This window comes from Rhinolophus sinicus, linkage group LG06, assembly GCF_036562045.2.
Source record: "Rhinolophus sinicus isolate RSC01 linkage group LG06, ASM3656204v1, whole genome shotgun sequence".
Lineage (NCBI taxonomy): Eukaryota > Metazoa > Chordata > Mammalia > Chiroptera > Rhinolophidae > Rhinolophus > Rhinolophus sinicus.
The window spans coordinates 89,252,997-89,325,085 of record NC_133756.1 but is presented as its reverse complement, the minus strand read 5'-3'; the positions used below and the strand labels follow the sequence as shown (position 1 = coordinate 89,325,085).

Genomic DNA, 72,089 nt, shown 5'->3' with positions numbered 1-72,089 from the left:
TTTGGGGATTTAGCGTGATTACAATGGAATGGGGATGGGTAATTAATAAAGTCATAAAAGGACTACTCTTTTATTTTGATAAATATTAACTTTCTAAGTTTAAAATGTGATGTGTTTCAAGACTGCAGTGTAAACATATACATGATATGCCTAATATTAGGTAACCTGGGATTTAAAAATGCATGTATGTTTTAACTATTACTTGGTGTATAAAGTAAAGAATTAACTTTAAGGTAGAAAGAAAGGGAGGGAGAAACAGAATTTCTCCTACGGTTATTTTTCTGAGAGGAAAATAAAGCATTTCGGTGTTCAGAGAGCCAGGCCTGTATCTTTAAGCACCTTTCCTGTATATGCTCACTCAATTAGGCCATAGTATTGATTTTAGGATAGGTAAGATCTAAGATTAGTCATTTATTCATATTAGCTCAGATCCTCCCTTTGCTTAACTTCCTAGAACCAAATTAAATACATGAAAAATTCAGCAATTTTTTTTCCAGATCACTAAGGAACATTTGGTAAATTACTGCTTTAGTACATAAAATAGCCTCTACTATCCCAAAAGCTTTAATGTAGCTTTGCTCTGAGTGTGTGGATTTGGTTCAATGAGTAACTACACAGAGCAGAAAGCTGGGTGTGAGTAGCCTCATGCCCAGTGAAATCATAATTAAAATTAGACAGGCCAACCAGATGCAAAGATGACTGAAATATCCTCAGGAGGAAACAGGGACCATTTGGAAAGGTGATAAGACTCCTGTCATATTAAATATACTTCTGACAATGACGGTGGATAAAAATGGGTCTTTTGGAACAAGTGTCTTTGAGAAAAAAAGAAGGGAAATAGAAATTTTCCAGAATTTCACATGCTATTAATATAGTGTATTTACCAAAAAAAATTATCATACCGAGGGAAAATGTTATGGAAGGGAAGAACTCAGCCAGTGAGTGACTGGTCTGTAACAAAAATGCAAATTGCAACATGCAGCAATGGTACTAAACTCCTCCAAACTTTAACACTGGAGTTGCCGAACCTGAAAAATGCACTAAAGACTACTGTGGTATGCTTAGGCAACTTCCTCTTGCCTTTTGAATGGAAAACGGAGAGAAGAGTCATAGCACCAGGGCCAAAGCTGATTAGCTGTTATGATTTTTTGGGATCTTCCTGTCTGGAAGCTTATCTAACCTTTCCCCCTTAAACACTGGGTCTGAAAAATAGTTTTATTTTATATGTTCTACAGGACAAAATTAATTCTGCCTCTTGCTAAGTACTTGTGGATATACGCTTTAGTTATTTAGGTGGAGTAAACCTAGAGGAATATTTGTTTCATTTCAAGTCTATGGCTGAAAGTCTGTTCATTCTCAACCTTCTTCTAACACTAGTGATTCATCAGTTTAGTCCACATGCATTACTGTGCACCTTCTATGTGCTGTTCTTGGTGCAAAGCCCTGGGGTTTTAAAAGTAAATCTGGTAAACAGAGACAGACATGTAAACCTATAACACCAATAAAATATTATAGATACTCCTACAGAAGTAAGGGGGAAGTGGTCAGTTCTGTTGGGTATATACTCATTAGGCGTCAGAGCGGACTTTTAGGCTGGATAATTAAATGGCAGTAGGTGAGCAGCCGTGGAAGGAGGGAGAGAAAGAGCATAAGGTGCAAGTAATGGCAGTGGGAAATAGCCTGGTGAATTGAGGGCCTATGGATAGCAAAGTATCATAGCGCAGAAAGAGAGAGAGAGTTGGAGAGAGTTCCAAGGGCCAGGAGGTAGAAGAGAGAGCACGACAAAAAATGGTAGATGATATAAACTTCCTCTGCACAACTATTGGTAAGCAGGAAGATGTATCTTCCTCTTTGAACCTTGAACAGACTTTGTGCTTCAAATGGGGATATACTGACATGTTAAAGTTAGTCAGTCTGCTTCCTGGATTCATAAGCTAAAATATGTTGGTAGTATCTTGAAACAACAAAACTGATGCGTGGCCCTCCACTTGATCTTTAGCTACTTGGAGTTCTTTGCTTGTTGTGATGACCTAAGCTTTTATTTCCAAGGGATCTGAGCCCTTAGTGGCCCTGCTGTTGTGGTGTTACTAGCATCCCCTGCAGATCTTTAACATTGGCCATGGAGTGTGAGGATATGTATCTGGAGGGTCACCTCTCTGCCCCTATTACACTACAATAACTCTATTTCCTTTTATAGTCAGAATTAATCTCCCAGGCTACACTTGAACTTTCTTTCCTGTTTGCCGAGACATGGCAAGGTAGGAGTTTCCTTTCCAATTCAGTGGAATCTTTAATGTGGCCTTTGACTGAAACCTTTTTTCCTTGGATTGCAAACCCTATGACCATTGTACCTTCCAGAAAGGTGGGCAATGAGATGTACTACTTAGAGTTACAACCCTAGGAAGATGTTCCTTCCCAGTAATCCTTCAGGGCCACCCCGAAGTGGGCAGAACTTGCAACAGTAGTCCTAATATATATATATATATATGGAAGAGCCATTTGAAAACCAGTCTTGAACACTTTCTTCTTTAGTCAGCAAACCATAGGGTGTTTCCCACAGGCCATATGTGTGGGCAGGAGGAAGATTGATCTCCTCTACCTCCCAAAGTCAGAGGCAGCGTTCTCTGTCACACCAAGACCACTCACAGACTCACAGTGGAAAATTTCTCGCTTGGCAGGATTCAAGCCATCACTTATAGTCATCTAAAAGTTTTTAGTATTTTATTATTTTTTAAAAATTTAAATCTTTATTCCATCTGGAAGTTCAAGGTAGGAATTCAACTTTCTCTTTTTTCCAAAGGACAAGCCAGTTGTTTGAATAACTCATTTCTTTTCACCACTTTATTATATAATCAAGTCCCATTCATATTAGGATCGATGTTTTGTTTTATTCATCATCTGTGTATTCCTGCAATAGTGGTCAGCAGTAAATATTGCAGTTTAAGCAACAGGCCAAGTCCTCTCTAAGATTCTTCTGTATTAGGATCTTCCTGGCTATTCTTGCATATATTTATTCTTCCAAATTTTAAAATTATTTTTCCAAATCCCCAAAGAAATGCCATTAGAATTTAATTGAACTGTAATAAATTTATAGGTTGGTTTTAGGAGAGACTGACATCTTTATAATGTGTGCCTTCCAAGCCAAAAATATGACTTATTTCTTTATTTATGTCAGTGTTCTTTCTCACTGGAAACTGATTTTCAGTGACATGAACAAGTGTCTTCTCGAGAGACTTTTTTTTTTTTTTTTTTTTTGCGGGGTGGGGGGTTGCCAATTCTGCTGTGAAAACCAAGATCAACAAAACATAATAATTTCATGTTGGATCACCACTTACTCTTGACAGTTAGCCTAAATACATGGATATATTGTTGAAAACTGTGTTGTGATGATTAACTATTCAAGATTACAGGTTTGGATGTTTTTGAACTGAATATATAGAGGAATGGCCAGTTGAAAAAAAAAAAAAGCTTCGAAAATGCAAAACATCCAGAGACCACCAGTGTATATTTTTGTTATTTGTCTGAAGGATGTCTTCTATTGAAAAATTGTGTCATTATTCCAGAGCAGGAATGGAGGCTGTAATGTTATCTTGGCCACATATTTGTGGCACATCTGAGAATTGTTTGCTTAAATGCACTGGCTAGAAGCCACATCTACTGGTCCAAAAGCTATCCTAATATTGACAAGACAATAAAGAAGCATGGTTCATGCCAAGTTATTTAACAAAGCTTGCCAAGAAAGTCGCCATGCCTGCTTTCTTTTTTCATTGTGTACCTAGGAGCGCCCAGCACAATGCCTGGTATATAGTTGGTGCCTAACTACTATTTAAAGGAATGAATGGCGTCTTCAATAAGGATTTATATGTATGCTTTTTAAGGTAAAAACGTGAAAAGTGTAACTTGCTGCCAGCCTGGCTGACCCCTCTTCCCCCACCACCATGGCAAAACCAACAACTTCTGAATTGGTAGCTAAGACTGTTAAGACCTCATGTGTTTGCCTCACCTAATAACCTTCTCCAGGGCATGCCTTTGAAGTTTGGTCAGTCTACTATCATTCCAGTGATGGGTGTGCCCAAAAAGTTGGCTTTTCTGTTTTCCTCCCCACCAGGCTTCTGTTGCCAAAGATCCTTCGTGCCTCATACTCAGCCAAGTCATAAAACCTTGAACAACTACATTGACATTTTGTTGTTGGCACTGGAATCAGAGAATCGTATCATGTTACAATCTGAGTTTTGGAACGACACTTTAACGGCAGACTTTTCCTGGTCTCCTTTGCATGATGACTAGCCTGGTGGGCTAGAATTAGTCAATCATAGTCAGGATGGGGCAATGAAATACTTTTTACCAACAGTTGCAAATATGAGGGGCTTATATATAAGCATAATGTTAGGTCAAAGGAAATGGAGAGTGAAAGAGAAGTATTAATATGTCCACCTAGGTAATCAAAGCCGGGAGACTCTGCAACTGGTGTTAGGAGCTAGAATAGAGAACCAAGGGACTGGGCCAGAGAATATGGAAGGATATACCCAAGATTGCAGCAGCCAAAAGCTGAGCTTTTATGTACTCTCAGAGATTCATAGAATGGGCAGTCTGAATTTATTTAAATGTCCTAGAATGGAACAGACATAATGGAGAATGATTGTTAAAGAGGTAGGCATAAGTGTTAGGAGGCTATTGCATCTAAGCAAGAATTATTAAAAGACCAGGAGAGTCACAGTGGGAACTCTAGAGAGGCCAGAAACAGATTCTAAAGCCATTTCAGAAAGAGAATTATTTCTGTGGGAACGAATGGCTGTCTAGCCAAAAGTTATGAATTCTAGCAGTATTAATCGAGGCAGGGAAGAAAGTACAAATAGAAAAACTCAAATGATCAATACGCATTATGAAAATTCAGACAGTGCAATAATCACTTTCATGGATCCTTTCAAAATTGACTATTTAAAATGCATTGTCACTGTCGTCTATGACAGTTCAGTAAGAGTGACACCCTTAAAAATTACTTCCATTTTAATAGTTCTGAGAGTGTAACTTACCCTAGGTTACATAGCAGCTTGGAGGCACGTCTGTAAAAATAATTTAGGGCTTTTAATCTCCATGACCTGCTATTGGACTCCATTCCTATTTGCAGTTCAACTTTCACAGTCCCAGTCCAACAGAAACATACACACACACACACACACACACACACACACACACACACACACAAAATCTCCTAAATTTTAAATGTGCTTTCTGAGGCTAAAATTAAAGTGATTTCTTTATTATCAATATTTTCAGATATAGATAGGTAGGTAAATAGATAAATAAATGTATAAATATTGTTAAACGACTTGGGAGCTAAGGAGGTGATCTCATTGTTACACGTTTCGGGCACTCTAGAATGACAAGTACGACCATTGGTTCCTCCCTCTCTCCCTTTTTCTCCCTCTCATCACTCTTTTCTTCTTTCTTCCTTCCAGAAAACATTTATGGAGTGTTAATAATGTGTCAGCTCATACTGGGCCCTGAGAGGTGCAAAAATAGGCTAGGGGAAGCCAAATACGCATGAGGTTGCTTAGAGAAAAATCAAGAGGACTTGAGGGGAATTTGAATGCTGAAGGGCCAGCACTCAGATACCAGGATGAAATAAGGATAAAGTCCTTCCTAATCCCCTGGCAGGAGAAGCCTGAGATGTGGGAAGGGAGTGAAGAGCATGTGCCTTCCTCATGGGACACAAGATCAGGGCCAGTGAAAAGGGATAAGAGTACAATAGAGTGTAGTGTGACACAGATAGGTGGCCTTCCCCCATACCCCTCCCCAGCACATGGGGGCTCTGAATTTGAAAGACTCAAGTGACTCCCTTTGGCAGGCCAAAAGAGATGCAACCTCTTAGAGGCCAGATCATTTGAAATTGGCTGAAAGAGCTGTCCTACTTAGGAAGAAAATCTCTATTTTGGTCATGGAAAAAGCTGGAGCTTTTAGCAAAGCTGGGCAATGGGGAGAGGTAGGGGAAGGATTTTTCACATGAAGATGAATTAATGAAGTTCTGGGTAGGGAGGTTGTGCAGAGAGGTGGAAAGAACAGAGTCGGGAGACAAATAGGTTTCAATTTTGTCTCTACCATTTGCAAGCTGAGAAATCTTGAGCAAATAATTGCTATGAGCTCTAGTTTTCTCCGTAAAAATCCCAAGTGATAATGAGTAGTCCTGTTTATTGGGTATTCTAAATTACTTTTTAATCCTTACAGCAACCCTATGAAATAATTGTTATTACTACTCCCATAATACAGATGAGGAAACTGAGGCTTAGAGAGGTTGAGCACATTTTCAAAATTTACACATCTAGTAAATGGCAGAGCTGGATTTTGAACTCATGTCTTTATTTAAAACCCTGTGTTCCTAACCGTTTACACTCTTCCACCTCTCTTGGAATCACAGGGACTGACTTGGGTCTTGGGTTTTAAGTGAATACGTTTTATGTGTTTATGTAGCTTTCCAGTCCCTTTGCCTTCTTATCTCAAGGAAATCTGGTCTATCAGGTTTTCTACATATTTCTAACACTTGGAATCGCATTTTTGGCTGTTTCATTTACTTCAACTCTCAAGTCTAGGGGTGAGTTTCTTTAGCTTATTGACTCTTTCAATTAATATTTATTAAGTGCCTCCTATGGGCAAAACATTGATTTATTTAAATAAGAGTATCTAATATACTTTTATTGGGAGTATATTAAAGTTGCTACCTTCCTGAAGAGTATATTCTAGGAGGTAGGTAAAGATGGATGTGGAGGCAATAAATAAGTAAATATAAAGTATGTAAGATGGAGATATGTGCTATAGAGAACAATAAAGCAAGGAAAGAAGATAGGGAACAGGGGTTGGGCACTCACTATTTTATGATCTGCAAAGGCCTCACTAAAAAAGTGACATTTGAAAAGACACCTAAAGAAAGTGAGGTAGTGAGGCATGTGGTTATCTGGGGGGAAAGCATGTAAAAAAATAATATAAAGGGAGCCACTTTAAAAATAGAGTTGCAGCTGCCATCCCAGAGGATATCTTATGCCTCAAACCTTGGAATGTTAAACAGTACAATTAACCTTTGGACTGGGCCTAAAGCAATAGTGCATCTCAAAGACATGTTTGCAAGAATAACAGGCAGCAAATATGACTATCAGACTGATGAGTACCAGACTGAAAATTAAAAACATTGTTTAGAATTAGTATCACTATGTTAGTTTATCTGGACTTATAGAAATTTTTTCCTTCTATATTACTTATATCTTTCATATGTCTGTTTTGAGGGAGATTATTCAAATTGGGAGGTCCTGATAATGTTAATATAAATCTGTATTTATTCCTCTCATGTTTATTGGTTCCATATTGGTATAATGTATTTATTTCTGGCTATGCTAGATAAAATGTTATTTTAGAAAATTAGATTTTGTATTTATATGTAGTTTCACATTTTAATTTACATATAATATTCCCACATAGCTATCCAATGGATTTTTGTTTGGGAAAGGTGTTGGGGGCGGGGGGGGGGGCATCTGTCTTGTCAGCATCAGAGTAGAGCCAGAAAATCATCTTAATACTATATGTGTGCACGTACACAAAACAGTCTTTTCCTGTTGGCAAACACTCAAATTACGTGAAAGGAAAGAAGCAATCGTCTGCAAAAATCTAAATTTCTCTGGGAATTAGTTTATGGCAAGAATTTCTGAGTATTTGAGCAAAAGCTTAATATCACTAGTCTTGGTTTTTTAAAAAAAATTCAGTCTGGAGAAGTTTTATTCATTACCTACCTTGAAGTTAACCAGTAACCATACCTTATTTATTCTTAATGTAATTTTTAAATTTTACAAACTTGAAATTGTGTACATTAACATTATTAAAGTTCTTACTCTAGCAAAATCAGAACTCCTATGAAAACCCAAATCTTTTGTCAAGCATCTGATAATTTCAAGTTGGCTGTGTGAATTGTAAATTTTACATTTGTAACTGCAGCTAAAGTGGTACCACTTTAGTTGGTAAACAAATACCTGCCATCCTTTGTTAGTATATGAATTGCTACTACACACACTGCACAGCCCACACACTACAGGGACTCCTTTCTCCACTTTGCACCCCATTCTGGTAGTGGGATTATATGCACAACTAGTTTCATATCACTGTTGTTGGAAAATATACTTGGTATGATTTCAGTCTTAAAATTTTAAGACTTGTTAATGTAACCTAGCAGATGATCTATCCTGGACAGTGTTCAGTGTGTACTTGAGAAGAGTATGTATTTTGCTGCCGTTGGGTGAATATTCTGTATATGTCCATTAAGTCCACTTAGCTTAAAGCATAAAGTTCAACATTTTCCAGTTGATTTTCTGCCTGGATGATCTACCCGTTGTTGAAATTGGGATATTGAAGTCCTCTAATATTATTGTGTTGTTGTCTGTTTTTTCCTTCATGCCATTTTCTCCAAGAAGCATCTTTCCTGTATGAACTGTTGTAGGAATTAGGTGATGAAATAGTACTATATCAATATAGTACTAATTTTAAGGAGTTTTTAGTCTAATGAAGTGGTTCTTGTCTGGGATTGAGTTAGAATCTGCAGAACTGTTATAAGTGCAGACATCATCTGTGTTCCACCCTAGATAGTACAGGAAGAGAGGGGAGTTTTGCAGGTTTCTTTTTGAAATGTTCCACATGATTCAGATATATACCATGGTTTAGGTGACTTATTTAGTGAAGGAACTCACTGATAATTTATATACAATACATATTCTATAAAATTTATATATGAGTTCATATTTAGGTACATGTTTAACTAAACTTAGTTTCTCTGAATTATTCCTCCACAAATGAAAAGTAGTACATAGCACAGTAATGGAAAATAGAGTGAAATCAGACAGCTTATGGTTCATAAACCAACATTGTCACCAGCCGTGAGACCTGGAGCAAGCTGTTTTAACATCTTTATGCCTGTTTCCTCTTCTGTAAAATAGGATTATAATAGTTCTAACCTCATGGGTCTTTAAAGATTAAATGGGATATTGGAAGTAAAGTACTTAGCACAGTGCCTACCTTGCTGAGACTAGTAGGATTTGTGGCATTTTAACTTGGCCTGCTCTAATTATTTTCCCCCAGTTCCAAAAGCCTTAAAAAACCTGAAGCCTCAGAACTATAGTAGCTGTGAAAGACAAGTACTTAAAATAAACGTTAGCTATTATTGTTAACATAGTTATTAATACAGGTTCACTGTTCATTATAACAAATTTAAAAAATACATTAAAAAAGATTTCCCGTAATTTCATCATACAGAGATAATCACTAAAAGAATCTTTTCCCTCTAGTATACCAGAAATAGAGAAAATTTAATGCCAACACAGTCTAGTAGTTTGATAAGAATTCTGCATGCACTTATGTAGACTTAGATGAGAAGCTTTAAAGATCAAGGATTCTAACATGTCCAGAATTTTGACATGTAGATATAAACTTGAGATAAGCTAAACTAGGTTCACAAAAGATAGAGCTAAGTCTAAGCCACTTTCTAGAAAAAAGATGAAAAGAGATCAAGAAGTATGAAATGCTCTCTTTATAAAGAACAGGTTATTGTAACAACATTTTGGGCAGCTATTTCATTAATTCCTAAAGTCAAATACAGGAGACCCTTTAAATACTGCTCTTGTCACATACTCACAGATGAACACCATATTTGAACAAGGCTGACCAAGTAAAGAGTCTCTACATTTTCTCCCTGGGTGATCTCACCCTTCTGTGACCTTAAACCCCATCTTAGGTGCCCATAAACTCTAAAATGTACACTTTTAGCTGAGACCTCTCTTCTGAGCCTTGGACTTAGAGATCCAACTTCCTCCTTTCCATCTCTTCTTTGAAAGTGCACAGGCATTTTAAAGTCAACATGTTCAAACAGCTTTTGATGCCCCTGCACCCCTCTCCCCACTGAAACCTGTCCTTCCCTGAGTCCTTTCTGTCAGTAATGAACATTACTCAGCTGTTGAAGCTTGCAACTGGAGAGCGGCTATATTCTTCCTTCTCCTTCATCCCCTACCTCCAGTGTATCAGCAGCTCCTGTCACTTGTGCCTCCAAAATATGCCTCTGGTATATTCTATTCTCTCAATCTCTGTGGTCACTACTTGGGGCTGGCACACCTGGGACTGTGCTGATCTGCTTCTGCTCTTGAGCCCCAGCAGTTGGAACGATATGTCGTATTAGGATGATATGTCGTAATGCACATTAGACATATCTCCTGATTAAAAACCATGAATAACTTTCCATTCCATTTATGATAAAATCCACATTCTTTGCCGTAGCCTAAAGGCTCTGCATTGTCTGGTCCCATCGCCCTGCCCCCCCCCCCCCCCTTCCATTCTTTTTCTCACTTTGGCCCCACAGGACTTTTCTCGAGAGCTGAACTCACCCAGAATTTTCACCTTGGAGACTTTGCACACACTTTACATTTTTTTCTACCTGGGACACTTCCCCCCATCCCACATCCTGAAAATCCTGTGTACAAGTGTCATATGTCTAATCTCAGTTTATGTGGTACTTCCTTAGCGAGGCTTTGCCCAACCATCCAATCCAAAGTAGGATTTCTCTTATTACACTGTACCCGTTATTCTCCATCACAGCATCCTGTTCATTTCTATCATGGTATCATGGTATCACAATCTATTAATTATATGTTTCTTTGTTTACTGTGCATCTTTCTCCCAAGAGACTGCAGTGAAGGATAAATCATTCCTGTTTTATTCCTTATTGTATATGAAGTGAAGTAATGAATGAATAAATGAGTAAAAAGAAACAACTGTAAATTTTGGAAACAACACAAATTTATAAGTATTTTTATTTCCAACTTTTATATTAATATAGATCTTTTGGATCTGTAAGTTTTCAGAGTGTATTGTAATATTCTGTCACTAGGGGGCAGTTATAACTGATCAAATTTACCTAGTTTATTATCTCAGGCTTCATTTTTTTCCTTCTATATTACTTATATCTTTCATATGTCTGTTTTGAGGGAGATTATTCAAATTGGGAGGTCCTGATAATGTTAATATAAATCTGTATTTATTCCTCTCATGTTTATTGGTTCCATATTGGTATAATGTATTTATTTCTGGCTATGCTAGATAAAATGTTATTTTAGAAAATTAGATTTTGTATTTATATGTAGTTTCACATTTTAATTTACATATAATATTCCCACATAGCTATCCAATGGATTTTTGTTTGGGAAAGGTGTTGGGGGCGGGGGGGGGGGCATCTGTCTTGTCAGCATCAGAGTAGAGCCAGAAAATCATCTTAATACTATATGTGTGCACGTACACAAAACAGTCTTTTCCTGTTGGCAAACACTCAAATTACGTGAAAGGAAAGAAGCAATCGTCTGCAAAAATCTAAATTTCTCTGGGAATTAGTTTATGGCAAGAATTTCTGAGTATTTGAGCAAAAGCTTAATATCACTAGTCTTGGTTTTTTAAAAAAAATTCAGTCTGGAGAAGTTTTATTCATTACCTACCTTGAAGTTAACCAGTAACCATACCTTATTTATTCTTAATGTAATTTTTAAATTTTACAAACTTGAAATTGTGTACATTAACATTATTAAAGTTCTTACTCTAGCAAAATCAGAACTCCTATGAAAACCCAAATCTTTTGTCAAGCATCTGATAATTTCAAGTTGGCTGTGTGAATTGTAAATTTTACATTTGTAACTGCAGCTAAAGTGGTACCACTTTAGTTGGTAAACAAATACCTGCCATCCTTTGTTAGTATATGAATTGTGCTGTTACAGACATCTGAATGTCTGTAATTTTGTTGACTCTAGTGCTGATATTTTAAACTGTGATTATAATTTAATAATATTTTTAAAGCCTATAACAGTTTCAGCCAAGCATTGATTAAATCCTAATGCTGAAAAATGCATCTGAAAATGAATTATTTTGGAAGTTAGCAGTTAGATGCTATGAAGGAAGCCAAAAACCTGTCTGATATATATTATTGTTAATGTAGGAGAAAGAACTCTGAATCGTTAGCCACAATGCCAACAAAATAAAAGCAGAATTAAAGCATATGTACCTCTAAGTTCATGAAAATTGTTGTATAACCAAGTAAGGATGATTCATAAAATGCAGGCACCAGGGGCTAAATCAGTATGGCTGTAATGTGTCCCTAAGTCCAATTATTATCTGTGCTAAGGCATGTGGCATTTTTAATTATTTGAAAGGTGGATATTATAATGTAAAAGTTTTACTTCAAATGTTTGTTCTACTCAAGTATATTTTAAAACAAAAGTATGATATGAGGATTATAGATGTATGAACTGTAAGAACCCATCTTCCTACTTCATATTTTGTCATTGAGAAAATAACTTAAATTATGAGACAAACAATTTTGAAAACCTTTGAGAATATATTCCTCATAAAATGCAATCACTTAAACTTACATATATTTGTGTGTGTATCTGTATATATAAATACATAAATATCTATACATACATATGTATATACACACATATACATATTTCCCCATTAATTTACTGTTACATAACCAGCCACTTACAAAGACACTAAAAGCTGACCAATAGTGATTGCTCTGGAGCTGTATATAAGCATAAGTTACATAACTTCAGTCTCTCCACAGGTGTTATTAGTTAGTATACTCATATTCTGATCAACTGTCAGTTTTAGATTGAAGGCTCTGCAGTGGTTGTTACTTTTGTATCCTTTTCCCTTTAATAGATTGCCTCCCAATGTGTACAACTACCTGACATTTGGAATTTGTTTTCCCATGAAAATAGTGTTATATATGGTGGCAAAATTTTCAGGCCAACCCACAGTACCTATTTCTTCATAATTAACTTAATTACCACTTGCAGCCTGGTTTGTAAGAGGAAATGTATTGCAACTTCTAACTTCCAATGCCACATCAAGGACACGTTAACTCCCTGGACCACCTACCTACTACACACACACACACACCATACCAGCAGAATCTTTCAGATTCAAAGAAATGGAAACCTGTAGATTCCATTTTAGTTTTCCTCTCAACTCTAAAGGTGAATACATCCATTTTTTTGGTAGACTGTAATATAAAATATATAGTGTATCTGCTGTGTTTGTGTGTTATAAAAACTTCTATACTGAAAGCTATCTAGTATAATTTCTTTCCCCAAATTTTGATGTGATGTTTATGAGAAGGGAAAAAATTTAAGTCAGCTAGCTGTTAGATAATATAATATCCTATAGTAAAACATATAAGGAGGTATTACATTTATCTTCCCACAGGTCAAACAAACAACCTTTTTAGTCCCTTTAATTTTTTAAAAATGTATTGGGGAATACTGGGGAACTGTGTGTTTTTCCAGGACCCATCAGCTCCATGCAAGTCGTTGTTTTCAATCTAGCGGAGAGCGCGGCTCACTGGCCCATGTTGGAATCGAACCAGCAGCCCCGTTGCCCAGAGCTTGCGCTCCAACCAACTGAGCTACCCATCCGCCCCACACTGTGCTTTTTGATTGGATAGTTTAATACATTTACATTTAGTGTATTTATGATAGACAAGGACTTATTAATGTTACCCTGGTCATTGTTTTCTATTTTGTAGTTCCCATTTTCCTTTATTACTCTCCTGCTGTCTTCTTTTGTGAACTGCTGATTTTACGTAATGGTATGCTTTGATTCCCTTTGTCTTTTGTGTGTCTACTGAAGGTTTTTGCTTTGTGGTTACCATGAGGCTTACATCAAACATGTTATTACTGTTTATTTTATGTTGATAACTTAACTTTGACCGTATGCCAAAAAGCTATTACTCCCCCCTTTTTTTTTTTTTTTTTTCCCAGTTCTCTTCCTACAATTGATCTGATTTTGGAGATTTGATTCTATATATAAAAGAAAAATTAACTGTTCTTTTACAACCTCCTCTTATGGATTACCTGCCAGGGTTTGTTTTGTCCTTTCCAACTTCAACGTCTTTTTATCCTCAAATGAGGCAATTTAGGAACCGAATGACTGACGTCTCTCTGCCATCAGGTTGGGCGTCCACCACATATTGTCTGGAGAGACTTGACTCAGGTCTGTACTTTCCTGTTCTAAATATTTTTTTAAAGTATCTTTTCTTGTGTTTAGCATATGTGCAGTATCTACTACTTGCCTTTGGCCTTTAGCCGCCTTAAGAGTAACCTTAGGGAGGAAGGCCCAGGAAGTTATCGATCACTGTTTGTGACGCACTATGCCTGTTGTGCGTTATGCGTGTTAGTTTGTCTAACCCTCAGAATGGCCCTGAGAGATAGAACATCTTATCCATGAAAGTGTTACGGAAACTCTGATCCTCTAAGAGAATAATTTAACCAAGGTCTCAGAGCTCGAAAGTTGCAGACCTTGGATTCGAGGATTGCCAATTTCTGACCTCAAAGCCCACACTCTTTCCACCACAACATATTAACCATGATAAAGTGTATTTTTAAATTCATCTTTCTGGTTTTTGTAAAAGTCTTTTAAAAATATCACTACCCAAGAAGCATTTATTTGCCTTTTTTTTTTTTTTTTTTTCCCAGTTCTCTTCCTACAATTGATCTGATTTTGGAGATTTGATTCTATATATAAAAGAAAAATTAACTGTTCTTTTACAACCTCCTCTTATGGATTACCTGCCAGGGTTTGTTTTGTCCTTTCCAACTTCAACGTCTTTTTATCCTCAAATGAGGCAATTTAGGAACCGAATGACTGACGTCTCTCTGCCATCAGGTTGGGCGTCCACCACATATTGTCTGGAGAGACTTGACTCAGGTCTGTACTATCCTGTTCTAAATATTTTTTAAAGTATCTTTTCTTGTGTTTAGCATATGTGCAATATCTACTACTTGCCTTTGGCCTTTAGCCGCCTTAAGAGTAACCTTAGGGAGGAAGGCCCAGGAAGTTATCGATCACTGTTTGTGACGCACTATGCCTGTTGTGCGTTATGCGTGTTAGTTTGTCTAACCCTCAGAATGGCCCTGAGAGATAGAACATCTTATCCATGAAAGTGTTACGGAAACTCTGATCCTCTAAGAGAATAATTTAACCAAGGTCTCAGAGCTCGAAAGTTGCAGACCTTGGATTCGAGGATTGCCAATTTCTGACCTCAAAGCCCACACTCTTTCCACCACAACATATTAACCATGATAAAGTGTATTTTTAAATTCATCTTTCTGTTTTTTGTAAAAGTCTTTTAAAAATATCACTACCCAAGAAGCATTTGCCTGTTTTTTTTTTTTTTAAATTTATGAATTATATCAGTTTCTGTCCCTTAACATTTATATTGGTGGAGTTTGGGTGGATTTGGGAGTGTATTGGTTTTCTAGGGATGCTATGACAAATTACCACAAAAATTGGTGGCTTAAGACAACAGAAATTTATTTTATCACATTCCTGGAGGCCAGAAGTCTGAAATCAGCTTCGCTGGACTGAAACCAAGGTGTTGGCAGGGCCACATTTGCCGCGTAGGCTTCCCTTTCTTCTTTCAGCTTCTCATGGCTGCCAGCATTCATTGGCTTCTCTGTGACACATGGCCTTCCTGTCTGTCTGTGTCACATTTCTCTCTGTCCCTCTCTCCTATAAAATGTTTTTTGTTGCATTTGGGGCTGACTCAGGGAATCCAGAATAATCTCTCTATTTCAAGGGCCTTAAACCTAATCACATCTGCAAAGTCTTTGTTACATAAGATAACATTCATAGGTTCTGGGGATTAGGACGTGGACATATCTTAGGGAGTCATTATTTAGCCTCCCACAGAGAGAGAAGATAAACAGACAGTTGCCAATCCACTATATTTAATGGGGTTCCTTTCTATGTTTTCTTCTAGTACCTTTAGATTTCCTTTTATACATTTCAATCTTTAATCCAGTTGGAATTTGTTTTGGAATAAAGCTTCCCTATTATCCTAAACACTAATTAAGAAATATTTTATCTTTCCCCCGTAGAGACAAAACAAAGGTGATGAACTCTCAAGAGAAAAAAATTAAAACACTCATTTTCCTATAATAAGTACAAAAATATTTTTTTTAAAAAGAAAGTTTAAAAAAATAGATATAATTTTGGGGAAATTTCCTTTGCTCGCTTTGGATTCTGGAGAGTGTGAGTGACATGCCCACTTGCACATGGAGAACAGAAGGCCCCTTTTCCAGTATCATGCCTCATCTGATGAGACCACCCCAGCTTCAGGCAGCAGGATACAATATTACTGGAGTGAGCATTACTCCTACAGACAACAATGGGAGAAGGTGTGGAATAGGGGATGATACCCTTACATTTCTCTGGCCTCCGAGGCTTCTAAGGAATGACAAACTTTGAGGCCTGCAAGCCTGTCACTGCAATGTATGTAGCGGGTAGTAAGAAGACAAAGAAAGCTGGGTCCCTAGTCAGACCTCCCAGGGACCGCAGGCCTGGCTGTTCCTCAACCAAACCTGAAAAAGTACAAAACGTTCAAGTTTTCACCCCATTTCTGGCACACACTGAGGTAAATAGCCAATTGCCTCCATGGGGGTTGCTGTGCAGGCTGTGAATAAGAATTTTTATCTCAGCTTTCTTTTCATTAATTTAAGGAAAGTTTAGAGTATGCTAGGGTAATTGTTTTGCTTTAAAGCACTGTAATTCAGTTCCTTTTTGGACTTTGTATGTATAAGCCACATTTTGCAGTGGTGCTAGGAGATGTATAGAAGAATATTATTTCTAAGCATTTGAGATTTCAAGCTGGGTCTTTTATTTCTATTTGCTTGTTAGCTTTAGTCTTAATTGTGACATTCATATTATTAAAAGAATGTCAGAATTTGAATTACATTTTTGTCCCAAGTGCAAATGTAACAAGCTGCTTCTCAATTTTACAATACTATTTCTTTTATATGTGGGTCATTATCACATAGTTTTGTTCCCTTCTGCTCCCAAATGCCCTATCTCCCACTCACATATACATATGTATCTCTGGGATTCTACATCTTTCTTAATGGGTGATTTAGATTTTTGTGTATGCTCTTTTGTAACTTTCCATACCCTCCAAGTATCCCTCTTTGTTTAAGTTTGACTATCTTATACATGTCCAACACCAGATCTTCCTTCTTTTAATAGCACAATAACTCAGTTATTATACTACATTGGTGCAAAAGTTATTGTGATTTTTGCCATTATTTTTAACCTTTTAAACCGCAATTACTTTTGCACCAAACTAATGTTTTGCCCAAAGAGCAAAGAAAGGAGATGGTAAGTTTAAAAGAAACATGAGCTGTGAAGAAAGAAAGAAGAAGAGCAGAGGGGGGTATGAAGAGAAGAGGTAGTGGCTCTTGAAAGATACATATCTTGTGTCTTCTCCTTCTTTGAAGGTGGACACAACATCAGAAATGTGTTTAATTTGGAACTATATTGAACACCTGGCACATGAGCAACTGCATGAGCAGTAACAAAAGTTAGGGTCACACATAATTTTCATGGATTTCCTACTTTTTACCTTGGCTTTCTTGTGAAAACCTTAGCATAATGCACTATTGCTTGGTTTCACAAAATGTTTATTTATTTATGGAAGTTGCTAAGGTGAGAGCAGAGATTTTAGAATTGAAAAGATTTGGTTTTAATTCTCAGCTTTGCTATGTGACTGTGGACAAATTATATAACCTCCTTAAGCTTTATCTTCTCCATAATAAATGTTTATCTCATAAGAGATACGGGAGAAAATATATGTAAAAACCTTGGCATAATGCCCGGCACTTCAAATAGCCCAGAATATCAGTTAATTTATTCAATGACTATTTATTGAATGTTTGCTATGTGCTAGACTGTCTTCTGGGTACTGAGGATACTGTGGTCAATGTGACAGATAAGATCCCTGCCCTTATGGAGCTTACATTTTAGTGGAAGAAGTAGATAATAAACATGTAAACAAGTCAATTAAATAATACAGGTGCTGATTAGCCCATGAGTGAAATACACATGTATGTTACCAGGCACAGCAGGGAAGACCTATGTTAGCTGGGGAAATCACAAAAGGCTTCATTGCAGCCTGAAGGATGAGAATAAGACAGCAGTGCTAAGAGCCATTTGAGGCAGAGGAAACTGGGTCATTGCTTAGAAAGAGATTGGATGCTACTCACTGTCAGAGGCCAGCAGTGCAAGGTTCATCTTTGTCTTCTTATGGCACGTATTCTTCTATGGACCTGGCCCCTGAGAATAGGCTCAGACTGTGCCTGTGACTTTCTATCCTCTTCAACCTTCTTATCCAACTTAAATTCAATGGTAACCATTATAATCACTTCCTTGAAAATACCCTAAACTCCTTTGTTCATCTTATGGTACTTTATATTTGCTTAGCCCTCCTCTGACCTTGTGAAATCCAGCTGTCATCTTCCTCCATGCCTGCACCTGTGCAGTATAGTGGGAGAATAGCAGGCAACCTCATTGATTGATCTCAGTTTAAATTCATGGAAGTCCTTATGTCGTCCAACAACCTTATGAGATGTCCCTGGTCCTTCTCTCTTCCACTCCTCACTTCAGATTGAAGAGAGGGGATGCAGAATCACCATCCCTGCCCTCCCCCACCAGGTGGAGAAGAGAGGGGCAACCCTGTGAGTCCCCGCTTACTGCACCCTAGCTCCCCTTCCTGCCATTCTCTCTTTACCCATATCATGTCATTTTACTCTTCAAAGCACAGCCCTTCTCTCAAACCCACAAAACCTGTTCAAAAACCCAAGCGGGCAGGTGACTTTGGTAGCCAATAGGGACTTATAACTTATGAGGAGTTGCCCCATTCATCTTGGGCTAATAATCATCAATTTCTGTCTCTGAGGTTTGCTCTGATGATGATGTATGGGAGAACATTTTAAAAGTCGTAGAACACTAAGCACATCCACCGACTACAATCCAACATATGTAATTCAATAAATTTCATTGGCATCGCCATGATTAAACTTTTCAGAAACTTTATGTGTCTGATTATTAATCAGTCACAGTATTTGGAGAACTACAAGCTTTCTTTTTTATATTTTTTTACTTTTATAGTTATATACTTTTTTCTTCTCTCCCTCTAGTATACATGTGTTCACCATGAAACCACACCTTCGTGGATTTAATGTTAATATAATGATTAGCCTTATAATTTTAATATAATTATTCATCTTTTATGTCTAATCCAAAGAGTGTCACAAATCCACCTCTATTCCACCTAGATTCCAAAAGTTCAAAGTCTTGCATATTTGCAAAAACAAACCCGTGGCATTCAGATTCAAATCAGATTTGTTTTCTTTCCATTACACATTGTTTTGCCCTAATATATACTTTATGAGTTCATTTCAGCCTCCTTTCCTTTCCTCCACCCCAACCTACTGGAGAAAGCCCTGGCTGGACGCCTGATGGACTCTTGACGGTTGAAATCCGCAGCGGATTCTTAGTTGAATTATTTTGAGTGATTTCACCATCTGCCAAAGAATGTTTCCTTTCTACTCTGTCTCCACCTATTGGATGAAAATGACCAATGCTGCCTAAATTTCTCCATTATGGCTTTGTTTGCAATCTTCAAATTAAGTGGAAATCTAATATATCTTCCCCTAATATTACACTTAATTTTGACTCTGTCAAGCTCTCTTCCTGGACACAAAGAGTTTAAATGGTTTTTGATCATACCTCCTGGACACATTTTCTTTCTTGAAGGAAAGTCCTGGTGTCCCTTAGTAATGAATTACCTTGGCTAGTGAAGGCTATGGGAGCTGTAACCTCCCATTCATTTTCACTGATCCTCAGTTACTGTTCTCAACATGCAAAAGTTGCCTTTCTAGAAGACCTTTCATTGATCATTGTTACCTCTATTGGAATCACAGGGACTGACTTGGGTCTTGGGTTTTAAGTGAACACGTTTTATGTGTTTATGTAGCTTTCAAGTCCCTTTGCCTTCTTATCTCAAGGAAATCTGGTCTATCAGGTTTTCTACATATTTCTAACACTTGGAATCGCATTTTTGGCTGTTTCATTTACTTCAACTCTCAAGTCTAGGGGTGAGTTTCTTTAGCTTATTGACTCTTTCAATTAATATTTATTAAGTGCCTCCTATGGGCAAAACATTGATTTATTTAAATAAGAGTATCTAATATACTTTTATTGGGAGTATATTAAAGTTGCTACCTTCCTGAAGAGTATATTCTAGGAGGTAGGTAAAGATGGATGTGGAGGCAATAAATAAGTAAATATAAAGTATGTAAGATGGAGATATGTGCTATAGAGAACAATAAAGCAAGGAAAGAAGATAGGGAACAGGGGTTGGGCACTCACTATTTTATGATCTGCAAAGGCCTCACTAAAAAAGTGACATTTGAAAAGACACCTAAAGAAAGTGAGGTAGTGAGGCATGTGGTTATCTGGGGGGAAAGCATGTAAAAAAATAATATAAAGGGAGCCACTTTAAAAATAGAGTTGCAGCTGCCATCCCAGAGGATATCTTATGCCTCAAACCTTGGAATGTTAAACAGTACAATTAACCTTTGGACTGGGCCTAAAGCAATAGTGCATCTCAAAGACATGTTTGCAAGAATAACAGGCAGCAAATATGACTATCAGACTGATGAGTACCAGACTGAAAATTAAAAACATTGTTTAGAATTAGTATCATTATGTTAGTTTATCTGGACTTATAGAAATTTTTTCCTTCTATTGGTGTAATTGTTTCCCTTCCCTTTCTCATAAATACCTCTTGCCTTTGACTCTTAATTAAAATACTAGTTGGGTTTCTTCCTGAATTGGTGATTCCTGAATAGCTATTCTTTTGGATCTCAAATACATGCTTGCTGGCTTTCACTCTGGCCTTTTATTTTAGGTGAACAAACACTTTAGGCAAATCAAAAGCAAATGAAACAGCAAAATGAACAGCAAATGAAAAGGCCCTGAGGTAGAGGGTCAATGTGTCTGGAAAGGGACAGGTGAGAGGTAAGAAGTAAGATCAGAGAAGCAGAAGGGAGCAGATCACGTGGGGTCTTGTAAGCCATTGTAAGGATATTACTTCTGCATTAAAAGCATGTGTAGCCATTTGAATATTTTGAACAGAGAAATGACATAATCTGACTCAAAGTTTTTATAAAATGCGTGTTGAGAAGAAACTATAGGAAGAACAGATGCAGAAGCAGAGAGAAACTTTGTTGGGGGAGAATCCCCTCTTTACCCTTCTTTAGTTCCTATGGCTGTACTAATAATGAAATAAAATTGACACAAGTCTACATTAACAGCAGAAAAAATTTAATACATACGCACGGGAGAATCATAATATGATACTCAGATCATAAAATGAGGCTCAAAGAAATGATGAAACCAAGCACTTTTTAAAACTTTTGAGACAAAGAAACAATTTGTGAGAAATTGAGAGGACAAAGAATGTTAGTACTCATTAGAAAGGAATCTAATCAGGGTTTTGGCTTAAGCAGTCTTTAGTAAAGGAGTTAACAAGGCTTGCTTAAACAGACCTTTGCAATGTTGGATTTTGTAACTCTTGTGATAAGATTGTCTCTCGGCCCTCAAGATCAGGGAGGTCACCTAACACTTGGGAGACTTATTTCCTGCATTTAGAGAGACAGAAGAGTGTCAGAGAGTGGCTTCTCAAGTGATTTTAATTTGAAATAATCAATACGCCATTGTGAGATATCTTGGGGTGGCCTGCCCTGGGCTCTGACAACACAATAGGAGGCTATTGCAATGATCCAGGCAAGAAATAATAGTGGCTGGCTACCAGGGTAATAGCACATGGAGGGTATGAATTGGTCTAATTTTAATATAACCTAAGGATAGAACTGATAGGAATTGATGATAGATTGATTGGATGTGGGATGAGAGATAAAGCAAAGCTTCAAGGACCACTGCAAGATTTTTAGCCTGAGAAAACCAGAGGATAGAATTGCCATTTGTTGATGCAGAGAAGACCTTGGGAAAAGAAAGATTTTTCATGGGGAATGATTGAGAAATCAGTAATTCCATTTAGCATCCGTTAATTTTAGAAGCCTATTAGACATTCAAGTGGAGGAGATGTTGAGTAGGTAGTTGAAAATCAGTTTTGGAATTTAAGCTTGTCTTTATAAGAAATATCCAAACATTTAGAGAAATTTTATGAATCAAACTGATGACATGCCAAGAAGCAAGATCTCAAATGCTCCGGACAATGACAGTTTTGCAGTTTCTTTAATACATTTGGAATTAAGGAGGGAACATAAGGAAGATTACCTGAATGTGGGAGAAAGCAAGGCAAATTTCTATGGAAAACTCTGATTGGATTACAAAATAGTTAACAAGATTATGTGCTCTCTTGAGGTGGTTCCGAAGGGTCTGGAAAAAAGAATTACTCTGGCATTTCAAAGGTGTGTTAACCTAGGTACACAAGACCTATGGACAGGGCTGGCTTAAAAACCTTTTGCTAAAGAAGTTATAGGCCTGGGGCATGACTACCCACCATGACCTGCTCAGTTAGGAATTCATGATCAGATAACCCTGTGAGGTTACTTTCAGTCACTGAACTTCTATATACCTGTTTTCGTCCACAGGCTGGAGATAATAAATTTATGGTTCAGCAGCATACAGACATATAAATATATTTTAAAGCCATGACTCTGCATGAGATTCTGAGCAGAAAGAGGGAAAATAGATGGTTTCAGGACTGATCCCTGGGGCACTCCAACATTTAGAGTTGTGGACATGAGGACAAACCAGCAAAGGAGACTAAGGGAGTAGAACCAAGAAACGTGTCCTTCAAGACAAGGGAAGGAACCATTTGTAGAAGGAAAGAGTAATTGACATGACAAATGCTGCTGATGGGTCAAGTAAGAGGGCTGAAAATCAACCACAACATTTAGCCAGGTGGAAGTCGTCGATGACTTTGACTCAGGGATTTTCAATGAAGTGATGAAGTGAAAATTTGACTTTAATGGTTTAAAGAGAGAATGGGAGGAGAGAAATGGAACACAGAGTATGCATAACTCTTTTCAGGACTTGTTCTGTAAAGGGGAACAGAGAAGTATGGTAGAATAGTAGCTGGAAGAGGTGGGCATAACTACCCACATGACCGGCCCAGTTAGGAATTTATGATCAGATCACCCTGTGAGGTTACTTTCCACAGAAACTTTTTTCATCCACACTCCTTAGAATTGACAAAATTATTTTCCAAAAATTGCCAGAAAACTTAATACTAAGTGGTAAAGTGTTTAAATAATTTCCATTAAAATTGGCAACAAGATAAGGGTGCTCTCTATTATATCTGTTACTCAACATTATTTGAAGGCTCTATCTCAGCATTGTCCAACACAACTTTCCGCAACAATGCAAATGTTTTATATTTAGTGCTATACAATATAGTAGCCACTAGCCAAATGTGGCTCTTGAGCACTGGAAATGTGTCTGGGTGACCAAGAAATTGAATTTTTAAAAAATTTAGCTTAAATAAATTTAAATTTAAATAGCTACATCAGCTTAGTGACTACTATCTAGGACAGCTAATTCAATGAAAATAGAAGAAATAATCTGTCGTGCGGGGGACCCTGCTCGCTGCACCATTTGTCATGTGAGGCGGCCTGCGGGGCCTCTAGTCCTGCTCCCCTCATAAGAACGCAGGATATGGCTAGGCCAAAAAGGAACACCCACGGAACCATCGGTAGGGGAGTCATACCACTATCGTCTCACTGGAGGCTGGATCCACATGACCTGCAACCTGCTGTCCGCTTCTCTGCCTGCCAACCCACCGACTGACTTGATTCTCAACTCCCGACTTATCAACCAACGCAGCTGGGGCGGTTACATCAGTGGCTAATTGGCTAACTGGTTACAGCTCATGGTCAATTAGCCACAGCTGATGGCCATCTACTACCCGAGCCAGCACCCCTCCGTGTGAGGCCGAGAGCCTGGAAACTGCTCTCTGGGACTCTGTCCCCACATAATCATATCAAATATTGGATAAAAGAGAGAATATTATCTATACCTGATATGATTTACAGGGCACCACCAGTCCTTCTGGGCATAGCCAGACTTCCTGGGCTTCTTAGGGTAGCACCTGAGAGACCATAGAAGCTACCAGAATTGGTAGATAGTTTTGATAAGGAGCTGGATACAACGTGTAAAAAGAGGTACTTTCTTCCTGTACGAGAAGCAAGCATATACGATTAGCAAAAATAAGTCTGAACAATGAGAACAAAAATATTATAATAAGAATAAATTTTACAAAAAACATGATGAACTTATAAGAAGACTGTAAAATATCACTTCCGCATATAATACAAGACAATCAAATAGACACGTTGAATCCCTAGATACAAAGACTAATTATAATAACAATCATTAACTCTCCCCAAACTATTATATTAATGTAAAACAATTCAAATCAGAATCATAATAGTTTTTTGTTTTTTTTCTGGAGGGTAACATTCATTTTGAAACTTGATCAAATGATTTTAAACTTCAGAGTTCCTAGAAAAATAAATTCATAAGAACAAAATTCCTTTGAAATCAGATTGCAGAGACAGTGTTAGAGTTCAGATCAAGTGAAATATATTTGTGACCTTATATGACAGAAGAAATATTTAATTCAGTGGATACAGGGTAGTGTGTTCCGTAAACAGTCCCAGCTGATAATAAATTTTACCTGAGCCCTATGAACCCGGTAAACAGTGAAGGTTAAGAAATTCTCTTACTCTTGTGTACCAGAAAATGGCTTACAGCAAAGAACCCTGCTCCCGTATACGACTCAGATAGGACTCATGGATGCCTCCCTCGTTTACCTTTGAAATGCCAGTGTCACTAGGGCAGCCTGCGGGGTCTCAGCTCCTGCTCCCCACACAAGAACACAGGATATGGTGAGGCCAAAAAGGAACACCCACGGAGTCATACGTAGGGAAGTCACACCACTATAGAGTCACTGGAGGCTGGATTCACACGACGCGTGACCCGCTGTCTGCTTTTCTGCCAACCAATCAACGACTTCCCATTTGCTAGCTGCAATCCGCCTCTCTGCAATCCTCAATCCACACTCCACCGCTTGCTAGCTCAGCCACCATCTTCTTGCTAGCCCCCATTTTCTGCTAGCGTGACCACGGCAGTTATATTAGTGGCCAATGGCTCACTGGTTACAGCTGACGACCAACGAATCATAGCTGATGGCCATCCAATCACAGTTGATGGCCATTTACTACCTGAGCCAGCACCTTTCCATGTGAGGCTGAGAGCCTGGAAACTGCACTCCTGGCTCTGTCCCCACAACCAGAGACAGTGTCATGCCAGGAGTCATGTGGGGTCGCTGATCCCGCTCCCCACATAAGAATGCAGGATATGGTAAGGCCAAAAAGGAACACCCACGGAGCCACAGATAGGGGAGTCATACTAGTATATTCTCGCTGGCGGCACTATACTCTCACTGGAGGCTGGATCCACTCTGTCCGCAACCCGCCATCCTAACTGCAATCCGTGCTTGCCAGCCCAGCCGCCATCTTGCTAGCCCCCATTTTCTGCTAGCGTAGCCACAGCAGTTATATTAGTGGCCAATGGCTCACTGGTTACAGCTGACGGCCAACTAGCCACAGCTGATGGCCATTCAATCACAATTGATGGCCATTTACCACCTGAGCCAGCACCTTTCCACATGAGGCTGAGAGCCTGGAAACTGCACTCCTAGCTCTGTCCCCACAGACAGACTCTCCAAATTCCCACTCTTTCCCTCAAAAACACCAATTATTTGGCACAAAATGCTTGTTAGCCATACTTTAGTCAGACTTCTCTCTTTCCTACAGGCTCCTGAACTCTGATTGCCTCCAAGCTCAACAAGCATAAATGTAGAAGGTACTTCCCTTCTCAGCTTCTCCTAAGAATCAGCTGACTCCAATGGGCACTTTCCTGTTAGACCCTACTGGTCATTCCTGGGCTTGTGCTGCTTTCTCCTCCATGCATAGTTATTACAATATTAGTGGCTATGTACCCTATGCTGTACTTTAAGGGGTGTGTGTTTTTAATTCAACTTCATGAAGGCATAATTTACATACAATAAAATGTTTCAGTACTCAGCAAGTGGGACTATGATGCAAGAAGAATGGGTAACATATGATCAGGCAATTGTTGACATCTTAGTTGCAGTTCAGGAGTGTAGAACAAAAGGTTTTGGGTTATTTATCAACAGAGATGAAACAGCACAGAAAGACTTTGTTCCACAGGCAGTTACCAATTCCAAGGAGCAGAATCATGCTCTTTAAGCAACCTCGGCATTCAAAATGCAAAAAATCTAAATGTTGGGCCATAAATTACGACATTCAAGTTCTTCTATCCTAGGAACCACCACAGCCATCACTATACAGTATTTCCATCACCCCAGAAAGTTCCCCCGTGCTTCTTGCTGCCAGTACTCCCTCATCCCCACCCCAGGCAGCTACTGATCTGATTTCTATCATTATTTATTGTGCTACTTTTAGACTTGGTATCATGGAATCACACAATAAGCAATCTTTTGTCTACCTTCTTTCTCTTGAGATTCATCCCTGTCGTGTTTTTTCAGCAGATCATTTCTTTTTTAGGTTGCTGACTTGTATTCTATTGTATGGGCATACATAATTTAGTTATCTGCTTACCTGTTGATGGGATACTGGAGTTGTTTACAATTATATGTAAAATATATACATATATATATATATATATATATATATATATATATGAGTATACTATATACACAGGCATATAAAAAAAGTTTGTACCTATGTATGGTGATGGCTGTTAACTAGAACTTATTGTGGTTATCATTTCACAACATATACAAATGTAGAATCATTATGTTGTCCACCTGAAACTAATATAATGTTATATGTCAAGTATATCTCAATAAAACAATGAAAAAATATTTTTTAAATTTAGAAATCAATTTATTTACAGATTTTATCTTTTCTTAAAGTACATTTCAGTTAACAAAATCTACTTAATACAGGTATACATTGGAATTCATCCCAGTTATTTTATAGGTCATTTTATAGGTCATACTTACAAACCACACTCTAAGTCTTCTATGCAAAGTCGCACTGGATATGATGGTTGGCTGAAAATGGTCCGATGACCAGGCTATTTACAGATACACAACAAACTGGTTGATTTTTCATGTCTGCACAGTACAGAACACACTCAGAGGTTGAGCCGGAGAACACTTTGCGATGTGTTTACTGAAAAGGCTTTGGAAAGTCCAGAAGGAAAAGCTATTCAACATAGGTTAATTAAAATGACAGTAACTCTTTTACATCATTTTTCTTCATATTTTTATAATCCAAAGGTATTTTATTGAATTCCAGCACAACCATTTTAAGATGACTGGTAAACATGTAAACATTTATTTATAAAATATATATTATGTAATTATATATAAATAATATGTTATATACCATTTATGTGTATAATTTATATAATACTTATATACAATATGTAAACTGCATTTATGTAATTATACATAAATACTTTTTAATTAAAATATATAATATATAATACTAAATACGTGATTATCATATCATACACAGCTAATTTTATATAATTATATAATATATATTTAATCTTATCTGGATGAAATTGGTATCTTTATGTGAGAAAAACCTTTCAAATTACAAATTAGATATCAGGGAATATAATGTTAGCGCACACAAAATAATTAATATTTATTTATAATCTGTTAGATCCTGTAATGAAAGCAAAATAAAATCTGATTGAATACAAGAGATTTTTTTTCCTTTTCTCCCATCCAAACACATATCTTTTCTTTTCTGTAAAATGGCTCATATTGACTCAGTTACAAGTCAAAGTAGAAAAACCAAGATAATGAGTTAGAGGAAAATCAAGTGCACTGAATATATGAATTATGTAGGGATGGAAAGAGTATGAGATTTTAAAGTGAGAAAACAAAGATTGAATTCTTGATTCACCACTTAACTTTTAAACTGTGTATGTGTCCTTGGGCGAGATACTCAATCATTCCCCTGAACCTCAGTTTTTCATCTATAAAATAAAGTAGTAACAGTAATAATATGCAGGGAGCACATAGTAGGTGCCAGGCTAAGTCCTTAATGTGCATTATCTCATTACTCTTCACATCAACTCTTTGAGGTGGATTACTGTGAGGTTTGAGAAGGTACAAGTAAGTAATTTGTCCAAGATCACACAGCAAGTAAGTGATGAGGCCGGGATTCAAAGTCTAACCCCAAAGCCCATGACCTCAACTATTACACTATACTACTTTATCATGATAAAATAATCAAAGTAGTTAATGTATGTTAAAATGCTTAAAGCACTTTACACATGTTAGTTTTACTTGATTAGAGGGGTATCATTAGTCAACAGAAAGCATCAAGATGTAAAGAAATAAACATTGAGATTGTTAATCAGGGGTTCTGGAATTCTAGTCCTGATTTCTGTGTGTCTAAGTGACGAGTCACTTAACATTTTGAGGCTCAGTTTTCTTCATCTATAAAAATCTATGAAAATGATTAAGTATCATTTAGATCCTTCCAGCTAGAAACATATGCTATTTTGTCATTTCATGATCTTCTGGATCCAGTTTTCTCTCATATGCTGCCTCTAAGGTCTCTCTTCTAGAAGACTGCTGCATTTTCCACTCTTGTTTCCTTCTTGCTAAATGCCTTGAGTTCATTCACAAGGTTATCAGGAAGTGTATCATGCTTAGAAAAATCTGTGAACAACAGGGAGAGGAATCTTTTTTCTTTCGCAAGTTTTGCTTATTTTGTTTTGTTTTCTTTTGAGTAGGTAGTACGTTTACATTGTCTAAAAGTCAAAATACTATCACAAGTCATACAATGAGTTTTGCTCCCTGCCATGCCCTCTACCCTCTACCCCATCCCCTTGTATATTTCTTTTTATTTATCCTTCCAGTGCTTATCTATGCAAGTTCAAGCAATACGAATATATTCTTATTTTCTCCCCTTTCTTACACAAAAGATGATGCATTATTTTCACCATTATACTTTGTCTTTTTCACTTAACAATATGTTTTGGAAATTACCCTGCATCAGTATACAAACAGCTTCCTTCCTTTATTCATTTTTCAACTGCATATGATTTAATTGTGGGGGGTACAGTAGTCCCCCTTATCTGTGGAGGATATGTTCCAAGATGCCCTGCAGATGCCTGAAACCATGGAAAGTACCGAGCCTTATACTCATATATACACTACATTTTTTCCAATATACACACATACCTTTTTACTTAAAGAAAACACTTTATGGCTTCTCTTTGACATATCTAAATTGCCAGCACCACTACTCTTGAAACTTGGAGCCATTGTCAAATACAATAAAGATTCCTTGAACACAAGCACTGCTATACCAGGACAGTCGAATCTGATAAACTAAGTGATAGACAAGAGGGGACCGTGTACAGTGGATACGCTGGACAAAGGGATAAATCACGTCCCAGGCAGGATGGAATGGGAGGGAGAGAGATTTTTATCATGCCACTCAGCACAATTTAAAACTTATAAATTATTTATTTCTGGAATTTTCCATTCTATATATTTGGATCTCGGTTGACCGCGGGTAACTGAAACCGCAGAAAGTAAAATTGCAGATAAAGGGGAACTACTGTATCATAGCTTATTTAATTAATCTCCTAACGAAAGACATTGAAGGGCATTTCTAGTATGTTGCTATTACAGACAATGCTGCAAATAACACTGTACACATATCATTTCATATCATACACAGTTGTATCTGTAGGACAAATTCCCAGAAGTGGGATTCTTAGGTTAAAGAATAAGTAAATTTGTAATTTTTATAAATATTATCATATTGTCCGCTGTAGAAGTTGGACATTTTACACACCAACTAGGAATATTTCAAAGTGCCTACTTCTCCATAGCTTCACCAACATCAAGTTGTCAAACACTGGATTTTTAAATAATCTGACAGTGAAATGGTATGCAGAGTGATTTTAATTTGCATGAAGATGAAGCTTTTAAAAAATGCTTGAGAAAAAAAAAAGTTGAGAAATTGAAATGCTGGTGAAAGTTTAAGGTACGTTTAGATAGAAATGAGTTTTTCAAAATAAATCCGAAGGCTGAAGCTTTGCAGCAGAAATTCCTGTACATAGTAATTGACATTGGAACAAAACAAAACTTTTTTTTTTGTAACTCAAAGCCTTATGTCAACTAGTTCAAGGAAATTTGGCAATTGCTCTCAAGTTACTCAATCTTAATCCAGAAAGATCAAATGTTGCATTCCTGGAGACTGGCCTTGAGCTGTCCCACAACACTGTTAACTAAATTTTCTTTATTGTTAGACTCTAGTTTGGCCTACATCTTAATAGCTCCAACGGCAAAATAATACACATCTAATGTCTTGAACAGAATCATAGAGTAAAAATGGTACAAACAAAATGAAAAACAGAACTGGAGGAAATCCATTTTTATACTGAGTCAGTTAAATTCTCTCTCTCTCTCTCTCTCTCTCTCTTTCTCCCCCCACCCCCTCTCTTTCTATCACACACACACTCACCATACCAGCAGAATCTTTCAGATTCAAAGAAATGGAAACCTGTAGATTCCATTTTAGTTTTCCTCTCAACTCTAAAGGTGAATACATCCATTTTTTTGGTAGACTGTAATATAAAATATATAGTGTATCTGCTGTGTTTGTGTGTTATAAAAAACTTCTATACTGAAAGCTATCTAGTATAATTTCTTTTGATAACATTCCAAACCTCATTTTATTTAAATATAAACTGTGCCTCAGTTGATTCATCAGTAAAATAATCATGCAGATACCTACATCATAGGGTTTTGTGATTAAATAAGAGAATATGTAAAGCACCTAGAGTGTTTGGAACAGAGTAGCACTCAATAAATGTTAGCTATTATCATATTTATTATTTTGTTAGTAATTTCATGTGACCATAGAATCTTTGTACATGGTACCCATGGTAGGCACAATATATGTTGAGGAGAGTCTTGAAACCTTAATTAAAACACACTTTCAAATGTCTCAACATCAAAGGACAAACAGAGTGGAAATTTGAAAATATTTAAACTCAACAATAAAGAAACTATGGCATTTCAAACTCTGGAAGCACCTAAACATACTGCTTAGAGAGAATTCAAATACTTAGAGAAATTTAAATACTTCCTATAAAAAAAACAAAATTAAAAATTAATGAGCTAAATATCTAGATCAAGAAGTTAGAAAAAGTAAATCCAAAGAAATTAAAATTAAGGAAATTATAAAGATAAGTAAATAAAATTAGAAAGCAAAGGTACAGCACAGAAGATTAATGCCCAAAGTTGTTATTTGAAAATGCTAATAAGATAAACTTTTGGCAAGACTACACAAGGATCAAAAAGAGAAGACTGAGAAAATAATACAAGAAATATAAAAAGCAATATAGCTATAGATGTATGAGATATTTTTAAAAAGATAAATACTAGGAAAAATTGTATGCCAATAAAATTTGAAAATTTAGGTGAAATATATCATTTTATAGAAAATTATAAATTTCTAAATCAGCTTTTGAATAAATAGAAAACATGAATAAACCTGTAAGTATGATGGATAAATAAAGGGAAACAATTGAGCATTTACCCTACCTTTCCTATACAGGCTCTACTTCAGGATTTTGGAATGCAAGATGAAGGTAAGTCTGTGTTTATAGAAGTAAGCTAGGTAATCAATGAAAAAGGAATGACAATTAGAACACTAGCATTTTGCACCCCCGACTGAACTGTTCATCAGGAGTGGCCAATATCACAAAAAGAGACAATGAACTATTAACATTTGAGGGACATGTTAAAAAGTTAAAAAGTACTCGAAAAGTAATCTTAAAGAAATGCGACCTGAAACCCAGCAAGCCTCTTGATCCAAGTTCTATTTACATATGATATTAGGGATTTATAGTGTGCAAGGTTCACGAAAGTTGCATATGTCAGAGAATGGTTTCTTCAAAGGACTGAACTGAGTCTTGGAGGCTGGTTATGCATTAGCCAGGTGCAGGCATAAGAGTACAAAACCTGAAGAGGAGAAAGGCATGAGGCAGGACCAATGCTGGCATAAGAGAGGACAGATGCTCTGTGGGTGGTGGAAAGAGTTGGAGGGGCGTTGTATGTCCAAATGAGCAGTTTGTTCTATTCTATTAATAAATGGTGATGGAATGTTATTCCACTGTCATTCCAATGATAATGGAGTATCACATAATAGTGATGGAAATGTCATTCAAGTATTTTCATCAAGAAAGTAACATGATCACATCAGTATTTTAGTATGAGGTGTGATCAAGCAATATGGTGAATGTTTAAATAAAAAAAAGTATTACAGTAAAAGACACATTGCCATTAACCCCATCAAAATTCTCCCCCTTGCTTTGAACACACTCATCTCATCGTTCTTGCCACTTTCTGAAGCAGTTCTGGAAGTCCTCTTTCGTGAGTGTCTTTAGTTGGGCTGTAGTGGCTGCCTCAATGTCCTGAACCATTTTGACTTTGGGGAAGAGCCAGAAGTCGTATGGTGCCAGATCCAGTGAATAAGGTGGATGAGGGCACACCATAATATTTTTATGTAACAGAAATTGCCATATACCAGAAGCGATGTGTGACATGCAGTGTTGTCATGATGGAGGATAATTTATGGTACACTTTAAAACACACCTTCTCTCAACTGTAGCTCACACCCAACTGACTGCACTGAACAAGTTGAAACTTGTCACACACTGTTACTAAGGTTCGACTCACCACTTTCTATATTGAAGATCCCTGCCTTTCCATTGAATGGCACTCGGCAGCAGCATTCACTTTATTTTGTGATAACAATTGAAAGGCTCTGTGTCACACATCGCTTCTGGTACAGCAATTTCTGTCAAATAAAAATATTACAGTGTCCTCATCCACCTTATTCACCGGATCTGGCACCGTGTGACTTCTGGTTCTTCCCCAAAGTCAAAATGACCATGAAAGGTAAACGTTTTGAATGGATTCAGGACATCGAGGCAGCCATGACAGCTCAACTAAAGATGCTCACGAAAGAGGACTTCCAGAACTGCTTCAGAAAGTGGCAAGAATGATGGGATAAGTGTGTTCAAAGTGAGGGGGAATATTTTGAGGGGATAAATGGCAATGTGTCTTTAACTATAATAATTTTTTTTTAAATTTAAACATTCACTCTATGTTTTGATCACACCTTGTAGGATCAACCTACTGGAAGTATGCATGATGCTTTAGAATGAGATAAGACTACAGGCAGGAAGATCAATTAAGACAAAGACAGCAATTTATTTAAATATGTTATGTCTTTAATTTACATTTAGGAAACTCACAAAGGTCATCAGCCATTTTAACAGATTACCCAGGGATGGAGTGAGTAATTTCTTGGGGTGAAATATACTTAGGTCTAATTTCATACTCCTTTTTAAAAATTTAGAGAATGATAATTTCTGACATTATCCCTAAATTATACCTAATTTTATTGCACTTCACTTTATTGTGCTTCAAAGGTGGTGTGTTTTTTCACAAACTGAAGGCAAAAACTACCAACAAAAAGATTGTGACCCACTTTATTGTGATACTCACTTTATTATGGTGATCTGGAACCAAACCAAAATATCTCTGAGGTATGCCTGTATGTAGATCATGTGGAGTCATAAGTATCTACTATTGAATATAGAGTTGAAAAATATGTTATATAAGTATACATTAATAACATAATACATAATAAAATTATATGAATAATATATGTAAATATATAATAAAATACAGATGCTCCTCAACTTACGATGAGGTTACATCTTGATAAACCCATTGAAAGTTGAAAATATCATAAATTGGAAAGGAATTTAACCAACTGAACATCAAAGCTTAGCCTAGTCGGTGTCTATTCAACGTATATCACTTTTCCACCATCATGAAGTGGAAAAAAGTGTTAAGTTGAATCATTGTAAATCAGGGATCATTTGTATAATAAAAATAATAAAATGATCATTTCTTGCGCTTATGCCTTGGACTTGGGACCAGGAAGACCTTGATTTAAAATTTGGATCTGCAACTTACTAGCAGTATGATTCTAAGAAAGTCACAATTACTGTGCACCTCAGTTTCCTCATCTAAAACTAAGAGGGCAAGGATTTTTTTGCTCATTGCTGTATCTCTAGCACTAGCACAGTGATTTACACACTGTTAATGGCAATACATATTTATTGATTAAAGGCATTTAGTGATTATAGACATATCTACTTTCCAGAGTTGTGATGTAATAAAATAAAAATTGTGACAGTTCTTAACAAAGATGTTATTAAATCTTCGGCTGCTTTGTGCCAGGCACAATGCCAGGTACTAGGAATATGAAAGTGAACAGAGAGCATCCCTACTCTTGAGAGCTTCAGTCTAGAGGAGCTACACAAAGTATGTTGATGGAGCACCTGGTACCTTGAAGCTCAGAGCATGTGCTCAATAAACATTGAATCTGAATTTTTATGACATTTTGTAGTTTATAAAACACTTTCATGAACATTATGCTATTTAAAACAGTAGATACTACAAGTTTTACAAGAATAAACAAAGGTCTTAGGAATTCAGCAGAGGGAGGAATGATTTATTGGGATGAATTGTCACCACCATGGGAAAGATAGAATTTGAGGAGTTTCAAAATATGGATGGATTTTTGACAGGAGTGAAAAATGAAAGGGTGAGAGTTTTATAAGACAGAAAAATATATAAGCAAAAGCTTGTCCTCAATAATTCCATATTGCTTTTTTATCTTCATGAACTGCCTTTTTATTCCATATTGCTTTTTTATGTTCATGATTCGTTTGTTCATAAATCCCCTCTGGCATACTGCTGAATATTGATATCTGTGATCTTTGGAATCAACCCTTACCTGCCTTTGAAAATCTGGAGACCATTTTTTCCATCTTTAATTTTCATGCACGTTTCATGAATTCTGATGATTGCTAATGGAAGTTACAGTAATATATTCACAAATACTTATTGAACACTTGATATGCTCAAGGCCCTGTACCTGGTGGTGTGGGGGCTACTAAGATGAACTATGAATACAAACTACCCCACAAGGCACAAATCTGTAAGTGCCACAACCGAATTGGACCTGGATTTCTATAAGAGGGCTGAGAGGAGAGGGAACATCTGCCTTTTTTTTTTTTTTTCCCAGTTCTCTTCCTACAATTGATCTGATTTTGGAGATTTGATTCTATATATAAAAGAAAAATTAACTGTTCTTTTACAACCTCCTCTTATGGATTACCTGCCAGGGTTTGTTTTGTCCTTTCCAACTTCAACGTCTTTTTATCCTCAAATGAGGCAATTTAGGAACCGAATGACTGACGTCTCTCTGCCATCAGGTTGGGCGTCCACCACATATTGTCTGGAGAGACTTGACTCAGGTCTGTACTTTCCTGTTCTAAATATTTTTTTAAAGTATCTTTTCTTGTGTTTAGCATATGTGCAGTATCTACTACTTGCCTTTGGCCTTTAGCCGCCTTAAGAGTAACCTTAGGGAGGAAGGCCCAGGAAGTTATCGATCACTGTTTGTGACGCACTATGCCTGTTGTGCGTTATGCGTGTTAGTTTGTCTAACCCTCAGAATGGCCCTGAGAGATAGAACATCTTATCCATGAAAGTGTTACGGAAACTCTGATCCTCTAAGAGAATAATTTAACCAAGGTCTCAGAGCTCGAAAGTTGCAGACCTTGGATTCGAGGATTGCCAATTTCTGACCTCAAAGCCCACACTCTTTCCACCACAACATATTAACCATGATAAAGTGTATTTTTAAATTCATCTTTCTGTTTTTTGTAAAAGTCTTTTAAAAATATCACTACCCAAGAAGCATTTGCCTTTTTTTTTTTATTTTTTAATGGGGAGGAGGAAGAGAGAAGTGCGAACAGAAGAAAATGGCTTCGGTCACTGGGGATTATTTAACTGTATCTTTCCGTTAAACGTTCAACTATCTTTTAAAATTCATTGTTCCTTCGAGACAACTCTAGACGCGAAGAACTAAGCTTGACAAAACCTGGTCAGGAGGTAAAAAAACAAAAGGCTTAGCCCCGCCCTCACAAAACCCCGTCCGGAAGGCGTGGGAACCGGTTGGGGGTGGGGCTGCGCTTGCGGCGCTGAAGGATTTATAGGGCACCCGGAAGGCCCCGAGCAGGACTCCTCCGGATCTCGGCCTGCCGTGACCTGTGCCGCGGCCCACGGGCGTCAGGCGCCGGCGCAGCTGTCCGCCCGCACTCGGGAGCCTCTCGCGGCCGCTGCTGTGCGGCCTGCGTCGCATCCGGTAGTTACCAGACTGTCGGCTATGGCCGCCGCGGGGGGCGCCCGGTTCCTGAGCGCCTCCTCCGTGACCCTCGGCGGCGCGGCCCGTCGGTGGCTGTTTCTCGCCGGAGCCAGCGCGAGAGCCGGCGGCCTTCCGGGAACCCGGGGCCCGGGCGGGAGCGCTGAGCCGGGCCTGGCCGGCGGCGCGGCGGCAATGCGGACGCTGCGCCTGTCGGCAGCGGCGCGGAGCGGGTGAGGCGCGGGCCGGCGCATGTGTGTAGGGATCCCACATCCACAGGGTCACCCCCCGCCCGGGGCCGGCTGCGATCCCGGGGCCTGGTTTGTCGCTCGGCTGACTTTTCTCGGACGCCTGCTTGCCGGGCCAGAACCGCCCGCCTCTCGCTTCTCCGCGGCGCTCCTCGCGGCCCTGTCTTGTCGCCCGGTGCCGTCGCTGTCTCCCTACTGTGGAGCCTCAGTTTCCTTTCCGAGTCACTTACACCTGGCGGGAAACGGGGACCCTGGACCCCCGATCTCCCTTTTCGAGGGCATCTTGGGGTCTCATGAAAGCCGGCGCGTTGCTGCCGCTGGTTTCCCTGTGGTTTGGCTTGCATCTAACCTTTGCTCTGCCTGAAGCCCGCAGTGACCTTCATAAAATGTACCCCATTGACGTCCCCGCCAGCAGTTTTTTACCGGGCCTTTCTCCTGCTATGTTAGGACATTGTTTCCAGTTCTTTGTCAGGGGACTGTCCATTTAGAATGCACTCACTATGCCCGTGCTTCCCTGTATGCTGTCTTCTAGTGGATAAAGGGTTAAAAGCTGGAGTGGTGAGGCAGGGTTTTAAACTGGGCTTTGGCACTTACTAACTTCTCTCACTTCCTCAACCTATAAACCTCGGTTTTCCCATTTCTAAATGGAGAAAAACAATAATATAGACCTCACAGGATTATTTGAAGAATAAATGAGAGAAGACAGGTAATAACAGGTAGTCTTGTGCCTGGCAAATAGCAGGGCTCTGTAGATGTCACCTGTTAGCAGCAGCAGCTCCTTAGGCGCACAGTGTTGTTTTGTATTAAATGTTGAAAGGGATATGAAAACTATTTTTCCAAAATATGTTGAAGTTTTATATTCTTATGCATATTTGTTTTTAAAAGACGGTCTTCTTAGATATAATAGAGGTCAAATGTACTCATCATTTCACAGTATATAGCAACATGACGGAGTCCTATATAATGCAGATCTCTGCACTGCTCTCTGACCCCCTGCTGGCTTGTAGGAAGCAAGAACTGGAGGGAGAAACTGTTGGATTTGTATTCTGCCTTCTCTACTTCTTAATGAGGTCCCTGAAAATAGGGTGTAGGACTTACTCATCGTTTCCCCTTAATCTTATCATATAGTGAGTGCTCAGTAAATTTGTTGCATTAACTCTGAGGGGAATAATGGAGAAGGCAACCTGGATTTATTTGTTTCTATTTTCCCTACACTTCCTTGCCTTTGACATCCCGCTACACGGATGCTTTGTTTTCTACAATGGATGGTTTCTTGAAAAATTGTGTATAAATTAGGACATGTATTGAACATACTTGTGTAACTAGTATTTAAAAGGAACATAAATGTTTTTGTAAATGGGAATTATCTCCCCCAAACTTACTGTTTAGATTTGGGTATTATCAAGTTGTCTTAAAGGGAAGCACATTTGTTTTATTCCCTTCTAATGCTGCTTTCCCCCTCGTTGGCAGTTTCTATTGGTGGCCTTGTGCTTCCTATCACAGTCTTTGGAGCTACAACTACACCTCGATTTTCCAGCTCTTATTATCTGAGATTTATGCTGTGCAATACGGTCACCCCAACCATGTGATTATTTAAGTTTTTAAATAAAATTAAAGAATCAGTTTAACTGCCTATATTTCAAATACTCAGTAGCCAGTAGCTACTGCATCGGACATTGCAGGTATACAATGCATAAAGGTTGATTGGACAGAGCAGTCTAGAAGCTGTAGTTCTGACTCTGAAGTTTAACATTTAGATAAGCTGTCAGCAATTAAAAGAGCCGAAAAAACTCCTTTAACTCCAAAATACCCGGACACAATACTTTGTATTTTGTAGATTTAATTTGCAAAGAGCTTGCCATGTATTATTTCACTTGACTTTTAAAATCCTATGAGGTAGGTAGGGTAGATAAATGGGAATAAAAATTCCATATTAAGTAGCTGGCAAAACTAGGACTAAAATTCATGTTGTTTTTCTTTTTTGAGCACCATAGTAGTTGATAATTCTTTAGCCCATAGGGTCATTTGGAAGAGTTATGGTGGCTTGAGACATAAGGAGCCCTAGACTTGGCCCTTTTCTTGGACCAACTGTTGCTAGCTATGGTGAAAGGGTGGGTGGGCATCAGCAGCTGTTAACTCCCCTCCTTGTTAGATTTCTGTTAAGAACTGACCATAGCATCCCCTGACAGCTTCGTTAAGATGTCTGCTATGGTTGAGCAGAGTAAGTGGCAGTGAGTGAAGGGTAACAAGTGTAGGACATAGTTGTTTGAGGTGTTGGCTGATTAATTGATGATGATAGAAGATTCGGAAGGATCCTATTTTTTCCCAGTGCATGAAATCTTATCCTTCTTGGGAGCAGCTAAAAGCTTTTTGCCAGTTCTTAGAATTGGGAGGATAAAGCTACAAAACCCACCAACAATGGTTAATAGTGAATGCATAGAATTACTTGGGTAAAGTACATGTGTATAATGCTTTAAGGAATAAAGTTTTCACAAACTTTCTCTCCCTTAATTCTCTCAGCAGCTTGGAGAAATAACTTACCTGCATCTTACCCAGAGGGAGTAAGTGGCTTTCTATGGTCACTTAATGAGTGTATGTCAGAACCAGGGTTAGAGTCCACATCTCTGATTCTTACATTCCATACGTTTTCAACTACAGAATTACCTTTCCTCTCTCATTTCTGCTTCCCCTCCTGTCCTTTGGTAAATTTACTATTACCCTGACTCTGCAGTTTTTTTCTGGGCTGTACACCTCTGATATATAGCAACAGTTCAGGCTTCTTAGCAACAAAAGGACTGTGGCTTTAAATAAAAGTTATTAATCAGTGTTTGTTGAGCTCTACTCTGTGTTAGGTATTTTGCATGCTCTGTTAACCCATTTTTATAGAAGAGGAGTCTGATGTAAAAGAGTTTGAATTCCTTTGCTGTAACTTAGCTTAGCTCCAGAGTGCTCCAGAACAGCAACCCTAAAACCTTTGGTTTTCTGTGCTGAGTATAAATGATGGAATTCTTTGTGTTGTGCTTGTACCTTTATCTACCAGGTGTTTGTTGCTGTCACATCTCTATAGAGGGCTCTGCTGGGCTCATACCCATATCCAGCTTGCTTCTGGACATTCTCATCTGTTTTTTCTATTATTAAATTAAAACAGGTCTAAACTTGAACTCATTTCCATTTTCCCCAAAGTTCCTTCTCGTCTGTTAACACTATATTAAACTATACCCCCTAATTGCCTAAGCTGGACATTTTAACAGTGTTTCTTACCTCTCTGTCAATCCACTTTGTATTAATGGTCACCAAAGCCTTTTAATTCTATCTCCTGAATACCTTGGAAGTCAATGTCTCTTACATCCTTGCTTGGTTTATGCTCTTATAATAACTTTACATAGTGGTCTCCCTGCTTCCAGAGTATTTTCATTCTCAGCCATTCTACCGTGAAAATCATGAATAATATTCGGAATAGTTGTTTTTAAAGCATTTTCTTGCTATGAAAAGAAGTTGGAGAGCACAGGCCCTTTTGAGGGAGTTTCACACACTTGATAATTTTGAATTAATGGAATTCTTTTTCACTGTTGAAATATTAAGGAGACCATCATCTGATAGGAGCTTCAGTTGCCTTGTTCGTGAAATGAGAATTAGATTTGATAATTTGCAAGATATTTATAGCTCTGGAATTATTTAATTCTGGGTTTACTTATATTAACAAAATTTTCTTTAATGGACTATTACCATATTGGCAATGGTGAAAATTACTACTAATTATTTTAAGCTGAAGTACATCTTTTCTATTGTTAGGTAAAAATAAAAATGACCAATGGTGGAGGGTAAGGATCTAGTTGCTAGTATAATTTCTTTCCCCAAATTTTGATGTGATGTTTATGAGAAGGGAAAAAAATTTAAGTCAGCTAGCTGTTAGATAATATAATATCCTATAGTAAAACATATAAGGAGGTATTACATTTATCTTCCCACAGGGTCAAACAAACAACCTTTTTTAGTCCCTTTAATTTTTTTAAAAAATGTATTGGGGAATACTGGGGAACTGTGTGTTTTTCCAGGACCCATCAGCTCCATGCAAGTCGTTGTTTTCAATCTAGCGGAGAGCGCAGCTCACTGGCCCATGTGGGAATCGAACAGGTTACGTTGGTGTTAGGAGCACTGCACTCTAACCAACTGAGCCAACTGGCTGCCCCAAATCCCTTTGATTTTTGAGTACACAATGTGGACCAAAATACTGTGTTTCCCCGAAAATAAGACCTAGCCAGACCATCAGCTCTAATGTGTCTTTTGGAGCAAAAATTAATATAAGACCTGGTCTTATTTTAACATAAGACTGTGTCTTTATAATATAACAATATAGTATAATATAATATAAAATATAAATAAATATATACTGGGTCTCATTTTAATATAAGACCGAGTCTTATATAAGACCAGGTTTTATGTAAGACCCGGTCTTATATTGATTTTTGCTCCAAAAGATGCATTAGAGCTGATGGTCTGGTTAGGTCTTATTTTCGGGGAAACACGGTAAAATGTTCAAACAGAAAACTATCAAACTGCTGCCTGTCAGCAACAGTACCTATCAGACACCTGTCCAATTGCCTTATTGATAGCAGAATGATTTGCTTTCTAAAGTTCACCACAAAAGTAATCTAGTCTTTTAGGTTCTCATTCATAGAGACTTGTTTTTCAGAGCTGTGTGAGAGCAAAATAGACTTCATGGGTGATAATGATTGCTGAATGTTTTCACGTGACTGACACCCATGACCATGACTGTTAGGGAGACACATGATACATAGGGAAACACATGGTCTTGATAGTGATGTAGTTATTTTCTTTTTACAAATTATAAATTTGTTTTTCAGTTACAGTTGACATTCAATATTATATTAGTTTCCAGTGTACAACATAGTGGTTGGACATTTATATAACTTATGAAATGATCCCCCTGGTAAGTCTAGTACCTACCTGGCACTATACATAGTTATTATAGTATTATTCAGTATATTCTCTATGGTGTACTTTGCATCCCCGAGTTACCTGGGAGGTGGTATAGTTCTCTTGGTAGGTGGGCAGATAGACATGCCCTTGATTTGTGGTTTCTTCCCAAATGAACTTTGCAAAGAAAATACTATAAAAGAACATATTTACACAAGTGTGCGCATTCATACACATGCGCACACACACGGACCATACTATTTCTTTGACCTTACAGGTTCTTAAAACAATTATTTTAAAGTATCTTTTGAAAATACTGAAAATAATAAAGGATTGCTTCCTTTTCCAGCTCAGAAGATAAAATAACAGTCCACTTTTTAAACCGCGACGGTGAAATATTAACAACCAAAGGAAAAGTCGGTGACTCTCTGCTAGATGTTGTGATTGAAAATAATCTAGATATTGATGGTTTTGGTGAGTATGGAAGATTCCTTAAAATTTATAGTTGAATAAGTTTGAACTCTCTGTTTTTGAAGGTTTTTAACCTGTCTCATACTAAGTAAAATACTAAAATTCAGGATGTATTATTGTTATATTCTTATTTATAAAGAATAAGAGTGACACTGTTTCTATTCTTTATACATTTAATTAGCTATGTGCCCCCTGATCTACTGTTGCCTCATTACTTTACTGTTTGCCTATGTGATGCAAAGCCAGAAATAGCAAGGGGAGTTGAAAGATAACAGGTTTGAGGTAATACATGTCATATCACGAGGGTTAGTTAAATAGTTTTAACTTAGTCTTGAACGTTAGCTCACCTTCCTATGAAGGGTAATTTATTGACCTCTTACTAGATAAGGAAGTGTTTTATTGAGAAAGTTTTTTGTTTCTAGACTTCTGACCGTATTCCTTAACCACTCACACAAAGCCCATGTCCCAGGTGCTGTGTAGTATACAGCTCAAGGGTACCCTTTATATCACTTGTCAGTTTTGCCCAAGCACTTTCTCTGTCTAGAGTGAAGCTTCTTCAAGAGGATTCCCTTGACCATTAGCATCGTTGTCACTTGGGAAATGCAGATTATCAGGCCCCACTCCAGATTTCCTGAACCGACAAGTTTGGGGTAGGGCCCAGCAATGTGTGTTTTTACAAGCCCTACATGTGATTTTGATGCATGTTAAAGTTTGTGAGCCATTGGTCTGGAATAAGTTCCAAGGAACATATCTGACTATGCTTCTTTCAAGGCACAGTTCACATTGTACTTTTAAGAATGATTTCTACATCAGATTTACTTCTTTTTCATTTATCTATGATATATGAAATAAACCTCTCTATGTTAATGCTTATTACAGTTTTCCTTTTTTAGAGAGAATGTCCCTCTCCCTTATTAGATTGTGAGCTCTTAGAAAACTGTTACCAGTCAGGTAATTTCACAGGGTGTACTTTGTCCGGAGTTGGCACTCAGTATATTTGCTGAATATCTAAATTTAATAATTGTTTTGTCAGTTTCAAGATGAATTGTAATAACTACCAGTTGAGCACACACTACATTCCAGCATGTGTTATCTGTGATTGGTAATGACTCTAAGAGTTAGATTTTTTTTTAAACGCCCATTTTATAGATGGAGAAACTAAGGTTCAGAGAAGTTAATTTTTTCCTGGGTCATACATGTAGCATCTTTCAAGGCACAGTTACAATGCACTTTTAAGAATTTATTTAAGTGAGAGGGCTTAAGATTCAAACCTAAGCCTCTCTATAACTTTTTTCCCCCTTCTGCTTCCTTCCCCCTCTCACCACCTCCCTCCCCTCTCCTTCTTTCCCTCCCCCTCCCTCCCCGCCTCCTTCTCCCCATCTTCCCCCTGCCACTGCCTCCTTCCGCCCTTCCCACTACCTCCCTCTCCCTCCTTCCCTCTCCCTCCCCACCTCCCCCAACTCTGGTTCAAGCCATTGTTCCTCAACCTAGTTGTTTAGGACACAGCTCCCTGGCCCATGCTGGTATTATGAGCATTGCGCTCCTCCTGGCTGAGGCAGTCGTTCACCCATCGGCTGCTCACAGCAGCTCATGGCAGCTCTCACTGGCTGCCAGCGCTCACGATGGCTGCTGGCCATTCATGGCAGCACACTGCAGCCCATCACCGCTCATGGCTGCCCAGCTCCAGGGAGAGCTGTTGTTCACAACCTTAGCTGTAGAGGGCGCAGCTCACTGGCCCATGTGGGAATCAAACCATGTCCTCGGCATTAGGAATGGTGCTCCAACCACATGAGCCACTGGGCTGACCCCTGACTTTTAAACCTCTGTTTTTTCCTTCATGCCATTTTCTCCAAGAAGCATCTTTCCTGTATGAACTGTTGTAGGAATTAGGTGATGAAATAGTACTATATCAATATAGTACTAATTTTAAGGAGTTTTTAGTCTAATGAAGTGGTTCTTGTCTGGGATTGAGTTAGAATCTGCAGAACTGTTATAAGTGCAGACATCATCTGTGTTCCACCCTAGATAGTACAGGAAGAGAGGGGAGTTTTGCAGGTTTCTTTTTGAAATGTTCCACATGATTCAGATATATACCATGGTTTAGGTGACTTATTTAGTGAAGGAACTCACTGATAATTTATATACAATACATATTCTATAAAATTTATATATGAGTTCATATTTAGGTACATGTTTAACTAAACTTAGTTTCTCTGAATTATTCCTCCACAAATGAAAAGTAGTACATAGCACAGTAATGGAAAATAGAGTGAAATCAGACAGCTTATGGTTCATAAACCAACATTGTCACCAGCCGTGAGACCTGGAGCAAGCTGTTTTAACATCTTTATGCCTGTTTCCTCTTCTGTAAAATAGGATTATAATAGTTCTAACCTCATGGGTCTTTAAAGATTAAATGGGATATTGGAAGTAAAGTACTTAGCACAGTGCCTACCTTGCTGAGACTAGTAGGATTTGTGGCATTTTAACTTGGCCTGCTCTAATTATTTTCCCCCAGTTCCAAAAGCCTTAAAAAACCTGAAGCCTCAGAACTATAGTAGCTGTGAAAGACAAGTACTTAAAATAAACGTTAGCTATTATTGTTAACATAGTTATTAATACAGGTTCACTGTTCATTATAACAAATTTAAAAAATACATTAAAAAAGATTTCCCGTAATTTCATCACACAGAGATAATCACTAAAAGAATCTTTTCCCCCTAGTATACCAGAAATAGAGAAAATTTAATGCCAACACAGTCTAGTAGTTTGATAAGAATTCTGCATGCACTTATGTAGACTTAGATGAGAAGCTTTAAAGATCAAGGATTCTAACATGTCCAGAATTTTGACATGTAGATATAAACTTGAGATAAGCTAAACTAGGTTCACAAAAGATAGAGCTAAGTCTAAGCCACTTTCTAGAAAAAAGATGAAAAGAGATCAAGAAGTATGAAATGCTCTCTTTATAAAGAACAGGTTATTGTAACAACATTTTGGGCGCAGCTATTTCATTAATTCCTAAAGTCAAATACAGGAGACCCTTTAAATACTGCTCTTGTCACATACTCACAGATGAACACCATATTTGAACAAGGCTGACCAAGTAAAGAGTCTCTACATTTTCTCCCTGGGTGATCTCACCCTTCTGTGACCTTAAACCCCATCTTAGGTGCCCATAAACTCTAAAATGTACACTTTTAGCTGAGACCTCTCTTCTGAGCCTTGGACTTAGAGATCCAACTTCCTCCTTTCCATCTCTTCTTTGAAAGTGCACAGGCATTTTAAAGTCAACATGTTCAAACAGCTTTTGATGCCCCTGCACCCCTCTCCCCACTGAAACCTGTCCTTCCCTGAGTCCTTTCTGTCAGTAATGAACATTACTCAGCTGTTGAAGCTTGCAACTGGAGAGCATCTCATGTTCTTCCTTCTCCTTCATCCCCTACCTCCAGTGTATCAGCAGCTCCTGTCACTTGTGCCTCCAAAATATGCCTCTGGTATATTCTATTCTCTCAATCTCTGTGGTCACTACTTGGGGCTGGTACACCTGGGACTGTGCTGATCTGCTTCTGCTCTTGAGCCCCAGCAGTTGGAACGATATGTCGTATTAGGATGATATGTCGTAATGCACATTAGACATATCTCCTGATTAAAAACCATGAATAACTTTCCATTCCATTTATGATAAAATCCACATTCTTTGCCGTAGCCTAAAGGCTCTGCATTGTCTGGTCCCATCGCCTGCCCCCCCTTCCATTCTTTTTCTCACTTTGGCCCCACAGGACTTTCCTCGAGAGCTGAACTCACCCAGAATTTTCACCTTGGAGACTTTGCACACACTTTACATTTTTTTCTACCTGGGACACTTCCCCCCATCCCACATCCTGAAAATCCTGTGTACAAGTGTCATATGTCTAATCTCAGTTTATGTGGTACTTCCTTAGCGAGGCTTTGCCCAACCATCCAATCCAAAGTAGGATTTCTCTTATTACACTGTACCCGTTATTCTCCATCACAGCATCCTGTTCATTTCTATCATGGTATCATGGTATCACAATCTATTAATTATATGTTTCTTTGTTTACTGTGCATCTTTCTCCCAAGAGACTGCAATGAAGGATAAATCATTCCTGTTTTATTCCTTATTGTATATGAAGTGAAGTAATGAATGAATAAATGAGTAAAAAGAAACAACTGTAAATTTTGGAAACACAAATTTATAAGTATTTTTATTTCCAACTTTTATATTAATATAGATCTTTTGGATCTGTAAGTTTTCAGAGTGTATTGTAATATTCTGTCACTAGGGGGCAGTTATAACTGATCAAATTTACCTAGTTTATTATCTCAGGCTTCATTTTTTACCTTCTATATTACTTATATCTTTCATATGTCTGTTTTGAGGGAGATTATTCAAATTGGGAGGTCCTGATAATGTTAATATAAATCTGTATTTATTCCTCTCATGTTTATTGGTTCCATATTGGTATAATGTATTTATTTCTGGCTATGCTAGATAAAATGTTATTTTAGAAAATTAGATTTTGTATTTATATGTAGTTTCACATTTTAATATACGTATAATATTCCCACATAGCTATCCAATGGATTTTTGTTTGGGAAAGGTGTTGGGGGCGGGGGGGGGGGCATCTGTCTTGTCAGCATCAGAGTAGAGCCAGAAAATCATCTTAATACTATATGTGTGCACGTACACAAAACAGTCTTTTCCTGTTGGCAAACACTCAAATTACGTGAAAGGAAAGAAGCAATCGTCTGCAAAAATCTAAATTTCTCTGGGAATTAGTTTATGGCAAGAATTTCTGAGTATTTGAGCAAAAGCTTAATATCACTAGTCTTGGTTTTTTTTAAAAAAACTCAGTCTGGAGAAGTTTTATTCATTACCTACCTTGAAGTTAACCAGTAACCATACCTTATTTATTCTTAATGTAATTTTTAAATTTTACAAACTTGAAATTGTGTACATTAACATTATTAAAGTTCTTACTCTAGCAAAATCAGAACTCCTATGAAAACCCAAATCTTTTGTCAAGCATCTGATAATTTCAAGTTGGCTGTGTGAATTGTAAATTTTACATTTGTAACTGCAGCTAAAGTGGTACCACTTTAGTTGGTAAACAAATACCTGCCATCCTTTGTTAGTATATGAATTGTGCTGTTACAGACATCTGAATGTCTGTAATTTTGTTGACTCTAGTGCTGATATTTTAAACTGTGATTATAATTTAATAATATTTTTAAAGCCTATAACAGTTTCAGCCAAGCATTGATTAAATCCTAATGCTGAAAAATGCATCTGAAAATGAATTATTTTGGAAGTTAGCAGTTAGATGCTATGAAGGAAGCCAAAAACCTGTCTGATATATATTATTGTTAATGTAGGAGAAAGAACTCTGAATCGTTAGCCACAATGCCAACAAAATAAAAGCAGAATTAAAGCATATGTACCTCTAAGTTCATGAAAATTGTTGTATAACCAAGTAAGGATGATTCATAAAATGCAGGCACCAGGGGCTAAATCAGTATGGCTGTAATGTGTCCCTAAGTCCAATTATTATCTGTGCTAAGGCATGTGGCATTTTTAATTATTTGAAAGGTGGATATTATAATGTAAAAGTTTTACTTCAAATGTTTGTTCTACTCAAGTATATTTTAAAACAAAAGTATGATATGAGGATTATAGATGTATGAACTGTAAGAACCCATCTTCCTACTTCATATTTTGTCATTGAGAAAATAACTGTTAAATTATGAGACAAACAATTTTGAAAACCTTTGAGAATATATTCCTCATAAAATGCAATCACTTAAACTTACATATATTTGTGTGTGTATCTGTATATATAAATACATAAATATCTATACATACATATGTATATACACACATATACATATTTCCCCATTAATTTACTGTTACATAACCAGCCACTTACAAAGGCACTAAAAGCTGACCAATAGTGATTGCTCTGGAGCTGTATATAAGCATAAGTTACATAACTTCAGTCTCTCCACAGGTGTTATTAGTTAGTATACTCATATTCTGATCAACTGTCAGTTTTAGATTGGAAGGCTCTGCAGTGGTTGTTACTTTTGTATCCTTTTCCCTTTAATAGATTGCCTCCCAATGTGTACAACTACCTGACATTTGGAATTTGTTTTCCCATGAAAATAGTGTTATATATGGTGGCAAAATTTTCAGGCCAACCCGCAGTACCTATTTCTTCATAATTAACTTAATTACCACTTGCAGCCTGGTTTGTAAGAGGAAATGTATTGCAACTTCTAACTTCCAATGCCACATCAAGGACACGTTAACTCCCTGGACCACCTACCTACTACACACACACACACACACACACACACACACACACACACACACACACACACGCCTGCCATCCTTTGTTAGTATATGAATTGCTACTACACACACTGCACAGCCCACACACTACAGGGACTCCTTTCTCCACTTTGCACCCCATTCTGGTAGTGGGATTATATGCACAACTAGTTTCATATCACTGTTGTTGGAAAATATACTTGGTATGATTTCAGTCTTAAAATTTTAAGACTTGTTAATGTAACCTAGCAGATGATCTATCCTGGACAGTGTTCAGTGTGTACTTGAGAAGAGTATGTATTTTGCTGCCGTTGGGTGAATATTCTGTATATGTCCATTAAGTCCACTTAGCTTAAAGCATAAAGTTCAACATTTTCCAGTTGATTTTCTGCCTGGATGATCTACCCGTTGTTGAAATTGGGATATTGAAGTCCTCTAATATTATTGTGTTGTTGTCTGTTTTTCCCTTTAGATCTGTTACTGTTTGCTTACTGTTTTTAGGTGCTCCCATGTTGGGTGCATATATACTTAATGCATTTTTAGTTATGCATTGTTACAGCTTTTGAATTAAAGTCTATTTTATCTGATAAAAGTAAATCTAACTCTGCTCTTTTGGTTTCCACTTTCATGGAATATTTGTTTTCATCCCTTCACTTTGAGTCTATGTGTGTCCTTGAAGCTGAAGCGAATCCTTGTAGGCAGCATGTAGTTGGATCTTGTATTTTTATTCATTCAGCCACACTGTGCGGGTTTTTATTTGTTGTTGTTGTTTTCAAAGATTTTATTGGGGAAGAGTAACAGGACTTTATTGGGGAGTCCAATAATTGTGGAGGGCACAGCTCAGCTCCACGTCCAGTTGCCATTGTTAGTTGCAGGGGGCGCAGCCCACCATCCCTTGCAGGAGTCGAGGAGTAGAACCAGCAATCTTGTGGTTGAGAGCCCGCGCTCCAACCACCTTAGCCATCTGGCCTCCTGGGAGCTGAGCGGCAGCTCATTGACTTCATTCTAGTTGCAGAGGGCGCGGCTCACTGGCCCATGTTGGAATCGAACCAGCAGCCCCGTTGCCCAGAGCTTGCGCTCCAACCAACTGAGCTACCCATCCGCCCCACACTGTGCTTTTTGATTGGATAGTTTAGTACATTTACATTTAGTGTATTTATGATAGACAAGGACTTATTAATGTTACCCTGGTCATTGTTTTCTATTTTGTAGTTCCCATTTTCCTTTATTACTCTCCTGCTGTCTTCTTTTGTGAACTGCTGATTTTACGTAATGGTATGCTTTGATTCCCTTTGTCTTTTGTGTATCTACTGAAGGTTTTTGCTTTGTGGTTACCATTAGGCTTACATCAAACATGTTATTACTGTTTATTTTATGTTGATAACTTAACTTTGACCGTATGCCAAAAAGCTATTACTCCCCCCTTTTTTTTTTTTGAGAATTTTTATGAGTATTTGAGCCAAATGAACAGCATATGCCAGGGAGCAAGGTCTCAAATGCGCTCCCCCTTGTTAGTTTTTGATGTCATAGTTTACCTCATTTTATACTGTGTTCATTAACAAATTATTGTAGCTATACCTATTTTTTAATAGTTTTGTTCTTTAACCACACCACCATATTACAGTATTAGTATTCTGAATATGATTATATACTTGCCTTTACCAGTGTGTTGTATATTTTCATATATTTTTATGTTACTAGTTAGTATCCTTTCATTTCAGCTTCAAGACTTCCTTTCAGTATTTCTTATAAGGCAGGTCTAGTGGTGAAGAACTCCCTCAGCTTTTGTATGGGAAAGTTTTTATCTCTTTCATTTCTAAAGGACAACTTTGCTGGAAAGAGTATTCTTGGTTGGCAGTTTTTTTGTTGTTATCATGTTGTATATGTAATCCCATTACCTCCTGGCATGTAAGGTTTCTGCTGAGAAATCCACTGGCAGTTTTATGAGGGTTCCCTTGTAAATTACAAGCTTCTTTTCTCTTGTGGCTTTTAAGATTTTCTCTTTTTCTTTGATTTTTGACAGTTTTATTATAATGTGTCTGGGAGAAGATCTCTTTAGAACAAGTTTGTTTGGGGAATTTGTGAGCTTCATGAACTTGGATGTCCAAATCTCTTCTAGATTTGGGAAGTTAAGTTCTCAGCCATTATTTCTTTAAGTAAGCTTTTTTCCCTTTGTTCTCCTCCTCTGGGACTCCAATAATTCACACATTGTTTCTTTTGATGATGTCTCATAGACCACATAGGCTTTCTTCACTCTTTCATTCTTCTTCTCCTTTTTTTTTTTTTTTTTTTGGTTCTTCTCTGACTGAATAACTTCAAAAGCCCTTCTAATTCACAGATTCTTTCTTCTGCTAGATCCATTCTGATGTTGATGGTCTCTTTTGCCTTTTTCATGTCATTTATTGTATTCTTCAGCTCCAGAATTTCTGTTTGGTTCTCTTTTACGATTTCTAGCTCTTTGTTAAACATCATTTTGTTCGTGCATTATTTTCTTGATTTCATTGAATTGTGGGGTTTTTTTTGTGTGTTTTTTTGTTTTTGTTTGTTTTTTTTGTTCATTGAGAGGCCTTAAAACAGCTATTTTGAATTCTTTATTTGGTAAATAACAGGTCTCCATGTCTTTCGGGTTGGTTACTGGAAAACTTGTGTTTCCTTGGTGGTATCATGTTTCCTTGATTTTTCATGTTCCTTGAAGTCTGATGTTGCTGTCTCTGCATTTGAAGTAGCAGTCAACTACTCCAGTCTTTACTGACTGACTTTGACAGAGAAGTACCTTTCGTCAGCCCTGCTAGGGGTTGTGAGGCTTTTGCAAGCTTTCCGTGGAATAACCTGCTCCACACTTGCTCCCTCTTGTGGCAGAATTCTTAAGCTTCTATGTCTTCTCTCAGTTCTGCAGCACCAGGTTGCGTGCTTACAACCTCCCTTTTACTTTCCCAAGGACAGTCTCTCCCTGGCCTGCAGATTTGCACTGGTTTTCTGTGCATCTCACTAGCTGCCTGCCTAAGCTCACTATTGCTATAGCTGGGAAAATGTACAGGGAGTCAGTCACTGGATGGGGGGATGTGTGGGTGAATGTTTGGAGTGCTGGGGGTGCCCACAGGCCAAGTGGGTAGATCTGTGGGGGAGGCATTCCCAGCCTTCATGGGTGGGCCTCCCAGAGTGTCTGTGACATGCTTAGTAGTAAGAGCCACATCCCTTTGATACATTCCGAGCCTGGACTACTGATCTTCCAACTGCAGATCTCACTGGCCCCAGTTGTTCAGCCTACAGCTCACTATGGATGAAGCAAGAGAGAAAGCGGCCTCTTTGCCAATGTGTTCTTAAAACGGCTCTCCTCATTCTTGGACTGTACCAGTTTCAGTCTTCCACCTGGATCCCACAGCTCCCACAAAGGCACTTTTATCTGTGGATGGATGCCAAATTTTCGAGAGTGCAATATGATTGAGGGACATCTTTTTTGGCCATCTTGCTGCTGTCACTCCCTCACCACAATTTTAAAACATTTTCATCACTCCAAATGGAAATCCTGTACCTTTTAGCTATCACTCCTAAATGCCCCATTTTCCTACCCCTAAACAACCACTTATTTACTTTTCATATCTATCGATTTGCCTATTCTGGATACTGCATATAAATGGAACCATATGTGGTCTTTTGTAACTGGCCGCTTCCATTTAGTGTAATATTTTTAAGGTTCGTCTGTGTTGAAGCATGTGTCATTACTTCATTTGTGTTTATGGCTAAATAATACTAATATTCCATTTTATGACTATACCACATTTTGTTTACCCATTCATTACCTGATAGATATTTGGATTATTGGTACTTTCTGGCTGTGACCAAAGTACTAAAGCAATTAATGAAGAAATGATACTCTTTTCAACAAAGGGTATAATGTTGGAAAAATTAGACATCCATATGGAGGAAAAAAAGGATCTCAACCTAAACTTCACACTTGAACAAAATTCAACTCAAAAATGACTTAGATCTAAACATAAAATTTAAAACTGAAACTTTTAAAAGAAAACTTAGGAGAAAATCTTTGGGACCTGAGGATAGATAAGTTGTTAGACATTATGCTAAAAGCACAGTCTATAAAAGACAAAATGTATAAATTGGACTTCATCAAAATTAAACATTTTTGCTCTGTCAATGATACTATCAAGAGAATGAAAAGATAAGCTATAGAGTGGGAGAAAATGCTTGCAAATCACATCTCCAATAAAGGACTTGTATTCCTAATATGTAAGGAGTGCTCAAAACTCAATAGTAAGACAACAAACTGCCAGTTAAAAAATGAGTATAATACATGAACAGATAACTTCACCAAAGAGAATATACAGATGACAAATAAGCACATAAAAACGTAGTCAAGGGCACTGGACCTGAACTTGTACAAATGCGCAACTCTGTGATTTTATTTAGAACTTTTTCCTAGTGGTACAAAAGATGAATGATAATGCCATTCTCCCAAATGGCTTTGGAGGAAAATGATGGAAAGCCGGGAAAAAAAAAAAAAAGGAAAAATAGAAAAAGAAAAGAAAAACAACCGAAAACTCAGGATATTCAACTTCTTCAATTTTTGGAGAAATGCAAATAAAAACCACAATGTGATACCACTGTATACCCACTAGAAATAACTGTGGTACATTCATATAATGGAATACTTCTCAGTAGTAAAAAGAAATGAATTGTGGATACGCATGACAACTTAGATGAATCTCAGAGGCATTTTGCTGAGTGAAGAAGCCAGTCTCAAAAGGTTACATACTGTATGATTGTATTTATATGGTATTCTACAAGAGACTTAACTATAAGATGATGGACAACAGATCGGTGGTTGCCAGAGGTTAAGAGTGGGGGAGCAGCCCAAGGGAATTTTAGGGGGTATGAAACTGTATCCCGACTGTGTTGTTGCTTACAAAATCTTATGCATGTGTTAAAATTTGTAGAACTGTATACCAAAAAGACAAAAGTGAGGAGCTTATTAATTAGGGACTACCTCTAACTACATGACCAGGAAACTAATAAATTGGAGGAAATAGGCATCATGAAAAAGTAATTTTTTTATGAGATGAAAAAAGAAAAAAAGGAATACCTTTTTTTTCTTTTTTTTCTGAAATAGCCTCTTGTTCTTGTTGCAGTTTTAGACTCTTTAAAATCTTGTTTTTCCTGAATCCTTTTTTCAGAGACATTTCTTCACTATTTTCTAAAATTCTTTCTGGTTTTCTTTATAGAATATATATGTTAAATCTCAAAAAAAAAAAAAATACCCTAATAAAATTCATCAGATTATCTTATCTTGGGGTTTTGTAGGATTGTCTATTTCTTCTAAGTGCCATCTGTGGGGTCATGTAATCTTTGCTTGTACTTCGACCACAATATGACCATTATGTTTTTCTGGTTCAGTGCTAGCCCTCTTACACAAACTGAGTTGATTTCATTCTGAGTCTTAAAGTTTCTGTTATATTTGAGTTTCTTCCTAGTACAAAGAATAAGAAAATCATACCTGTTGACAAGTTGTGGTGAAAAAAGTTTGAAAGGGACCATAAAATAAGGAGAGATCATGGATGTAATGCATTTATTTAAAGAATAAATATGGAACTAGAAAGTATAATAGGACCTTAGCATGTAGGAACCAAAAGTTTAATCTTCTGCAGATACTCAACATTTGTCAAATTCTTATTAGAATACTCTCTTCAGCTCTGAGCTTGGCAATTTAAGCAAGATGTGGAAACAATTGGCAAGGTTCCTGAGAGGGCATTAAAAATTATATTAGAGGATGAAAATAAAACCTTTAAGAGAAGGTTAAAAGAATTGAAGTTTCCTGGGGAAGAGAGAGTTTAAAACTCATGAAGAGCTGGAACATGGCTTGTAACTCTTCATTTTGTCTGACCAGGTGGTACAGAAATGATTGTCCTAAATTTTTCCAGGGGTATTAATTTTCTTTCCATTCCAAGATGATTGAGACCAGATTGTGTGCACTCTCTTGTTCCTGAGCTTTTCTGACATTGTACTTTTCGGGTTCTCTTTCTACTATTTGGGGCATCCTTATTTTGACTCCCTTTCTGGGGAGGGGGGTCTCTCCTTGGCTCACTCTGCTCTGCTCCTTCCTTCCCTTTTTCCCCCTCTGCCTTGGTGAAATCTCATGGCCTTTGCTTCTGTCTTGTTTATCCCAAATTCATTCTTCACACACAGCCACCAGTGAGAGCTCTCCAAAATAAAATATGCCATGTCACTTTCTTGCTCAAAATTCTTTAGCAACTTCCCGTAACCTATAGAGGAGGTTCATAACCACCATCTCTCCAGGGGCTGGATCTGGGAGAGGAGAGGTGGAATGACAGGTGCCCATAACCTCTTGACCAGTGTCATATCTGTGGCATTCCACCATGAAAGATGGTTACCTGAGCAAGAGTTACCCACCCAGTGTTGTCCGGAAACAAGGTGGAGAATAACAGGGCTCGTAGAACAAGTTAAAGTTCCTTAGAGCACATGGGAGGGAGGCTCTCCATGCTCTGTCTACTGCCTCTGCAGCCCCCACACATCTCATCCCTGGACTGTGAGTTTTGTTTTCCTTGCGTCATTTGTTACACATGGCTTGTAGTCCTCAGGATTTGTTTTTTTTTAAAATAACACCTGAAGGGACTGTACATTTTTAAAATTAAAGTCACTGAGACTGTTGTGTAAGGATTGTTTCACTTATGTTTTGAAGACAAAAGAAGGCTAAATTTCCTGATTTTTGTCCCGCAGTATCTCTGGAGGGGTTTGCTATTTTAATTTTGAGTTTGTCTGCATTGGGTATTGATAAGATAAAAGTAGACATCAAGATAAGTATATATTTATTGAATATTAATGAATAAATCCATTAACAATGGTAATTCTCTATGGTGTCATAAAATATTAGAGCCAGCAGGCCCTTAGGTATCATCTACCTCCATCTCCCATTATACAGATGAGAAGAAAACTGAAGCCCTTGAGAGGCTTACTGAGGACTCTGCAGATGGTGTGGTAGGTCCGTCTAGAGCCCGAACACCTGACCTCAAGGTCGCACTACACCAATTCTTTTACTGCAGGGGTTTTCGAACTTGATTAATCGCCCCCCACCTTTTCAAGTAATATATATCCATTTATCTTTTTGCGTGAGATATTTAGAATTTGCACAAAATTAGAAAAGTAAGCTATTTATTCAAAAAAACCAATTGGTGTGTATATTTGTGTATTGTATATGTATATGCATGTATATGTTTATATATCTAACATTTAAGTAAGATGACTTAGATTATAGAATGGCAGGGACTAGTTGTCGTCAGCATTAAGAAACTTAGCTGAAGTGATGATTCATCTCTAACTAGTGATATGACCTTAGCCTATTCATTTAACTTCTTGGGTTTAATTCCTGTTAGTTTATAAAAAGAAAGTTGAATTACTGTAAGATTTCTTATAATTTTCAAATAATAATAATTACCAACACTTATATAGTACTTACTATCTACTAATCATGGTTGTAAGTATGTATGTTAAGTACACGCTCATGTGTATTCTCACAACTACCATGTAAGGTGCAGATAAAACTATTGAGGAAACAGGCATGGAGGGTATGCCGTTAGTAAAAAGTGGAGCTGGGATTGAAGCTAGGTAGTCTGGCCTCAGAGCCCACACTCATAACTCCTGTACTTTACTACTATATGGTCTCTCTCTATTTAATCCTGTTACTTCTTTGAATTAAATTTAATAAAAATGAACATGTAAGGAAGCCTCTCTTTTCTTTCTTGATCTTTTTTTTAGGTGATACAATATAAATAACAAATGCTTAAATTATGAGGGAACAATTCTTGTTAAAATGATCCGTTCATTCAAAGGAAAATTAAGAAGGTTATTATTCATTTATGGTAGTTCTGTTACATATTTTATGTTGTTTATTGGCCAAAAGAGAATCTAAAACTGAAGTAACTCCTAGGAGTCTATAATCTTGAAAGTCATTTAATGTTTTTTAAAAAATTAGTATTAAAAAACAAACCAGAAAAACTATTTATGAGGTAGAATTTAACACAGAACACAATTCTTCACAATTCTGTTTTGTCAGACCCTTGTCTGGACACCATATTTTAAGAAAGCCCACCTGGACTGAGGGAAGGGATTTAGAAGTGCTATATAAGGAAACCTTGAAAGACCTGGGTGTACCCACCCTGGAGAAGGAAGAACAATCTCAAATGTATGAAAAGCTATTGTTTAGAAGAAGGATTCACTAAATAGTCAATGAAATTCTCAGCAACAGAGTAGAAAAGTGGTTGCATGGGGGTGGGGTAGAGGTGGGGAAATAATGAGAGGGTGGTAATAGGGTACAGATTTTCAGCTATAAGATGAACAAGGCCTGAGAATCTAAAGTATAACATGGTGACTATATTGATAACACTGTATTGCATAATTGATATTTGCTAAGAGAGTAGAACTGAAATGTTCTAACCAAAACCAAAAACAAAACAAATTTATGAGGTGATGGATGTGTTAACTAGATGAGAGAAATCCTTTTACAATGTATATATATATATATATCAAATCATCACAACATGCATTTGAAATATCTTACAATTTTATTTGCCAGTTATACCTTGGTAAAGCTGTGGCAAAAGATTGGATTCCATGGTATGGTATTGGACCAATAGGTAGAGGTAGTGACAGAATGACAGACTTTAGCTCAGTAGAATGCAGAATTGGCTGGTTTTTGCAGTATGGATTTCTTTGTCAGGAGATTTTCCAGCAGAGGTTGGGTAACCACTGGGAAAAGGATGTTGCAGAGCAGTCAGTCATGGTGTGGTTGGACTGGGTGATTTTTCAGTTCCCTGTTCACAGGGCCGAGCATATAATAGGCACTCAGTAAGTAAATTAATAACTTACAAAAACGGGACAGGAGAAATATTCTTGTCTCATTATTTAAAACAAATGTGACTCCTTTTTTTGTTTTGTTTTTTTAAAACAAATGTGAATCTTAAAGTGACTTACTTGACTCTGTCCTGCTTACAAGGAGAAACTGAGAGGGAAGAATACTTAATTTTATTTAGACATAGGTTTAGTTGCTTTCTAATTCCTCTTATATACCACAGGGCCTCATTAATTCTGTTGAGCTCTCCAGAACCTTTTTGAAATAATATGTGAAAATGACTTCAAATTGTGTATGGGAGAGTTACTATTATTTGGAAATCCTCATTATTATTTGGAAATAGTCTTGTGTATGCTAATGCTGATTCTAAATTTAGAAATAATTAACAAATTCTTAACAGGTTTGAATTGTATTTAATGTAGAGGGGAGTATGTTCAATGTCTGTTGCTTTCATAGGTGCATGTGAGGGAACCTTGGCTTGTTCTACTTGTCACCTTATCTTTGAAAAGCACATATATGAGAAGTTAGACGCAATCACTGATGAGGAGAATGACATGCTTGATCTGGCTTATGGGCTAACAGACAGGTAAGATTTTCAGACCACTTCAGTTATACTACTAATCTGGGAAGATAAAGGTTTTACTAGTTCATGTCTAAGACCAGACCTATGCGTTGTAGTAATGTTTTCCCGGCGTAGATAGTACCAGAAACTTTGATGATCAAATATGTGACATTTCTCTTTTTCACTATTCTGCAGTTTAGCCCTTATGAATATTTCTTTTTTACAAAAGTGAAAAAAAAAATTAATTGGAGGTATTGGAAGTATAAGTTTTAGATCTTAACAAATCTTTAGTCTATTTTTGTTCCAGGAATTAATATTTATCACAATGTAATGAGTTGGAATTAAATTTAATGCTTTTTATGCTATTGAAGGACCGATTTGATAATTGAACGAAATTATAATGGGAAGTTCTACCTACTTGAGAGAACCATACATATATATATTTTTAAATTGGGGACTATTCGGGAACAGTGTGTTTTTCTAGGACCCATCAGCTCCATGTCACGTCGTTGTTTTCAATCTAGTTGTGGAGGGCACAGCTCACTGGCCCATGTGGGAATCGAACCAGCAACCTTGGTATTATGAGCACTGTGCTCTAACCACTGAGCAAACCAGCGGCCCACTGGCAGCTCAGCTCCAAGCTCAAGTCGTGAGAATAGAATTTTTAAAGAAACTTAATATATAATAGTAATTATGTTAAAATGAATAGTTCTCTTTCTAAGTGTATGTTAAAGCAAATCAGTCAGAGGTTATTATTATTAATTAATAGGTAGAATTACTCTTAAAAGAGATAAGATCTAAAGTAGCAAGTGAGTGATATCAAGTGATGCCTTATTTTTTTAAATTATCTAGTTTTGGCTGGAGTTAGGGAGAGTAGCTAGTTGATTTGATTTACTGTTTCAAGGAGCAAGATAATGAGGGTTTACGTAAGGTTGGCTTTGGTGTTTAACTATAATTTGGTGACCCTAATGAAAAAAGAAATTTTTAAAAAATTTAAAGTAATAGTAATAATAATAGCTTTATTTCATGTGTATTACATAACTACAATTTTGTTAGACCCTTAACATAAACTATCTTATTTAAAAACAAACTATCTTATTTCATCCTCACAAAAATGTTCAGGTCATTAGTATTTATTTAGAGGTGGAGAATAATTTTATTCCTTTTGTAGTTCATTTCCCTCTTGGTGGAGGTGAGAGTAATACCCCGGGAAAAGAAACTGGGAAAATAGTATTTCCTTAGACTCTCAAGCAAACCAGTATATGGCTGCTATCTGCCTGTCTCCCCTCACATCTTCATATGCCACATATCAATACCCTTGTTTCATAAAGAATAATTAATATACAGAATATATTCAGTGATTGTGTTAATTTGGTTGTGAGAATTTATCTCTCTCCTAATGAGAGGGGTAAATCATAGCTAACTGCTTGCTCTTTTATTTAGATAAAATTTATAGGTGCATGGAACAGATAATCTAAGTGAAAAGGAAAAGAAAATTAGAGAACTACAGTTAGAAGAGAGATGCTTTTTTTCACTGAGGATGGAGGAACAAAGTAAATGGTTTTTCAGGGTCTGAACAGGCTCATTTGCCTTCGTCCAGCATTCACAGAGTGTCCTGCACAAGGCACTTGGCTCACAGATGAATCAGACTTGCCTGTGCCCTCTGGAGTTCAGTCTGGGAAGACTTTGAAAGCCTGGAAATTAGCCCTGTGAGCTGAGAAAAGGCTCAGACCGGTGTGGGCCTGTGGAAGAGCAGTGACTGAGTTGGTGTCGGGAGGGGCTCTGTGAGGTCTTCTTGGAGAGAGGTCTTGGGAGGGCATTTGGGGAAGAGGTGATTACTTGCTCATAAGATGAATTCGGTATTTGTTCAAGGCTTGTCTATTCAGCTGATAGATAAAAGACTTTTCTGAGTGCTTACAAAGTTAAAAAAAAAAGCAAGAGATACACTAATGTAAAAGGATACAAAAGATCTAATGTAAATGTGAACTAGCCAAGAACTTCAATAATGAAATTCAGAAGTTCTAGAACAAGATAAAGGAGAGCAAGCAGTAGCTTTTATGACATTTTATAGCTGGTATTCTTAAGTATACAGACTTTTAGTAGACATGCTTTGTGAGGAAAGAGGATAATGCTTTTTATAAGTAGCATTTATAAAACAATTTCACATATTTGGAAGGAAAATAGTTTTGTTCAAAGGTAGTAATCTCATGTAAACTATTTCTAGAGTACCATACTGTTCCAAAAAGAAAAGAGAGAGAGAAAGAAAGAAAGAGAGAAGGACATTCAGTCTTTTAATTCCTACATTTATTTTAAAGTTAAATGCTATATAAAGATCTTTAATTTTTAAGATAAAACACCGTAATTTTAATGTTTATTATAGGGTGTACTTAACCTTGATTATTGATGGATTGATGATAACATGGATTCATATAGCAGTTATTGTACTGGTTATTTGTGTCCTTTTTCCTTTTAGAGCAGGGGCCATGTCTTATTTCGTCATTGTATTTCCAGTGCCTGATTCACGATAGAGCATTACCAGCTATTTGCGGAAGTAGGGTCGATAGAGACATTCAGGAATTAGCAGTAAATCTATATTTGATGATTGTCATTGCTTGCTACAACCAGTTTCCATAGATAATCTACACAGAGGCTTCAGTTTTTGTATTTGTAAGATGAGGATAATAATAGTAGCTACTTCATAGGGTTGTTGTGTGAAGCTCTTAGAACAGTGTCTGGTGGAGAAAGCATTCATTAAAAAGTAGTTGTTAACATTAGAACTATAATCATATCAATTTATATAAACATGTAGGCACTTTATACAAAGATTATTTCTAACTGTCAGGGTGAGGCAGTATTATCACCATTTTGTAGGTGGGAAAACCAGGTTCAGTTATCAGGAATTTGAGTGCCAAGCCCTTGATTTTTTACTACCGTGTGTGGGGACAGTGTCCCAGAGAGCAGTTTCCAGGCTCTCGGCCTCACATGGAAAGGTGCTGGCTTGGGTAGTAGATGGCCATCAGCTGTGGCTAATTGACCATCAGCTGTAACCAGTAAGCCAATTAGCCACTGATATAACTGCCGTGGCTGTGCTGGTTGGTGTCAGTCGGTTGGCAGGCGGAGAAGCGGACAGAAGGTTGCAGGTCGTGTGGATACAGCCTCCAGTGAGACTATAGTAGTATGACTCCCCTACCTATGGCACTGTGGGTGTTCCTTTTTGGCCTCACCATATCCTGCATTCTTATGTGTGGAGTGGGAGCAGAGACCCCGCAGGCTGCCCCGTACGACACATGGCGCAGCAAGCAGTGTCTCCCGCACGACACCGTGTTTCCCTGAAAATAAGACCTAGCCGAACCATCAGCTCTGATGCATCTTTTGGAGCAAAAATTAATATAAGACCCGGTCTTATTTTAATATAAGACCAGGTATAATATAATATAATATAATATAATATAATATAATATAATATAATATAATATAATAAATATATATACTGGGTCTTATATTAATTTTTGCTCCAAAAGACACATTAGAGCTGATTGTCTGGCTAGGTCTTATTTTTGGGGAAACACGGTATTTCCAGCTGCATCTCTGAACTGAAAACCAAACCATCAAAGTAAAGTAAACACAATCCCCTGTGTATTTCCATGTATATATGGCAAAGGTGACTGGAGAAAAGATCTTCAAGGTTTGCACAAATGTCAGAGTTTTGGGGGACTGATGATAAGAGCAAGGAAGACTTGCTTCCTGTCTCCTTATCTAGAGGTGTAAGACACTTTCTACACTGGGTGGACCTCAAAGCCAGTGACCGCTAAGACGGTAGAGAAGTAGGAGAGTGAGACAACAGCCACATAGTGCCACCGCCTTATCTTCTAGAGCCATAGAGCCAGTAGGGTTCTCAGTGCTCCCCCTTCCTATGTTCCCATAACACACTTTTTGTTCTTCTGTTGCCACACTTACAGAATTCTGCCCTGTGTCACTGATAGCTGTTTCTCTTTCTAAATTAAAAGTTCCTTGAAGACTAGCATTATTCTACTTGATATGAAAACCCAGAATAACCAGCTGTCTCTGGCTGGCTCTCCATAGTGCTAATGAATTGGTCTGAATTGGCTTGCCTCATTTTCTGTCTTGCAGACAGATCGTAATACCTGCTTGAGTATTGTCAAGGCTGCCTCTAATTCAACAAATAGGAGCTATTGGTAGGAGAGGATTTCAGCAAACAGTGTTTCCCATGGTTACACTTAACTCCCTTACTCAAAAACTTCTCAGTGGTTCCTCATTGCTCGCCAGTTAAAACTTTCATTGGTGTTCAAAGCTGTCTGTGGCCTGGCCATCTTTCTAGCCCATCAGTCTCCCGTCCTTGTCTGTCCTGCGTAGTAGCCAAGCTAAAACCCCATATTGCCTCAGCCGGGCCTTGAAGCCTCAAATGCCTTTCTCCTTTATCTTTTATTAAATACTAAATCCTACCCAGCCTTCAAAGCCCATTCTGAACACCATTTCCCCTGGACAGAATTAAGTGCTTTCTCCTCAGACCTTTTGGCCTTTATCTCTCTGTGGCTTTTGTCAGAAGCTCATGTATTAATTATCTGTGAATGTGTCTCATCTTTTCTATTTGATTGAAAGTTCACTCCTTAATACTGATATTGGCAACCAATCTTTGCAGCAGTCCAGTGAGGAACCTGCTTATAAGCCATTTTGAGGATGAGATTAGGAAACTAGTGATGGGGGGCGGCATTAAGAAAGTTGCCTGTGAACACACCGTGTTTAGGCTCGGTTCTGGACCACTAGTCTGTTTGGCTGTAAGGTTCTAACCCCCTGTTGCCTCCTTATTGCATCCCTGGCACCCAGGATGTAAGAGGTGTTCAGTAAGGATTAAAGTGAATTGCTGTTCTTTGTACCCCCACTGATATTTAGTACTGTGTCTTTATAAATGTTTGATGACTGTGTCAGTGAAACCTGCATGTCACATTCCATCAAATCAAAGATGATTTGATTGTAAAACTGACATTTATTTTTATGTGCCACTAAGAAAGAAAAAAGCACTGCTAATAAAAATAGGACACAGTTTCACTTAACCTTTTTTGTGTACAGTGAAAGAACTATTTTGAATTATCTAGACATGGATTTGTACATCACTGTTAGAAAAGAAAAATATAAATAAAATTGGTAGAAATTCTGAAAAATAAAGAAAATGGAATTATATATACAAATATCAAATTTATATCCTGCTGTGTTTCTGTATTTGTAATTTTTTTGTTTTATAATCTTTTTGGACTTATTTTGACTAGTAATTAAATTGAGCACATGTAGTATTAACTTCTTATAACTCATTTGAAGAGACACCTATATGAATATTGTAACCAAGTTGGCAGCTCTCATGTGTCTGCCACCTCACAGTATAGCAGTGATTGTAAGATGCCATTGATTTTAGGACGTATCTTGGTTTCAGAGATGTTAAAAATATGGGGGGAAATATGCATCTAATAATTGATGACTTATATCTGTGTTTAGTCCAAACTTTTGGTTTCAAGAGTTTTAAAAGTGGAGCTTTTTAATAGTCTGTATGGTTTTAATTATCTGAGAATTGATTAATCATTTTCTTGCCATTGCTAAAACCTCTGTACTCTTCTCTACTGTTGTGTCTTCTGATTATTCCATCTCTTGTCAGCCCTTTCACCAAAAAGTAGTAGTTCTGGTGAAACAATTAATTGGTGATAGAAATTGAAGACTAAAATGAAGTGTTGGCCCAGTAGGCTTTTGTTTTTCATATTTATATTTTGTTACCGTCTAGTTGACAGTTGAATGTATCTTTTTCAACTTAATGGAAATTTGAAAGGTAAATAAATTCCTAACTGCTCTGGGTAAGAAAATGTCCTAAACAACTACATTATTTGTGAATAATATATACTTAATACTAAACCACACCTCCCCCTTTTTTTATACAGATCCCGGTTGGGCTGCCAAATCTGCTTGACAAAGTCTATGGACAATATGACTGTTCAAGTACCCGATGCCATGGCTGATGCCAGACAATCCATTGATATGGGCAAGAACTCCTAAGCCAGAATAAATAGGAATATTTTCACACAAAAAATTTACCTATTTTTATAATTACCATTTCTTATTGTAATTGAGAACATGGATGAATGGGTTTACTATATGACTAGCTTTACTATTTTAATTCACCCTGTATAACTACCGAATTTTGTAGGTCTGAAAGTATGCAATCTTTATTTTGGTTAAATTATGAAAAGCAAATCAAGTATTAGAAAATAGTTAATGTGATAAAATGTTACAATTTTAGCAAAATGTTTTCACATAAATCTTAAGTCTACTTGCCTATAAAGTAGGTTTAAAAAGGTATTATTATTCCTGTTAGATGTGGGTGAAGGCAGAGATCCAGAATGGTTTGTCTAGGACCATACAGTGAATTATAAAATCTGTACTAGAACCCACATCTTGTTACCACAAATCATATGTTCAGATCGAAACTCGAGAAATTATGACTATCTTATTTATAGTAGTAATAAATGTGAATGTGAATGGAAAATAATTGCTTTGTGAACTGCTTAATTTCAAAGACAGTTATTACCTTATAAGTAAATATTTCAAAATTTTAACTGAGTGTAAAATATAAGTCTGAGCACAGTCAATATAACACTGTCAAAGAAGTTTGGTCTCAGTTCTGACGAAACTGGAGAAATAAACTAAAAATTAGATGTCTTAGTCTTTTCTATCCTAAGCAGAATTGTCTGTCTTTGTAATCTTTCAAAAATAATGCTGATCTCTAAATCTCTGCCTGTAACAGAATGGAAATCTTATGGATTAGTATTTCTCACACTGCACAGCTGGGCAGAGGTGCCAGCCCCTCCATGAGGACAGAGCTGCTCAGCTCAGCAACGTGCATAGTCCCAGAAAGGAGGGATTGGCTCGAGTAGCACAATGACCAATTATGTGTGGCAAACATTTGTATCTTTATCTTTACTATGAATAAACTGGTAAATAATATGTATGCTTTTGGAAATATAATAGAACCAACTAACTTGGACTAATTGTGGGGAAGGGCAGAACAAATCACTAAAAAGAAAAACGTGAACTTGAGTTAGCTTCAGGTACATCTGCAGTTTGATCATTTGCACAAATATTTGCTGAGCACAGTATTTGACCTACAGCATTGTGTTATGTCTATTGGGGAATACAGAGATGAACACGATAAGGAATGCCCTCGGGGAGCTCAGCTTTTATTAGGAAAAGATCAAACATAAGTATGCACAAATAATTTGCTTGAACTAAACTGACCAATTTGCCAAAAGAATACTTTAAAACTAATTAATATGTAAAAAGTGATTAGGAAGAACTTAGGGCTTCTGATGGTCATTTGAAATTTAGGAACTATCAAGTGACTTCTGTGTGGCGAGGACTATACTTTAAAATACTTTAAAACAATTTGTTCTCTTAATTAGCTTCAATATTCTTGTATTCTTCTGTGTATTACCTAAACTCACCTTTCCAGAACTTTAATGAGGACATTCAGCCTAAGAACTAAAATTTAGAGTATAATTGTCTCAGATTTCAAATTAGAAAAATGCATATTGATTTAAGTTTAATTGTATTAAATAAAACCTACTAAACTTATTAAATGGAGGATATACACTATAATTGGTTTGTACGAAGATTATTTTTTTGTTTGGAAAAAAAAATCCTTTCTTGTTTAATGATGTGTGCATTATGGGTGACTGTATAGTTATCTGTTGCTACAAAACAAATTACCACAAAATTTCGTGGCTTGAAACAATAATCTCTTACTGTCTCAGACAATTTCTATGGGTCAGGAATTCACAGAGTGCAGAACAGGGATGGCTCGTCACTGCTCCACTGCTCCACTGCTTCCAGCCTAAGCTGGAAGACTTACAGGCCAGGTGCTGGAATCATCTGAAGACTGATGATTCCCTCACATGACTGGCACATTGATGCTGGTGTCAGCTGGGGGGGCTAGCAGAGGCTATTGACTGTACCAACCCACATGTGGCCTGTTGGCATGTCGGACTTCCTCACAGTATGGTGGCTGGGTTTAAGCGCCAGCACCCTGAGAAAGCTTCCATGCGAAGCAGAAGCTGAATCTTCTTAATGACCTAGTCATGGAAGTATCACTTCTGACTGTTTTTTTTTCATTTAGAAGTGAGGCACTAAGCCTGGTCCATTATATGAAGCAAGGGGTGTCAGAGAATTTGCTGATTTTTTTTTTTTTTCCAGTTTATTTTTAAAAGATTTTTGTTAAAATATAGTGAACATACAATATTATATTAGTTTCATAGTTATTCAACATTTGTATACCTAAAGAAGTGATCACCATAAGTTCAGCAACCACCTGACACCGTACCACACTATCACAATATTATTGATTATATTCCCTATGCTGTACATTACGTCCCCATGACTTACTTGTTTTATACCTGGAAATTTGAACCTCTCATTCCCCTTCACCTTTTCCCCCCTTTTTTAATTTTTCAATTACAGTTGACTTTCAATATTATATTAATTCCAGGTGTAGAGCATAGTGGTTAAACATTTGTATAACTTAAGAAATGATCCCCCTGACTAGTACCTACCTGGCACTATACATAGTTATTACTATATTATTGACTATATTCCCTGTGCTTTACATCCCCATGATTATTTTGTAACTATCAGTTTTCACTTCTTAATCCCTTCACATTTTTCACCCAGTCTCTACACTCACCCATCTATCACCCCCCAAAAAATCTAGTGCCCATCTGACACCATATATCGTTATTACAATATTATTCACTATATTCCTTACGCTATACCCTACATCTCCATGACTACATTGTGACAACCAATTTGTACTTAATCCCTTCACCTTTTTCACTCATCCCCATCCCCCCAATCTGGCAACCATCAAAATGTTCTCTGTGTCTATGAGTTTGTTTTTGTTTATTTTGTTCTTTAGATTCCACATATAAGTGAAATCTCATTTCATTTGTCTTTCTCTGACACTCCACTCAGCACAATACCCTCCAGGTCCATCCATGCCACCGCAGATAGCAAGAACCCATTCCCTTCCATGGCTGTGCAATATTCCATTATATATATGTACCACCTCCTCTTTATCCATTCATCCATCGGTGGACACCCAGGCTGCCTCCACATCTTGGCCACTGTAAACAATGCTGCAGTAAATATACGGAAGCACACGTGCCCTCGAAGTAGTGTTTGGGTTTTTCGGATAAATATCCTGAAGTGGGATTACTGAGTCCTGCTTTGTCTCATAGCCTTTGTTTTAAAGTCTGTTTTGTCTGGGATAAGTATTGTCTACCCCAGATTTTTCTGTTTGTTTATTTTTTTCATTTACATTTCATTAAATAGCTTTCCATCCCTTTATTTTGAGTCTGTAGTCCTTCTAACGTTCCTTGTAATGCTGGTTTGGCGGTGATGAACTCCTTTAGCTGTTCCTTCTCTGGGAAGTTCTGTATGTTTCTTTTGATTCTAAATGGTTGCTTTGCTGGGTAGAGTAATCTTGGTTGTATTTCCTTGCTTTTTATCAGGTTGAACATTTTGTGCCAATCCCACCTGGACTGCAAAGTTTCTGTTGAGAAATCAGCTGACAATATTATGAGAGCTCCCTTATGAGTTACTCTTGCCTTTCTCTTGCTTTTAGGATTCTTTCTTTGTCTTTAATCTTTGCCATTTTAATTACAATGTGTCTTGGTGTGGGCCTGTTTGTGTTCATCTTGTTTGGGACTCTCTGCATTTCCTGGACTTGTATGTCTATTTCCTTCACCAGGTTAGGAAAGCTTCTGTCATTATTTCTTCAAATGGGTTCTCAATCCCTTGCTTTCTCTCTTCTCTTCTGGCACCCCTGTGATGCGAATGTTGTTATGCTTGATGTTGTCCCAGAAGTCACTTAAAGTCTCCTCATTCTTTTTGGATTCTCTCTCTCTCTCTCTCTCTCTCTCTCCCTCTCCTGTTCTGATTGGATGTTTTCTTCTACGTTGTCCAAATTGCTTATTTGTTCCTCTGCTTTATCTAGTCAGCTGGTGATTCCTTCTTGTGCATTCTTTATTTCAGTTACAGTATTCTTCACTTCTGACTGGTTCTTTTTTATGGCTTCTGTGTCCTTTTTATGCTTGTTATCTCTTTGTTTAAGTTCTCACTAATTTCCTTGAGCATCCTTATAACCGTTGTTTTGAACTCTGTATGTGGTAGGTTGCTTGCCTCCATTTTCTTTAGTTCTTTTTCTGGAGTTTTCTCCTGTTTCATTTGGGATGTATTTCTTTGTTTCCTGACTTTGACTGCCTCTATTTGTTTCTGTGTATTAGACCGATCTGCTACATCTGCCAGTCTTGGCCACGTGACCTTTTGTAGTAGGTGCCCTGTGGGGCCCAGGGGCACAGTCTCCCTGGTCACCTACACTGGGTGCTCCAGCAGTGTTTCTGGTGTGGGTTGTGTGTACCTTCCTGTTACAGTTGAGGCTTGGTTGTTATCAGCACTTCAGTGGGTAGGATTGACCCTCAGGCTGATTTGGTGTGGGATTTGGCCACATCCACAACTTACAGGCTGTTGTGTGGGGGACTACCCCATTGAGTGAGATTTGCTCCAGTGCGCTCTGGTACCTTTTGAGACCACCCTTTGAGTGTGCCACTTGTGGGGCTAATTGGTTGGTGCTCTGCTGTGGCCTGAAGCCAACCTCCAAGTATGTTGGTTCCGGGGCCTCTTGGGAGGGCCTCCGGTGCAGGCCCAGGTCCACACTGCCTGTGACCTTCAGGGACTACCTGGTAAGAGCTACAATGCAATGATCTGCAGTTGTTTCCTGTCTATGCTAACCCTGGAGGCACATGCAAGAGGCCATGCTGAGAACTAAGGACATCTGCCACCGGTACTGGGCCTAGGGTAACTCTGCAAAATGCCAGGGCACCCTGAGGCCTGCTGCCACTTGCTGGCTACCTCAAGTTTTAGCCACTGATAAAGCTTCATGTGGTACACAAGTGTGGCAGGGTTTCAGGGAGTCACTAGTGTGGAAGAGTTGTGGTCACCATCGGTTAATGTAAATTCTGGTTTGGTGCCAGTGCTGAGCCTGAAGCTACTCAGTAAAAGTCTCAGAGCACACGGAGGCCAGTTGCCACCCACTTGGGGTGTGTCAGACTATTTTTCAAGAAAGTACAATGAGGGCAAGGCCAGCTGCTCTTGGAGAAAGTGCCTCCAGCGCTGGGGGAGCTGGGCGGGGTGGGGTCCCAGTGAGTCAGCAGGGCAGAGCTGTGGAGCTCTCCAGACCAATCAGATTCAGATTTGGCTGTAAGCAGAGGGGATTCCTGTGTCCAACTCAACACAGGAGAGATGATGCCTGCCTGCCAGCTGCATGGGAGAAAGATCCCTCACATGAAAATGCCAACTGTCCTTCAATCCTCAACCCAAAGCAACACAATTCAGTCTGCCCCCTGTATGTCTCTAATGCCCCCTTCTCGCCTGAGTTACTATCCCTCCGCTGGAACTCAAGATGAGTGCCTTGGAGTGAGAATCTCTGTATGTGGGCTGTTTAATGGGGTGCCTGGGTTTCCTACCACTTTCCGTCCCACCTGGGTGGTCAGAAGCTCCACTGTTTTTCACAGCCAGATGTTGTGGGGGGCTCCTCTTCCCAGCACCAGTACTCTGGGCTGGGGAGGCTGGTGTGGTGCGGGGGTACTCTTGCTCCTTTGCGGGGAACCTCTGCAACTGAGATATCCCTCCCGATTCTCAACCACCATATGGAGGTTTGGGGTTAGCCAGTTCCGTGTCTCCACCCCTCCTACCAGCCTGGACGTGGCTTCTTCTTTATATCCTTAGTTATAAAACTTCTGTTCAGCCAGATTTCAGATGGTTCTCCAGGTTGATTTTCCTGTAAGTTAGTTGTAATTTTAATGTGTTCACAGAGGAAGCAGGCACAGTATCTACTCCACACTGGATCTCTTCCAGACATTTTATTTATTTTAATTTTAAGTTTTTTCAATTGGGGAACATTGGGGGACAATGTGTTTTTCCAGGACCCATCAGCTCCAAGTCAAGTTGCTTTCAGTCTAGTTGTGGAGGGTGCAGCTCACTGGCCCATGTGGGAATCGAACCGGCGACCGTGTTATGAGCACTGCGCTCTAACCAACTGAGCCACCGGCCGCCCGTCCAGAGATGTTTTAAAGACACCACAATAACCATTTTTTTCAGGTTAATTTACTGACACATTATTGCCTATGAATGTGGGCCTTTTAACTAACAGTGTTCTAAACTTTTAAAGAAGGGATAGATTTTCCTCTTGTATTGTGTTTTGAAAGATTCTCATGTCTTTTTTATTATGATGCTTCATTTGTTTTATTTTATAATTCCCAATGGTTTTCTTCTTGACAGTTGATTTAAATCAGAGGGTACAATGGTGGGCTCCCTTTCAATGCTATGTAATTTTAATTTATATTTCTCTGCCATTTTGCCATCAAGAAAGGCATCTTCCTTTGGTATAGTTTTCTATATAATTGTTGGTTATGTGCTAATAACTAATATTGTATGTGGTTTTCACAGATGAAACCAAACTGCAATTCCATAAGTAATTCAGAACTGCTGAATTTGTTTTCTAAGTGAACAATTCTAAGAATTTTCAAAACCTTTTGCCTAACTTTTTCACTGTGAAAATGTTATCTAGTTTTTGTCTTAAAGGACAGTTTTCTATTTTCTTTATAACCAAGTATAGTTTGGCAATCCATGTGGTTTCTATAATGGTTATTCAGCATTTTTTAGAACAATTATATTTCACTTGAAAGATTGTTTTCTAAGGGAAACTTAGATTCATTATGTTTTCCCATATTTTCTTGTTCTTCCTTTTTACAACTCTGAATTGCTTTTCCTTTCCTGAAACTACCTGAAATTTTGTGGTAAATCATTTATTAGGTGGATTTCTTGTTTATAGGATAACTTACCACTTTGTAAATTTAAAAAAAAGAAATTATGTGTTGTATGTACATTTCTAAATATAACATATGAAACTTTATTCTAAGTGTAAACCATTCAAAGACATTCAAGCATTACATATAAACTGTGTTTCCTATTAGAGAAATATTTAAGAATAGAAATAAGATCTTGGTTAAGCAATAACAGGATTCTTTTAATGTGTCAACACATCACATGATATCAAGTTATTTTTATCAGATTTTTTCTGTTTATATGTTTCTAGAAACTGGAAATTTAGAAAACCAGCTGGAAGGAGGAAAGCATTATCCCTTGCAGGCACAAATATGGCTATAACAGAACAGAAACGGAGTTAAAAGATAAATTTACAAAAAGCAATTTAGGAGAGAAGTTGATGGGAAAGATCTTTACAGAGAGGCATTACTTCTGCAAAAGCTGATAGCAATAAATCATCGAACCACTGTCTTGTTCCTCTTTCTTTTTGACTCCCATTTATCTTATTATCTGGATGTATTATTTGTCATCTAATTTTTAGACTTAATTTAGCAATAATGTTATAAAATTAAGCAGAGCCGTTGTGCCTTTGTGGCTCCCTTTGTCTGCTAGCTGTTTCTGAAACCATTAACACTCAACTTGATTTACCCCAGTAGACTTTATCGCTAATCTGTCCCAGTGCTCTGTCCAGACTGCCCTTTATAGCATTTGCTACATGTGTGTTATATGACATTACATAAAGCACAGGTAAAACTTACTACATTTCCCGCCCAACAGATTAAGCTTTTTAAGAGTGAGGACTAAGTTGTGTTCAACTTTGTAATTGCAGTGTTTAGCCCACAGTAAGTATACAACACGTACTGGAATTAATCAAAACAGTCATCTGTAATGGATGAGACTACATGAGCTCAATATAGGCCTGTATACTGAGCCTGCATCCTAACTGCAACTTAACAGGAGTCAGGATACATAGGAATGTGCCCTGAAAGGTTTCTGGGGTAAAATCGCAGGGGCTCAGGAGGAGAAAAATCTTGGGTTAGAGTGTTGGATTGAATAAGTGTAATTATGTTAAGTGAGTCGGCTAAATCAAACAAAAGCAGAAAGGTTATATACCAACAACAGCTTCTGAGGTTAAAGTCTTGGTTTATACTTCTTATCAGGATGATGAGGAGAAAAACTTCCAAGTGTTTTTTAATCTATTACTTTTGCCAGACAGTTGAACTCTTCAAGAGGATAGAATAATTATTTATTTTAAGAATGCTGCCAGAATTTACTAAACTGAAAGTGTTCATGTACACAGCAGTGCAGTGGACACGCTTTGACCTGGCACCCACATCTACCAGCTTCTTTCTACTTGTGTGTCCTGGGGTGCACATGCCTTTAGGGTATTGAGGAGGCTTCTTTTGTTGTAGAGGCCAAGAGAGTTTGGCCCCAGGAAGCTGAC

At 37.7% G+C, this 72,089-nt stretch overlaps 1 protein-coding gene across 1 annotated transcript; it reads left to right on the top strand.

The window, feature by feature from the left end:
* The first annotated feature begins 36,100 nt into the window (after positions 1 to 36,100).
* FDX1 (ferredoxin 1) lies at positions 36,101 to 65,365 on the top strand. Its single transcript, XM_019715316.2, has 4 exons — positions 36,101 to 36,490; positions 41,793 to 41,917; positions 57,604 to 57,733; positions 63,652 to 65,365. Exons 1-4 carry the CDS (start codon positions 36,282 to 36,284, stop codon positions 63,764 to 63,766), a joined length of 579 nt encoding a protein of 192 aa, XP_019570875.2. The 5' UTR covers positions 36,101 to 36,281; the 3' UTR covers positions 63,767 to 65,365.
* Positions 65,366 to 72,089: the final 6,724 nt, after the last annotated feature.

Coding starts and splice junctions, on each gene's coding strand:
- FDX1 (XM_019715316.2), top strand. CDS start 36,282: ATGGCCGCCGCGGGGGGCGCCCGGTTCCTGAGCGCCTCCTCCGTGACC. Junction 41,918..57,603: donor TCTAGATATTGATGGTTTTG/GTGAGTATGGAA, acceptor TTGCTTTCATAG/GTGCATGTGAGGGAACCTTG. Junction 57,734..63,651: donor GCTTATGGGCTAACAGACAG/GTAAGATTTTCA, acceptor TTTTTTATACAG/ATCCCGGTTGGGCTGCCAAA.